The sequence below is a fragment of the Populus alba genome, chromosome 14 (genome assembly GCF_005239225.2).
Source record: "Populus alba chromosome 14, ASM523922v2, whole genome shotgun sequence".
Classification (NCBI taxonomy): Eukaryota; Viridiplantae; Streptophyta; class Magnoliopsida; order Malpighiales; family Salicaceae; genus Populus; species Populus alba.
Window position 1 is genome coordinate 15426100 of NC_133297.1, and position 71513 is coordinate 15497612.

The 71513-nt window shown below is 32.0% G+C and overlaps 7 protein-coding genes and 1 non-coding gene across 18 annotated transcripts; 2 read left to right on the forward strand and 6 right to left on the reverse strand.

The window, feature by feature from the left end:
• Window positions 1–7419: 7419 nt before the first annotated feature.
• LOC118032664 (F-box protein At3g07870) lies at window positions 7420–9049 on the forward strand. The gene has a single exon (XM_035037458.2). It carries the CDS (start codon window positions 7607–7609, stop codon window positions 8873–8875), a length of 1269 nt encoding a protein of 422 aa, XP_034893349.1. The 5' UTR covers window positions 7420–7606; the 3' UTR covers window positions 8876–9049.
• LOC118032740 (uncharacterized) lies at window positions 9017–13322 on the reverse strand. Of its 5 annotated transcripts, XR_004684732.2 has the most exons (6): window positions 13015–13315; window positions 12565–12646; window positions 11976–12134; window positions 11362–11611; window positions 10032–10121; window positions 9017–9956 (listed from the first exon to the last, which is right to left on the reverse strand). XR_004684732.2 is itself a non-coding variant. In XM_035037556.2 (4 exons), the coding sequence occupies exons 1-4, from the start codon at window positions 13207–13209 to the stop codon at window positions 11538–11540; spliced, it is 510 nt and encodes a 169-aa protein (XP_034893447.1). In that variant the 5' UTR covers window positions 13210–13315; the 3' UTR covers window positions 11178–11537. The 5 variants fall into 5 exon arrangements, 1 of the variants encoding a protein (XP_034893447.1); XR_012167911.1 differs by lacking the exon at window positions 10032–10121; XR_012167912.1 differs by lacking the exons at window positions 9017–9956; window positions 10032–10121 and adding an exon at window positions 11178–11218.
• Window positions 13323–17444: 4122 nt separating this feature from the next.
• On the reverse strand, window positions 17445–18813 carry LOC118032587 (uncharacterized). The gene is made up of 2 exons (XM_035037360.2): window positions 18654–18813; window positions 17445–18317 (listed from the first exon to the last, which is right to left on the reverse strand). Exons 1-2 carry the CDS (start codon window positions 18666–18668, stop codon window positions 17805–17807), a joined length of 528 nt encoding a protein of 175 aa, XP_034893251.1. The 5' UTR covers window positions 18669–18813; the 3' UTR covers window positions 17445–17804.
• A 10481-nt stretch (window positions 18814–29294) lies between these two features.
• TRNAI-AAU (transfer RNA isoleucine (anticodon AAU)) lies at window positions 29295–29368 on the reverse strand. Its single transcript has one exon. It is a non-coding gene; the product is annotated as a tRNA-Ile (tRNA).
• Window positions 29369–30445: 1077 nt separating this feature from the next.
• LOC118041434 (fasciclin-like arabinogalactan protein 7) lies at window positions 30446–32593 on the reverse strand. The gene is made up of 2 exons (XM_035048775.2): window positions 32236–32593; window positions 30446–31425 (listed from the first exon to the last, which is right to left on the reverse strand). Exon 2 carries the CDS (start codon window positions 31403–31405, stop codon window positions 30617–30619), a length of 789 nt encoding a protein of 262 aa, XP_034904666.1. The 5' UTR covers window positions 31406–31425; window positions 32236–32593; the 3' UTR covers window positions 30446–30616.
• Window positions 32594–40203: 7610 nt separating this feature from the next.
• Window positions 40204–43040, reverse strand: LOC118041415 (rho GDP-dissociation inhibitor 1). Of its 7 annotated transcripts, none has more exons than XR_012167865.1 (7): window positions 42571–43040; window positions 42398–42464; window positions 41951–42169; window positions 41737–41861; window positions 41466–41591; window positions 41271–41350; window positions 40204–40808 (listed from the first exon to the last, which is right to left on the reverse strand). XR_012167865.1 is itself a non-coding variant. In XM_073404363.1 (5 exons), exons 1-5 carry the CDS (start codon window positions 42841–42843, stop codon window positions 41514–41516), a joined length of 762 nt encoding a protein of 253 aa, XP_073260464.1. In that variant the 5' UTR covers window positions 42844–43037; the 3' UTR covers window positions 40823–41513. The 7 variants fall into 7 exon arrangements, 1 of the variants encoding a protein (XP_073260464.1); XR_012167864.1 differs by having other exon boundaries at window positions 40205–40814; window positions 41314–41350; XR_012167863.1 differs by having other exon boundaries at window positions 40207–40808; window positions 41314–41350; window positions 42571–43039.
• An 18666-nt stretch (window positions 43041–61706) lies between these two features.
• On the forward strand, window positions 61707–66700 carry LOC118041399 (fimbrin-5). The gene is made up of 14 exons (XM_035048717.2): window positions 61707–61842; window positions 61938–62108; window positions 62243–62487; window positions 62574–62745; window positions 62843–62881; window positions 63048–63116; window positions 63234–63350; window positions 63616–63827; window positions 64319–64474; window positions 64547–64746; window positions 65021–65187; window positions 65281–65377; window positions 65576–65667; window positions 66062–66700. The coding sequence occupies exons 1-14, from the start codon at window positions 61756–61758 to the stop codon at window positions 66308–66310; spliced, it is 2073 nt and encodes a 690-aa protein (XP_034904608.1). The 5' UTR covers window positions 61707–61755; the 3' UTR covers window positions 66311–66700.
• A 65-nt stretch (window positions 66701–66765) lies between these two features.
• Window positions 66766–70899, reverse strand: LOC118041408 (BTB/POZ domain-containing protein At2g04740). Its single transcript, XM_035048728.2, has 5 exons — window positions 70350–70899; window positions 68270–69029; window positions 67916–67952; window positions 67712–67845; window positions 66766–67299 (listed from the first exon to the last, which is right to left on the reverse strand). The coding sequence occupies exons 1-5, from the start codon at window positions 70825–70827 to the stop codon at window positions 66951–66953; spliced, it is 1758 nt and encodes a 585-aa protein (XP_034904619.1). The 5' UTR covers window positions 70828–70899; the 3' UTR covers window positions 66766–66950.
• Window positions 70900–71513: the final 614 nt, after the last annotated feature.

Below are 71513 nucleotides of genomic sequence, written 5' to 3' on the forward strand. Positions count from 1 at the left end.
ATTTTATTCAAATAATGTTAATCATGAATTATTTAGGTATGCTAATGCAAGATATTGATCTAATTCACATAAAAGGTCGATCTCAAACAAATAATCTCTTTATATGTGGTAATACTGTTATATCATGGAGATTTACAAAGCAAACATTAGTTTTCACTTTATCTAATCATGTTAAAATACTTGTAATCTATGAAGTCATTCAAGAGTTAATAAAGACTATATTCTTTTTTTTTCTTAACCAAGTATTTTTTTTCTCTGATGGGTTTTTTCCTGTTAAGATTTTTAATGAGATACTTTCAATGTGTAAGGCTGCTGTATAAAAAACATGTTTAAAATGTTATATTTTAATTTGTTTTTAAAATGTTAGAATTGATTATTTTATTATAATTAATCTAGGCAGCCTAGGTCCACTGTTCAAAGACAGAAAACAGAGTAAAGTCTTCTGCTATCTACTACCTTCTCCTGTCGTCTCTTTCCTTCTTCTATTCATTGTCTATCGTTTTTTATTCTAGTTTTAGATTTGGTTACTGTAATGAAAAAATCAAGCCAGCTTTCTAGAAGGTTACTTGCGCTGAGACTATTTACACACAGTGATGGATAATTTATCTTTAAGGATAGATGATCTTTTACACTAACCTTCTTCATTTCTTTTCTTTTCATCAAATTTTAGCATGTAATTCCTGTATCTACGTTGTTTCTATTATGTCTATTAATCTGATACATTTATTGTTTATATGCATACAAAATTCAATTAATTTTTATATATGCTTACCACTCTTCTGCACATATTTACATTATATTAAAAAAAAAAAAAGAGGGAGATCTGCCTAACAATAAATGAACCATACTAAGATCTCTCTTCAACCATGAATGCATTTAAATTTTGATAAAAATCTAACTTTAATAGTTAGTGTATGAGAATAAAACATATAATATAATAATGTGACACCTAAGTACAAGTATTATTCTAACATTAAACAAGATTTAGAGTGTGTTTGTTTGTACGGTGCATCTCTTAAACAAATATATTTTTAATATTATTTGTATAATTAATTAAAAAAATTGATCCAAATGCTTATTTGGCCAACAAGATTTTGATATCATATCAAATTATTATCTCAATCAAATAATTTAAGTCATTAGGTGAGATCCTAACATATAATTTATATTATTTTTTATTAATTAACAAAAAAAAATTAAAATTTTTAAAAGTACTTTCTTCACGAAAAAACAATGACAATCTTGGTCTTTATTCAAGTTGGTTTTCTTCAGGAAGACACTGGTCCTTCTTTTCATATCTCGAATTTCCTTACGAGTTCGAAAAACTACATCTTGACAATCTCCATATCTTCAACCTATATATGACAAATAAAATAAAATAAAAAAATTGATGCGTGTTAAGCTGGCACGCCGACCTTGCAGATGAACAATTTCGAGAAGTTCCCGAGCTGGCTGTGTTGATTTTGGCCGGCTTCATTCTCATAGAGTCAATATAGGAGGTTGTCTTTCTGCAGCTGTTAATCATGGTTGTCTGAGCCTCCAAAATGGATGTCTTTCTTCAAGGTCGGAAAGGGCAGTCTCAATTCGGTCGGCACTCTGATTGACGCGTCATCAAAATGTATGTGCTTGTAGAACTCTATAATTTACCACAAACTTGTAGTTATATAACAATAAAATAATATTGTTTAAAAAATAAGTTTAAATTTACCACAAACTTGTAGTTATACTCCAAAATGGATCTCTCCTTTTCTCTATACTTTTTTTTTTTTTAAATAAGTTTCATAAAGCATAACCAGAAAGACAAGGATCTTGATTCAATGTCACTAATTCATTACATTGTTTGTGCTTTTCTCTCTACTGTTGGACTACATGGTGTTACAGTGTTAGAGTATTTGAGAATGTAGTAGTGATTGTTTTTTAAAGTGTTTTTTACTCGTAAATACAATAAAATAATATTTTTTTTATTTTTAAAATATAATTTTTAATATTAGTACATCAAAACAATTTGAAAATACAAAAAAAATAATTTAAAGTTAAAAAAATTAATTTTTTTAAATACTTTTAAAATACAAAAACAAACAAGAATTCCTCGTTATGTTTCTTAACAGACAAGAAACTGGGGGTTCTTTGGTACTTGCTCGATTTTTTTGTTTTTTTTTTTGAATGCGAGTGGAAATACATGTAGATACAACTTGATATTTAACAAGTGCTAATTTGCAAGGCTACAAGATTGCTTTAGAGAAATGTGAGCAGTTAAAAGATTTAAAAGGCTGAAAAGGGAATCTAATGAAATTTCTTTATAATAATTTTCGGCAGTGCTTTCTTTTTCTTCTTCTTTTTTCCCTTTCAATCAGATCACAAAGAACATAAAACCAGAACTCGAAGTTTTAATCGCTTTTTGAGTATCAATGGTAAGGTAGTACTTTACTTTACAAGGGCAAATAAGTGTGTATGTGATCAATAATAAAATAATTATTTAAAACACTAAAAGATATGTTTTTTTCATGATGGAGAAATATTGTTCACATACTCACAATGCTCTTTTTTTTTTTTTTTATTAATTCATTTTATTTTTTAAAGTTTTATTTTCAACAAATTGATCCAAATTAAAAAGTAATTGCTTTTGTTGGAAGAAGAGGAACCAAAATAAAAAGAGTGTCAAAAAATGGATGGCGATCCAGATTTTTGGTAAAAAATAAACTTATATCCTCCATCTTTAAAAATAATATAATTTATACAATTTAGGACCCTTTAAATTTTAGAAATCAATTTTGGTATGAAAATTCATTTATATCATTTTTCAGTTCTTAGTTAAAATGAGGAAAGAAATATCATTGAATTCTTTCATGAAAGAGAAAGTCATTGTCACACTGTTTCCAACAACTAAAATGATTTTTCTTGGTGTTTACGGGTCCTATGCAATGAAAGGGGGTTGGTGTTGGTTGTTTGGAGCTTCAATTTTGCTTGAAAAAACAAATCCAAGTTAAGGAAGACTAACTAACCTGGTTTGATTTTGTGCTTTTTAACTGTTTCTTTTGGTTTTTTCGAGTTAATGGTTTGGCTTGTAAGTGTTCCAACGGTGTTGGTGAGGGTTTTTTTTTTTTTTTTGAAATAGATTAAAAATTAGGTTTTTAGGGCAAAAGAAACACTACACTGATTTTCCAACCAATACAATGGTTGCTAAAATCTAGGTTCGCAGATGATACATCATTTACCTATTTTTTTATTTCAAGGAAAAATAAAGGCGGATGAACACTTTAAAAAATTAAAATTGCATGCCTGGGCTCATTTTTGTTTTTTGTTTATATATTTTTATAATTTCTCTCTTTTAAAAGATATTTACTTAAGCATCTAAGAACCCTTAAATTTATCAAATGAGACCTTTTGCAAGTACTAGCTATCAGCCACATTGGCTTACCAAGCATCAAGAATCAACCACTTGCCATCTTAGTTAAGAAGAATGGATCAAATTGCTAGAACCAAGAGATTAACTGATTATCCAACACATAAGCCTTGCTCCTAAGCTACTTGAGTTTTTTGATACCTTATCAATTTGTAAAATAGTAAATGCTAAGGGTTAATAGACAAGTTTTAGAAATTATACGAGCAAACATCTATAAAAAAAAAAGGAGAGAAATTTAAAATCTTAAACTAACAAAGGCTATTATGAGCATTTTGAAAAGATTAGGGAGGCAAGTTCCTCTATTCATTTTAATATATTATTACCTTTATGCAGTACCTATAAAGATTTGATGATCCTGTGACAGGAAAGGTGTGAGGGATGTTGGTTCATGCCATGCTAATATGAATAACATCTTCCTATAAAGTGAATATGTGCTCTAGATGTATGCGAACATTTAATGGATGTTGATAGATTATCGTGTTTTATATATGTTATTTTTTTTTCTTTTAAAATCCATGTTTAAAAGGATAAAAAATATGGTGATGACCCAACATCCCTTGGCTCAGCTAAACGCTAAGCCCAACTATATATAGGCCAGACAAGCTCCAGAACTGACCTCCTAGGGCTCAACATCTCACTAAACCTAAATGGATGTAGAATTGATGATATTTCAATGCTATATATTGAACCACCAAACTCTACTTGTTTCTTCTTCTTCTTATGACCTTTAATATAAAATATTAAGGTTAACAATACTCATTTCTCTACACCTCTATGTGTATAAAAGTCTCCAAAATGTTATATCACTTATTCTACATTAATGATGTGTAAGAGATATTTATTCCTCATTAATGATGTGAAACAAATATTTACCCCTCTTTAATACATGTGTCAAAGATATTTTTCTTCATTAATGCTATCAAAACAAGATGACACTTTAACCCCTCATTTTCATAAAATGACTAAACTCATGGGCTATAAAAACCCTATGAATCTTTCAATGAAAAAGGTTCATAATTTTTATTTTTTACTACATATTTATTTTTAGAGTGTCTCTCTAAAATATAATTGTTTTTTTTTTCTAAAATAGATACTTAAGTATCAAAGAGTCCCCAAATCCACCAAATAAAACTTTTTGCAAGTACCAGCCACCAACCATCCTGATTTACCAGGCACCAAGCACCAGCCACATTGGCTAGAGAGAATGGATTAAATTGCTAGAATCAAGAGATTGACCAATTATCCAACATATAAACCTTATTCATAAGCTATTTGGATTTTTTGGAATATCATCATTGGCTTCGTTTATGGGAACCTGATCAAGAAGTCATCAATTATTTTTTCTGAACTAGTTTTTGACATCTCTTGTCGTTATTAATGGCAAATAATCAAGACATACCTAGAATAAGATGGGCCACGAGTCTCCCTAGGGTTGCTGGCACAACTATTCTAGTAAAGCATCAATAACTTTTCATTTAAGTCCAACTCCGTATGAAGGTAGTGCTATTTATTCAAATGAATTGTTAGGTCTAATAAGCCTGATATAGTAAGCTGGAACCAGCCTCTATCATGGTTTTCTATGGCCTCTATGTTAAATTTGTTTTGCTTTTTAGCACCAGTATATTAGCCAAAAGAAGCTCTGCGGAGCTACAACATCAATTAACCAAGAAAATGGTTTTCATTCTTATGCTCTATGTTAATTTTACACTATTTGTAAGAGAATTGGAAAGTTATGCAACATTTTTTATTGCTAGGTGAATATAATATTTTCTATTTTTTTTAGGGACTTGGTGAGACAAGCAAATTTGGTGTGCATCTTTTTATCAGCTTCACAAAAATCATTTGAATCTTGAGAGCTTAAAAGCCTTCAATAAATACAAGTGAAATATCAGTTCAAATCATAAAAGATGTGAAGTTTTTTTGGCAACTATCTAAGGGAAAGTAAGTCAACAAAATAAAATTTACTTTTAGAATTATGATGAGTTTTTTTATTTAAAAAACAATACTTATGATAATAAGAATTATATATAAAAAATGGATGTTTTAGTAAGATAAAGGGATTTAGATTAAAAAAAATACCTTTTTTAATTCTATTTCAAATTACTGTGATTATTTCGTATTTATCTTAATTACTTTGAGTTTTATGCAATAAACAACATACCTAAGAAATTATGTTTTAATTTTCTCATGTTTCCTATTTATATTTTTATAATATATTAATGTTAAAATTATCAATTCATTATTTTTTTATTTTTTTTAATTAAAATCTGATTTTAAGATTATGATAATTTGTTATTTAAAAAACAATATTTTGGTAAAAACATTTCTGTCCCTCTGTCCTACGCAAATACAACGAGTGCATCTCCAAAGATCTGTACAGTGCAATTTTGTAGCTATGCAGAAGGATCCTTCGTTTGTAACATTGGGAAATTTCTGAGAATTTGGAAGCACAGAGCAGCATCCACATGTGTGACTGCCCATAAATTATCACCATCTCTAATTAAGGACTGTTTTTATTTTTTCCATTTGGACGTCTACATCTCAGGATTTTTAACTCTAGATTTTTCCATGTGAAAGAAAAGATTACTTTCAAAACAATCATTGAACTTAAATAAATACTTTGAAAAGACTAATAACTGTCCTTTTATTATTTATTCAGAAAGTTTAATAAATCCTTGAAAAAAAATCCTTCATTGTTAAAACCCCCAAAAAAAAAAAATCATATTTCCAAAAACAGAATTTTATTGAAAAATAAGATTGATTTTTTTTCAATTTAATATTAAGTTTACTAAAAATTAACTTTATAACTTATTTTAATTTGATTTTTTTTTGTAAGGTTTCATAATCTCTTGACTCATCATCTGGATTAATAATTTAACCTGAGTTGATCTGAATCGATCCAATAAATTATTGTTTTAATATTTATAAAAAATATCATTTTAAATATTTATTTTAAGTTAAATTATGTTTTTATCAATCATCTGTTCTTAAATTTATCAAGTTGACTAGATTTTATTAAATTAAACCTCACATGATTTAAATTGTATGAAAAAATATTAGCAATAATTATATATTTTTTTATATTAAATCTTTTCTTATCCAATCGGCAGCGTGGCGTGAACCAATGATCTAAGTGGTTAATAAATGGTGATGTTTCAACGGATGTTAAAACAACCGGGCTGAACTGAAGAGGTGAGTTTTGGTCCCAAAATGATGCTTTTCAACACCTTTTCATAAACTTATAAACTGGTTCTCAGACTTTATTTCAATCACTTTAAACTTTAACTCTTTAAATCCAACAATTTCCCACATGACCTTTATTTACTTGTTAGTTAGTGTAAAGAGAATTCATGCTTTGAAATGAACTGTCTCTGTGCTGCTTTCTTGAAAGAAGATAAACAAGTGCTTTAAAATTGCATGCTTAACTTCGCTTGTTTTTAAAAAAAAGAAAAAAGAAAGTCTTGATGAGATCCCTCTGTTGGCCACTGGCATCCCAGCTTCCTAGAAATTTCTTCCAAACAAGCTCACATGGCAGATTGTTCTTGAGACCTTCTTGTTAGACTACGCTAAATGATTGTGTGTGGGAAGAACTGTGCTCTGCCTAGCTCCCATAAGTCTATACATTTGGTCCTTTTGTACTGTGACTCAGAGCAATCACGTTTCTGCAATGGCTTTTATTCAGAAAACCTGCACAGGGATGATTCCTGGCATCTGCCTAGGCAAAGTTTCTTGGAAGAACACGTACAAGGGCATCCACGCAGGAGAAAGAAAGAAAACTTTGTCTAGCATTTAGTACATTAAATGGTCACTTCTTGTTCTTATTCAAACTAAATGTCGCGAGGTCGCTATCAGTAGGGTCATGCATCCATAAACAAGGAATAGGATTCGTTAATTTTTGCAATTAATCTGCATCGTATCTTGGCCCTGGATTCTTTTAATGGACGGTGAAGATTGCTGGGACTATCAATTTAACTTTTCTCTGTAATGAAAAGAAAACCAAACTCTTTTATTCGTGGAGAATTATTCAATGGTGGCTCCCATTTAGAACACACCAATTTCCTTGTGGCTTCCAACTCCATTCTTAAAATTTTGATGATCTTATCAAAGCCCATCATGCTTATATGCAACTCCAATTCTTCCTCTTCAAGAACAAGCCATCATCTTTTGATCTAATACCAAGCCTTTTTGCCTCTAGTGGTCAATATGGACTTGGATTGTGAAAAACATAGGAAACGAAGAAAAACCAAGGTTGAAGATGATCCACAAACAACTGGAATGGAGCTTCTACCACGGGAGATTGCTCATGATATACTTTCAAGATTACCCATCACCTCTTTGGTGCAATTCAAGTGTGTATGTCGAGCTTGGCGTGCCTTGGTGCAGGATCCTCAGCTTGTAGATTTATATTTGTCTTGCTCAACTCAGGATACCGATCATCCTTGCCTAATCCTTCACTGCGACTTTCCCATCAGAAACAATCTCTATTTTGTGGATTTTGCTGCTCAGGAGGAAGAAAAGGAGAAGGTGAAGAGAATTCCGGCACCCTTTTCCTCTATGATGCCAGAATTTGAAGTGGTAGGCTCCTGTAACGGTTTACTGTGCCTATCTGACTCGTTGTACAATGATTCTCTTTATATCTACAATCCTTTCACAGGCTGCTATAAAGAGCTCCCAAAATCCTTGCAGTATCCTGATCAAGAAGTGGTTTCTGGGTTTGGTTTCAATCCCAAGACTAAAGAATACAAGGTAATCAGAATCGTGTATTACAGGAATGGGCATGGTGGCTACCCCCGGTCACGTAGAATCATTTATCCGCTATCGGAAGTCCAGATTTTAACGCTAGGCTGCCCTGAATGGCGAAGTCTAGGCAAAGTGTCGTACCGGCTTGTTCGCCGGGCTTCAGGGGCCCTGGTTAACGGAAGGCTTCATTGGATTAGCCGCCCGTGTCGAAATAAGCCCGCCCGCAGGCTGGTCTCATTCGACTTGACCGATGAGCAATTCCGAGAAGTCCCGAAACCGGACTGCGGCGGCCTAAATAGGTGCAACTATCACCTGGTGGTTCTGAGGGGTTGCCTCTCTGCTGCTGTTTATTGCAATTATGGAAGATTGGAGATTTGGGTCATGAAGGAGTACAATGTGAAGGACTCTTGGGTTAAAGAATACAACATCGGGTCTTACATGCCCAAGGGCTTGAAACAAAATCAGGACCGACAGCTAAAGATATGGAAAAATAGCTCTAATGGAAGGGTTGTTGGAGCTCTGTGTGTCTTGAAGAATGGTGAAATCCTGCTGGAGTATAAGAACAGAGTTCTGGTTTCTTATGACCCGAAGAACGGAAAGTTCAAGGACATTGAGCTACAAGGGGCACCAAATTGGTTTCAAACAGTAGTTCATGTGGGCAGCCTGAATTGGATCGATACTCCCAGCGATGCATACAACCAAGGATCGGATACTTCTCCATATGTGAGTTGATTACTCCCTGCTCTGAAACAAAATCCTGTTTCTGTGTTAATTATCTGCTTCATCATCAGGTTATGATCAAATCTTACATGCTTGGAGACTTCAGATAACAATTTCTATTTGTGTATATATGAATATTGAATATAAATATCGGATCAATCACAACACAAACGAATATTCATTCAATTCCAAGGTTCAATAATCCTCTTGAATGTGCTAAATGATTATCAACAAGGACCGGACCACTCATCGTGTGTCATCGGAGATTACTTACTGCAAGGTTTTGCAGGCTAAATCTTGCCGAGAGAAATTAGAAACCATGTTTGACTGGCTAAATCCTGCTAGTTGTCTTGGCCAAACTTTGTCTGGTTCAGACTAACTAAATAAAATCCTGTTTACAAAGCTAGATCGGCCGAGCAGCATCTCGTTTTTCTCTTGTTGAATCGAGATTATAAAAACAGGAGGAGGTTAGGCAAGAAAAATGGTACTTGGAACAGCCTCTTAATTATCAGCTACCTAGAAATGGGCACCAGAACTCGGCCAATTTTTCAACAACTCACTATCAACATAACAACTGTACACTAACATAAAACAATGTTGAAAATTGAACTCATGCTTCTTTACCAAACATTCGATGTACATGGGAAAGAAGCCTTTATCCAAGAGTAGGTCACCCAAAACATCCCTCCGTGGTCCAGTAGGAAAAATTGCAGCACCCATGATGAAAGATTCCCTTTGAACAGATTTCTTTCCTTGAAGATTTGCCTATATGAAAACTTTCAAAGCAGTCTGCTTTTTGATGATCTTTTTCCTTGTTTCGACCGTCTAACCAACACTACCCTCGTATCCTATGCCTAATGCCTTTTATTTTGTCTTCTTCAATCTTTGATATGAAATTATACTCAGAAAAGCTTGACAAGTAGCAAAACTTGACCAGTGGAAAATCTCCCACCATAACTTCTTTTACGTATTTCCTTCACCACATCCCTCCCAGGCGTGTGTGTAACGCATGCTTTCAATGAATGACAGCAATTTCTCTCATCTTTATGGACATGACTGGGACGTTTTATATTTTCTTTGGTAAAAGAGGGCCCTGAGACCAGAGAAAGAAGCTGGTTAAAAGCAACATTGAAAGGAACATGGCAACCCCAGTAGAGTAGAAAGAAACCTGCACATTGATTCCCTTTACGATAAGTAAGACGGATCAACAATTGAAAAGCATAGGACTTGACTTGCTCTTGTTAATTGTTTCTGCAAACTTTAATAAAAACAAACCCCAACACGTATCAAAAACTTCGAAATTCTCATTTATATCATTATCAGAATGATTAAGTGTATAAAAAGGAAATTATTTACCCCAAAAGGTAGATTAGTGATGCAACCTTGGATCTCATGTTTACGACATCTGCTCAACACTTCCCAATATCCTCTCTTGATGACCACAAAATTGAAGATTTTTTCTCTATATTCAGAGGTTTAGAGCTGAGATTGTGTTCACTGAAAGTGGTTGATCTCCAAACTAAGAATATTGATCTTTCTCTCCCCTTGTTCCTAGACTCAACTCTCACTTTCAATCCTAACTACTTCACTAGAAGTCACAGGAAACTTATCTCTATTTCTACTCTTTGAAAATATGAATTCTTTCGTCTATTGATCATTGTTCTTAATTTCTGCAACAGCTCTCTTCAAATAATTCTACGAGTAAATACTGATTTTCTTATTTTCCTCTTAGCAAATCCTTAAGTTTGTCAAAGGAAAAAATTTAAATGGTGATATGCAGGGGAGGCTGGCAGGGTCCGACCACTGCAAAAAATACAAAAATTCCCGGCTTTCCCTAAACAGTTTAAAAATTAGTTTTGGCCCTCTCTAGATAACAATTTCTAATCTTAACCCCCACGATAAATAATCTAGCTTCACCTCCAGTGATATGCCTTAAACTCTAATCATGTTTCTACACGAGTTTCTTGCTACTGCATCATGTCCTCATAGTTTTTTAGCATCATGTTTCGTGCAACATTATATATGTGAGTCCATTTCTCTTATATATAGTACAACTTGATATGAAACATCAAAGCCCTGCAGAGAGGAACCATGTCGAAGGGTTGGGGGGGGGGGGGGGGGGGGGGCGGGGCATGGGTGCCAAACTTTAAAAACAAATGCATTTTATTCCTAAACTTTTGAAATTTTTTAATTATACCCTTTAATTTAAAGTTCATTTTATATAGAAAATACAGGTTTTGCAATGCAAAAATCATATATCATCCAATTGGCACCCCAATCGTAAATTTCTGGTTCCAAGTATACAGCAGCACCATGAATCAACGAACTCCATTTCTGTCCATATAAGCATTGGACCTAGAGAAAACTGCTTGCGAGCTAATCATGCCATTCAGTGATATACAGAAGGAATAGAAATCTCTTTTTGATAATTTGCAAGGCAGATTGTTGGCTGAGAAAGAAAACAAAACTAGCCTGTCAAAAGCAAAACATGAACCTACTATTCTTGGCGAAAGACGAGTTGGAATTTATCAAGCTTGTGTGCCTTGCGCTAGCATACACCAACAATATTGCAGGCAGATTTCTTCACCAGAGTATTGTCGAAACAGATTCTTTGAGAAATAAGAGAAGATATTGTCCATGTAACTTTCGTATAGCCTTTTCAGTACACGGTGCTCTAACCCTGACCACCACGGTCTTTTCTTAGACGCTCTAACACTTGTTTTTCACCAATGAGAAGCTCTACCAATCCTTCCAAGTGAAAAAGGATAGATTAGGGGAACGAAAATGATAAAGAAACAGGCTGAATTTATTTTTAAGGGATCCCTTTACTTGCCAAGAAAGGGGAAAATGATGTTATGTTCACATGCATTTTTTTATCAGCCAAGATTCATTAGTTAATGGGAAAACACCTACCAAAAACAAAAGGGATGGTAAGCAAGCTGGCATAACATAACACAAGCAGTGCTACAACACCAGTGTTTACAAGCAATTGACATAGCAGGCAGATCATTAGCTTAAGAATAGTTGCCAAGTATCCAGATCACATAGCATGACAGAACGGGAAATGGATTTTCATAAAATAAGTAAATGAAAAGAAGAGATTAATTATTACCATTTGTATAATCACGACAGTCATGATGGCCAACCCTCAAATCCGTTCTCCAGTCACTGTTAAATTTAGTTGCAATATCTACAGCGTCTAACTTCGAGGATCCAACAAACCAACATTTTCTTCTCGGTAGCTTTGACAACTTCCGCACAAGAACAACTCCTGTAATTAAAAAAGGGTAGAGAACATCATATATAGAAAGGAGGAGAGAACTTTCAATAACGTGGACGACCAAAATCATTATAACTATATAGTAGCTTTTAACTATACATCATAGTAGTGCTAGCTGAAAAGGATATTAAGTTAATATTTTCATGTTGAAATGACAACAAAATTGTGACTCAGTAAATAATAAAAGATTATTATGAACATAATAAATGAATTTTGTACTATTTTTCACGGCAGGTATTCATATATTAGAAACATTACATCAAGAACTTTGTTCACTGATTTGGAATGTAATGGAGTCATCTCGGCCGAGATACCCCGTAGCGTCCAAAACAATAGAGTTTATGCATGATGGAAATCTGACAAAACTTAATCAAACATTTGTTTGAAGGGAAAAAGGTTTACAAACAATAGCAACCCTCACCTGGTACTGCTCTACCTGATAGAACTGCAAGTGCAGTGTAGATATTTTCAGGATCTTTTGGCTGAAAATCAAAAACAATAGCCTACAATACAAATAACTGAACTTCAGTATTAGATTTCAGCTTCTCAATATTAATGCAACCCCTAATACAGCATAAGAGCAATGGCGTGCAGCCTTGTTTTCGTTTCGTATGGATAACATGAATTTGCAATTCATTCCATGAATAACAAATATTCTTTCTGGTTTTGGCCTTAATAGCTTAAGAATTTGACAAAAAAATCAAATAGATTAATATGCGATACACTGGTAATTAACAATCTAACACCGAAAAAAATTATTCCCATCATCTACAAGAATGTAAAGCATATATTGGACTAACCCAAATATGGGGGGAATGAATTTCAAGGCCCGGAAAACAGAGAAGTGAGAATGAACTAGAGAATCAAGAACCTGAGAATTTTGAGGAGGTGGTAAATTGGGTTTGATGATAACCACAAAGTGCTGCAAATCCCAGAGGTTGAGAGAGTAAGTAGTAGACATAAGCAGCTGAGCGGGTCCTTTTGTGGCTCTTAGTGGCGTTGCTGCCACATACACTTCATCTTTGCCTCTTGCTAGTACTGTAGCTTTAGCTAACGAAGCAGCCATGTTTTTCTCCTGGAAGAACAGGATCAGATACCATTTACCGGTATTATTTTCCTTTCGGGACGTGATAGAGTGACACAAGGCATCATGACAGATATGATAATGAATACGTGGCTAATAGAAAAAATAAGAGTAAATTATTTATGAAGGATTTATAGAAATCTGGGAACCTGATTGATAATAAATTCATAGATTTGGAATATAATCGACAATTTACATACAGGTTTTGAACTAAATTGAGGTTTTTCCATTATTTATTTAGTCTATATATTTTTTTAAAAAAATAATAATTAGTTGATCTCTCTAATTTAAAAAGTTTTAATATTGCATCTATGATTTTATTTCCATTTAAAACTTAGTTATTTGGTTAAGCTTCAGGTAATAATATGCTAAGTTATGGATTTGTAATGATTTAGTTATTTTCTTGATGGTATAAAAATAAAAGAATAAAAATATAAAATAACTAGTCCATTTAGAGGAATCCAAATGGATTGTACTTGTTTGTTAAATGGACAAAATGTCTCATTTTGTTGGGCTCAATAACACACCACAATGTAAAATTATGACTTTCAAGAAATTTATTATTGCATCGACCTCATATGTTTATATATAAATTAACAGTATGTCATATATCTTTTATGCTAATAGTTATATCTTATCTTGTGTCAATAGGTATTTTTTACCAAACTTATATCCTTAGTGAACACCATCTTTTTCAATTATTTTCAAGTTTCAACCTTTTCACTAATGACCCAATAAGATATAACAATCAATATGCCTGCAAGGAATATCAATTATTCTCCATATAATCATTACTCCACTCTTCATTAGGTTATTGATTGATTCACTCTCCATTAGATAAGGTCATGTGACCAAGATATATAAATATATTAAGTCACTAGGTAAACAAAAGAGTCAATTCATAAGGTCATAGACCAACAACAACAATCACACACATATTCTCCTAGTAAGTCAATAGTTGTCACACATGTTTTCAAAAGCATTAAGGAATTTTTGTATTTACTAGAATCCATAATATACAAGGAAACATAGTTTCTTCAATTTTACCATATTCTTAGCAGATTTCAATCCTAACTTCAAGCACATTGTTCAAAATATTTCTTTAAGCATCTCTAGATATAGTCCAAACAATAGACGAAAGTCCAAACATACATATTTAACAAGATTCGTCTAGTAACTTTGATCTTATTAAATAATCCCTTCCTGAACTTCGATTGACCTGAAATTTTAGCCCAATTTAGAAAAACATGCCTAGAAACACTTATAAACATTTTAGATCGATCTAATGGTCGAGTTGGAAGTTATTCTTGATAGCATAAAACTGGATAATAAAACGTTTTACGCCAAAATCTAATTTTGACCTTGCTTGATTGTATCAGGTGAGGTTGATTCGCCAAAAAAAGAAATTCAAGGTTTGTGGTTATTCCATAAAAGAAAGGTCACAAGGTTGGTCCATAAAAAGAGGGGTCAAATGGTTTGTCCTATTGATAGAGGACTCATTTCTGGACATCCACCGATTCAAGCATGCTTCAAGCCCTGACACCCCCATCAGTTGCTCATTTCTCAAAGTGAGGTTCACTTAGTTTGAGATAAAATAATTTCATCATACATGTGATTTGTGTGAACCAAGCCTTTAGAGATGCGAGTCATTAAGTTAAATTGTTTCACCTTCTTGTTTGATCAGTCAAGACACTTTCTAAAGTGGCTAAGGATTTATTTAGGATAACTTCAATAATATGTTATGGTAATCCTTTGTTCTAGATGGTGTAGTGCCCTTATACTTAGACATGGTGTAACCACACACATGGGAGGAGAGTTGTCTTTATATTTAGATAAGGTGAGGAAGGTCTTTATATCCGAGAGAAGTTATAGTTTGTGCTAGGACTGGAGAGTGTTTATATACAACTCACGAAGAGTCACTTGGAGAGAATCTCGTAATCGATATCATATGGAGTCAATTTCATGAAAAACAACATATGAAGATCCACCTAGAGAGAATATTGAATATTGTATGGAGCTAATTTCATGGAGAGAACACATAGAGAACAACCTTGGATAAAGATCATCGAAGAGGTGACCCATAGAACTTGGTCAGGTAAACTCTTTGATGCTTAAGTTAGCACTAGTGCAGGAGAAATGCATATTTTAAGGTTATATTGTATGCATTGCAAAAAAAGATACAAAAGACAATTAGAGGTTAAAGAAGGGAATGTGAGCTCCTTTTTTGGACCCCTTTATCTTATGACTAATGGACGTTTATATGGCTATGAGCCACACTAACTTACCTGGAGATATGGCTAGTTGTTCACTTCAAAGTGAAGAGGATGACATCATGAGGATCATCCCTAAGTATAGACATGCCATAATGTCATTCTGTGGGCTCCATTATAGGGGGAGGACATGTGATCATTTAACACTATCATAATCTTTAGATTTACCGATGGAATTTTCCGTCGGTATTTGTACCATCATTCCGTTGATAATTAATTTACCAATGAAATCACTGACAAAAATGCTTCGTCGGTGATTTTGTTTTTCATTGGCAAGTCCGTTGGTAATAAAAAAAAATATTATTACTGATGGATTTACTAACAAAAAAAGCGTGCAAAAAAAAGTAATTATTTAAAAATATTTTAAAGAAATCCATTTTACAAAACTATAAAATAATTAAATTAATATAAATCAATACTCTATAATACTCAAAACGCTTGGAAAAAAAGAAGAAGAAAATCATATGACAAAAAATCCTACAACAATATTCATACAATTATTAAGAACAAAAATAAAATAAAATAAAATAACAAATATAGTGAGAAAAAACATGAAAAAAGAAGAAAAAAGAAAAAAATTACCTTGATGTGGTTGCAAGTGAAGCTAAGAAAAGGAAAAAAAAAAAAAACAAATTCATAAAGTATATTAATTTAAAAAAAATTGAGAAGAAAAAATAAGAAAGAATAATACATTCCTAAGCATGGAGGAAAAGAGAAGGAGTTGAGGAGAGGAGAGAAGAGAAGAGAAAGAAATGGATATTCATGTTTTTTAAATATGGGGAGGAAGAAGAAGAAGAAGAAGAAGAAGAAAGGAGTTCTATCTGTTGTGAAATTATGGATTTCAAGCTTTTTATTGGGGCATTTTACCGATGGATAATTAAATATTAATATTTTTAATCATTTCGGTAGTGATTCTGTCTGTAATATTTAATTTAAAATTTGAATTTAATCAAAAATTTTCAAAAACTGTCAAATATCACCGAGGATTTTTCAATTTATCGGTAATTCCGTCTGTAATATTTAATTTAATCAAAATTTTTTAGAAAACCACCAAATAACACCGATGACTTTTCAATTCGTCGGTGATTTTTTCTGTAAATAATAATAATTAACAGTACAATTGAAAAGTGAACAATTTCATAGCTCTTTGAAAAATACCGACGGAATTTTTTTGTTAGTGATTCCATTTGTAATTAACATGATGAACTGTTTTCACAGTTTACCAACGAATTTATCGACGGAATAAATTTCGTCTATAATTCTGTTGGTAAAAATAGTACGTCATCATTTTTTTTGCTTTGTTTTATTTTTTTTTTCTCACTGTAATTTTTTTTGTAAAAATTGTCGGTAATTTACCAATGACAATATTCTCTTAATATTTATATTTGTATTTATCAATTTTTTAATAATGTTAATGAATATATATTTTATTTTGTTAATGAATATATATTTTATTTTCATAGTCTGCGGCGAGTTAACCATATTTGACGAGTAATGCATATAGCATCTAGTAGTTGGATTTTGGTGCATGAACATATTTGGAAAGATGCACGGTCGACTCATCAAGGAAAAAGGAATGGAGATGCGAGTCCAGGTCCACCAGGAAGAGGGTGTGAGTCTAGTCTCTTGAGGAGGTGTGATCGACCTTGACAAGTATGGTGGATAGGTGAGGTCGATTCAAGGTGTCGTGGATTCATCAAAAGGGAAGATGTGCGGTCTGTCCATCAAAGAAAAGGGTCCCTTGGTCGTCTATCAAAATAAGAGATATCAGGTCAGCCCACCCAAAAAAGTTGTGCACCCACTCCTGTTGAAAGGAGACACCCGTCCGAGCATCCACCAATCCCGGCATGCTTTGAGTTCCGGCACCCCCATCAAATTCCCGGCATGGTGTCGCTAGGTGCAGAGGCGGAGAAGCAGAGAAGCAAAGAAGCAGAGCATGAGCCTCAATTATCAAACAAAGCAAACATAACATGCTACTTATTTTATAAAATACCACAACCATTACAAAATTCATCAACCTACTTGAACCAACAAGAACATCCCTTGGCATAGATCATCCATGACATACCCAAACAAGCCCCAAGCATTTCTTCCCCAAATCAAAGATCAAATGCTGCTAATGTGGTGAGTTCACATTGCTGTGATCTAAGTGGGATACTTTGATGCCTAGAGACCCCATTAACATAACATCCTTATTAAACCACTAGCTAGAATAAGAACTCAGCAACGTACTCGCTAGACATGCAAGATTCTACTCACACACAAGTACCCACTAGAGCGACTGAAAACCTTTCTCTCATAACCTCATTACTCAGTCTTTTCTACTGGGGTTTCTGTTTCAACCTTCTCCACTGCTTCAACAGGTTTCTCTTCTCCCTTGACTTCTTCTTCTTCTTCCTTTGGAGCTTCGACTGCAACTTCTGGTTCTGGTGCTGGTGCCTGCGTCTCACCAGACCCGGTAGCCTCTTTAGCTTCTTCAACAACCTGCTCTACAGGTACTTCCTTTGGAGACTCCTCTTTTGTCTCCTCAACAACCGGCTCTGGTGTTTCCTTAGGTGTCTCCTCCTCTGTTTTCTCTACCACTGGTGGCTCTTCTGCAAGAATCTTGGTCTCTTCCACCACCTCTTTAGTCTCAACTTCAGCTGGGGCCTCGGGGGCTGGTGCCACGGCCTCTTCAGATGCTGCAGGTGTCTCTACTTCTTCTTTTGGCTCTTCAGCTACTGCCTCTGGTGCTGCAGCGACTGCTTCTTCTGTGGCGGTCTCAATCTTGATTGGTTGTTCAGTTTTCTCCTCTGCAAGTGCACTCTGCGCTGACACAACCTGCAGGATAAACAGATGATTAAAGAATGCTCACCGAAATGCCGATACTATCTATTTTTCAAGAACTGTTACTTGAAGTGTCCCAGTGATTAAGAACAATGTTCACCAAAATGCTGATGGGGTTTTACCCTTTGTTATATATATATAATATAGCGATGAGGATATGAGATTTCAAATATGATTATCCAAGAAGTAAAGATCATAAAATTGATCAAGTTTTTCAAATTTTAACACTTGATATGTATCAAATGACTAAGAAGAAGCATATAAGAAGACGACATCTGTTAAATAAGTTTCTCAACAGGGAAATTAATTGATTAATAGTGAGTGAGTTACCTCAGCAGTGGCCATTGGAACTGAAAGGAAAATAAAGCAAATGGGATACAAAGAAAACTGTAATTAAGAAGCAAAATAGGAAGGAGTGATTATCACACAAGAAGACGAGGAAAGATTGCTTTGAGTGTATGGTGCAAAGTGATCAATGAGAGTGGGTTTATATAGAGATGAAAGGGTTAGTATAATATTTCTTGTAGGTTATTCATGATATTATTATATTCATGTAAATATATATTTATTATTAATAAATACTTGATTTATTTTTAATATTTATATAATATTATATTAATGAATCTAATATTTGATTTATAAATCTAAAGTAATGATAAAGTTCATGGGATAACAATGTTTCCCGAATGAAATTATATAGTTGTTATAATTATGAGATTTCTATTGCATCAAAACATTGTTCCTAAAATATTCTTGGTTGAAGCTCTCTTAAATACTGAACATTATTAGAGTTGTAGAAACTAGTACATATTATGTTCTTTCCTTTATAAAAAAAAGAAGTTATTCTCCCATGTTTAGATATAAAGGATACCTAGAACCATAGTTTTGAAACCCGGCCCGGCGGGTCGACCCGGGACCCGGCGATTCGGTCAAGACCCGGTGACCCCGTCAAAACCCGGAACCCGGGCCTTAGACCGGGCTGGGTCTTAAAACTATGCCTAGAACTAATATTAAGGTGTTTGTTATAAGATATGCACACTTGAACTAACCCGCATGAGAATTCTATATGGTAAAATCACATATGTTTATGGAAAGACTCACATGACGGTTATCTAAGTGATCATTAGACTTGAGATCACTAAGTTATCTTATATAAAGAATCTTATGTTTTAATCATGTTGCATGTTATCTTAATTGAGGTAACGAAAGGGCATATATTGGATATATCATGAACTATATAAAGATATTTGAATGATCAAGAGATGATTCATCATCATATGTAAATTAGAAAAGATATTTCATTTGTTCTCAAATAGTATTGACTGAGAAATCCTTGATCAAGTTAGAATGAGATTTGAAAAAATTTCGAATCTTATTCAAACAATCAATGATTATTATGTAGAGAACAAATATGATTTAACAAGGCAAACATATTACATGCTTTAATGTTAAATTGATATATTATTGATAAAAGGATATTGATTATACTGAGAAACCGATCAATGAAAGGTTAAGTCAAACCACTAGTGGTTTTTTTTATATTTGAGAGATCATGACACATTGCTAGACGATGCATCTGATATTTAAATACAAATGAATCAGTTATTGAATTAATAATAAATTAAATTGTTTAATTTCTTTAATTCTATTTAATTATAATTATAATTCATATTTAGGCTAATCTATTAGGAACCTAATGAGTCACACACATTAAAAACTATTAGTTAAAAATTAAACCAAGATGATTTAATTAAGTATAACTTGATTAAAATATATTTTAGAAATTAAGGACTAGAATATAATTAATACAGGGATTACATTTCTAGACCTAAAAAAAATCAAGTAAGGACTTGATCGAGTTAATTTTTAAAATTATCATGAGTTAATATATGTATATTATTCAATGGTGAAATTGATATTTTGTCAATTTATAGAGTTTTTTCATATTTTTTTTATAAATAGAAAGTCATGCCTTTTATTTTTTGAATTGTTGTCTATTAAATAAAAAAATGACGTAAGTCACATAATAGAAAGTTAGTACTCTAGGTATAACAACATTTCTCTCTTAAATAGGGACTTTTTATTGGTTATTCATGTAGATAAACGTTATAACTAGGATAATTATATGGCTTGTGGTTTACAATAATCCAGTTTTTAAAAAATTATTGAAAATTAAATCTTCAGGTAATATATCCCTAAACAACTCTAGATCTGTTTAATAAAATACTAAAAACTTCTAAATAATTTTATATATATATATTTCCAATAATACGTGTATAATCCTTGGAACCCAAAAGTAACCGACCTCAAGCTCAATCAATTGAGTGAGGGAGCTACTTTGAGGAATCATGGGATATGTCACCTCAGCCTCACTGAATTCAAAGGGGATTAGCATGTTTTGTAATGATGTTTAGGAAAATTTCTTGAGATGGGTTCATCTATTTTTAATGGCTAGTTGTTTGTATGCTTTTGATCGGGAAAAAGGCTGAAATAATGGAGGTCATCATCTTCATCTAAGCCATCATCTCCTTTTGGTTGTGTGTGCTTGTGTGCTTAGTGCAGTCGGCCCCGTACGTGACCTGTTTTCCATCCTCCACCTGCCATTCGTCCTTCAAACTATTTTATTTTTATTTCTTGGCTTTGATCTTGCCAAGTTGTTTACCCTATGGTAAATATTGTCGCACCGCCCTCTCAACTTCATGATTATATGAATTTTGTCCTCCCAACATGGAATTAATTAGTCCCATTAAAACCTTCATAATTATAATATATGATGATGCTTCTCACAATAATTTCTTGAATTTTTTGTTTCCTGTGGAGGCTGGTAGTTCACCCGTGTGCGTACAATGTATTTGGAAGCACCATTGAATTGATTTATATGTAGACTTGAGAAAATAGTTGTTTAATAAGATTACATAGAGATATATATTTGGTTTACATTGTTTAGTATCATCCATAATAACATTAACCAAGATTGAAATGTATCATATGTTCTTTGTGTTAATGTCTCACATCAACCCGAGCCCGTCCTATTTAAATAATTATGCTAAATGAATTTTATAAAATCACCATTTTGATCATTGTATTTTTGAAACTTTGTTTCCTAGGGCTCTTTTTTTTTTTTTTTGAATGATAAAATCATTTTAAACAAGGTTTATCAAATCAAGCATTTATATTCTGATTTTTTTTTTTTTTTTTTGGATTTTTGTCACGTATAATGACTTTTATTTTTTATTTTATATATATATATATATATATAATTAGTTTATGTACATTAAATTAGATTTCTACACTTCAAACAAGACTTATGAAATAAGACTTACACTCTATGGTTCGTGACCATCAATAATAGTAGGCATAGAAAGTTAAATTAAAGACTACATAGAAAGCATATATTTTGGTCCATATCAACTTCACCAATTCAATCATTCAAAACCAACATGGATGGAAATCCTAAGAATATAAAATCCTCAAAACACTTAATTATATTGAATGTGTTTGAAATTATTTTTAAAAATAAAGTTGATTTTTTAAAAAATTCCCTTATATATTAATAAAAAAATACTTGAAATTTAAAGATATTTTTATAAAAGTATACTAGCCGGCACTCAAAATCAAACCACCATCGCGGCCACCATCAACTCAAGTGATGAATTGACGTCAAAAGAAGTAATTTTTTTATTTTAACATATAAAATTCTCAATAAGCCATAGACATCATTGTCTTTATATTATGTTCAAATCATTATTATTGTTGTTTTGTTTTTTTTAACCTTTTCTAAAAAAAGGAGTCCGGCCTATGGGCCTGTGTCTCGTGGGAGTTGAAGGGTCGCCCAAAACCAATGGTTTTAATTTACGTAAGAGAAACGAATAAAACTCTGACGTGGCACTTTAAGTTGATCTACTCTCTCTAGCGTTTCTAAAGCTTGTGGATCCCACGAGATGGAAAGCAGAGACAGATTTTGACATTACTGGAGGAAGACTCGATTAGCTGAGTTGGAGGACCTCCTAGCTCTTGATTACGTGTCAACAGTTTTTCTTTTCCTTTTTTTTTTTTTTTTTTCCAAACTTGCTTTAAAACTTTCGTACCCAATACCATATTCAAAATTAAAATATTAATATAGAGTAAAAATATATTAAAATAATATTTTTTATTTTAAAAATTTTAATTTAAAACAAAAAAAATTTTAAAATTCGATGAAAAACTAATTCAATCATAATTCTAAAAATAGCTTAATACTAAAAACTCAAATCATATTTAGATTAATTACCATTTAAATGTTATGGTTTTTATTTAAAAAAATTTAATTTGAAATCCTATAAATGATATTATTTCATGTATTATTGACTAAAAATTTATTTATTTATTTATTTATCAAAATTGATGTTAATATCATAAAATCATGATGATGATGATCATGCGATGAATATAGAATAGTTATCTCAGTGAATAGTACTGCTAATTGAAAACTTCGTACGGTGGCGGGCACCAAGTTCCTGCACCGAGATGCATTTGCAGCAGGGGATAACTGATGTCCAGCGTGTCGTTTCATCCCCCGAAAAGGATTGCCAGAAAGGCAAACACTTCAACAATTCTGTAAAGGTCTGCCTTTTAGGTCTAGGTTCAGGTTTTGGGCGGTGGGCTGGCCTACCAGACGTGGAGCCCACATGGGTTCCGTGGTCCGGCCTGCCAATCAGGACGTGCCACGTGAAATGCACGTCACCCACCACGTGGGATGATGCTGTTTCCATGTCATTATTGGATGGGACAGGGTCATTTGGATGCAAGAGGAGGTGGGCCCATTGGACGGAATCAGGGAGCTGTTGATGGACGTCGATGGATGGAGGAAGCTAGGCTTTTCGGAAGGAAGCAACATCCTGATTGTGGTAATCTTTCGTAACTTTTAGTTCAGATAAAGTTTTTTTATTATTATATTTAAAGTTTTACTTTTAAATATATTAAAATAATACTCAAGCAAAGCTCAATGTTCATTGCCAATCGGTTAGGTCGAGTGGCAATGACCTTGTTGGCTCATCTAGAAGGTAACTGAGTTCAACTCAGTCCAATTTTACCTCGTGTATTTCGCTTGTTGTTTTGGAGTTGAAAATAGCATACGTTGTTCACTGAGGTTTCCGTCTTCTAATCTTTTGATTTGCTTCAGTTTCCTCGAGATGCATGTCCGTACACTATCGCTTATTTATAAAATAAATATATTTGATAGTGTTATAATTATAAATTAATGTTAAATAAATAATAAAAAGTAAAAGTATGATGAAATTAATATTTTATGATGGAAAAAAAAAGTTGTGTTAGTTATAAAAAAACTTAGAGACTGAACAAAATAATTTGTAGTAATTCATATTGTTTTGAGAGGAAAGATGCAGCGCTTTCTCCACATGATTTAGTTTTTTTTGTTAATAAAAAGCAAAAAAAATTACAAAGCTAAATTCTCTACCAACTTAATATTTTTTTAAAAAAAAAACAACAAAGATAATTTTAGAAGGAAGAAAACCCATGAGAAAAAATGTTATAGCTATTGATAATGTTTTGTGAGAAAAACTACAGTGTTGTGTGAGAAAAATTACAACGCTTTTCCCATATGATTTAAGTTTATTGTAATTATAATTTTCAACTAACATGATATTCAAAAAAAATCAACAAAGATAATTCTAAAAAAAAATCATATGAAAAAGCACTGCAACAATTCATAGTATTTAAAGAAAAAAAATACAAAATTAAATTCTTAATCAGTTCAATATTAAAAAAAAAATCGAATCGACAGAAATAATTTTAAAAAATAACAAAAAAAAGAAAAAAAATTATATTAGAAACACTGTAGCAATTCACAGTGTTTTGTGATGAAAGCTACAGTACTTCCCCACATGATTTAGCCTTATTTGTAATGACTTGTAATTGTAATTCTCAATAATATTTTGTGAGGAAAACTACAGTTCTTTTCCCACATGATTAAGCTTTATTACAAAGTTAAATTCTAACCAACTCTATTAAAAAAAAAAATCGACGAAGATAATTTTAGAAAAAAATATTACAAAAAAAAAACACAAAAGAAACTGGAAAAAAACCATGTGAGGAAAAACTGTATCAATCCATAGTGTTTTGTGAGGAAAAACTTGTATTCATTTGTAATTGCAATTCACAATATTTAAAAAATAAAATTGACAAAGATAATTTTAGAGAAAAACATAACAAAACAGGAAGAAAAAAAAACCATATAGGAAAAAAACACTGTAGCAAGCCAGAATAATTTGCGATGAAAGTTACAATGCTTTGCTCACATATTATAACTGTAATTTTTAACCAACTTAATATTAAAAAAATAAAATAAAAAAAGATAATTTTAAAGAAAATCATTAAAAAAAATTATGCGGAGAAACACTGTAGCGATCAACAATGTTTTAAAGAAAAAAATTACAAAAATAAATTTTCAATTAGCTCAATAAAAAAATAAAAAAAAATCTACAAATATAATTTTAAAAAATAAAAAATAATAAAATAGAGAAACTACATGGAAAAATATTGTAGTAATCCACAGTATTTTAAATGAAAAAAATTATAAAGAAATTTTTTTAACCATATCAATATTTAAAAAGTAAAATCAACAAAGATAATTTTGGAAAAAAATAAAATAAATGAAAAAAAAAAGGAAAAAGAGGAAAGTTGGAAAAAAAATGAAAAAATGGAAAAAAAAAAAAAAAAAAGGAATGCATTGTGGATTATTGTTGTAATCCACAATGTATTTAGGTGTGGGGAAACAGTGATTTCAAAAAATAAAACCGACAAATATAATTTTGAAACATAAAAAAATAAAATAGAAAAACTATATGGAAAAACACCGTAACAATCTATAATATTTTAAAGGAAAAAAATTACAAATCAAAATTTTTAATCAGTTCAATAGTTAAAAAGTAAAATTAACAAAGATAGTTTTGGAAAAAAAAAGTTGAAAAAAAACAAAAAAAAAAAAAACAAAAAAGAGAAAGTGCAAAAGAAAAAGAAAAGAAAAAAAAAAGGAATGCACAGTGCTTTTGGGTATAGGAAAATAGTGATTTCCTCACACCATTTAGAGTATTGTATAATATTGTAAATCAAAAGGCTTTTATATATGTGTGTGTGTGTGTGTGTGTGTGTGTGTGTGTTAATGAATTTATTCGACTTACCTAGCTGCAAGTCGAGTATTTTGTTTTTCTAATGTAAAATAATTATTGTTTAGGTATTATAACGTGTTTTTTGACATCGGATAAAAAAAATAATTGTTAATAAAAAAAATCGATACTTATATATAAGAATATATAATGAAGATCAAATGTATTAATAAAAACATGTAAGATCTTAAGCTAATTTTTAATGTGATAGAAAAATAAGACAAATTGAATTGCAACATTAAAACGTTATTTTCTTAATCTTTGTATAATAAGTTTTCTAAGGAAAAGTGCAAAGAAAAAAATACTAAAAAATAAGTTATAAAAGAATGAAGATAAGAATAAAGAAAAAATGGTATAAATAAATCAATTGTAGAGTGATAAATATTCCAAGTATAAAGAATATAGAATAATATTTTTATCAAAAAAGTATATTAAAAAATAAATAAATATTACAAGAAAATAAAGATAAAAAGATAGTGATAGAAATGCCAAGTACAAAGAAAAAAGAATATAAGAAAAACTTATTTTCTAGAAAAAATAAAAAATTACAGGTGTGTCACCGCCTAAGTAAAACAATTGATAAAATTTACAATTATATCATTTCTATAATAAAATATTATTTTCTTTTAGCATATGTATAATTAAGTTATCCATAAATATTCTTCAAAGATAATTAAAAAAAATGGTATATATTTTAGCTTTTTCTTTTAAAAATGATACACATACAACAACCACCAACATTATCATAATTGTTTGGAAGGTAATAATTACCGTGGAGGGTGATTGGAGGATAACTATTACTCCATAAAAATACTATTTTGGTTATCTAAACCTATGAAGATAGATTTGAGTTTATTGATTTCTTAATATGCAATTCTTTAAAATAAACAAGACATTGATACAGTAATTAGAGTTAGTTAGTAAAAAACTGATATGTGACAATTTAGTTATCTATTAATAATTAGTTAGAAGTTAATACACAGGTTGTTAGTTAGATGGTTAATAATTAGATTAAAGGAATTCATTGTATAAAATAGCATTATAATAGAAATGTGTAATGCAAATAATAAAGATTTGAGTTTTTAGAATGCATCTTCTCCACCTATTTTTTCTTTTCTTATATTTTATATTTTTTTTTCTTTTATCTATACATTGATTTGTTAAGGGGAACTTAACAAATTGGCATCAAAGCATGATCCCTGACCATTATAAGCATTTTTTCATTGTTTAACTATGAATAATAGTATAAAATAACAAGGTGAAAGTTTTGAAGAGCATAACAAAAAGCTTGATGAACAAATACAAAACATTAATGACCATATTAAAGTCATTTGTTTCCGATCAAACAATAGAGAAAAAAGGAATCACTTCAAGTCCTAATAGGGTGATTCCTAATTATAGAGGATGCAATCATAAAGAAGCCATGGGGAATCATGATTTCTAGAAGATTATTATTAAATATCAATCTACTTGTTTTTAGGGGGATAATCTAAAGAGTTAGATAAGAAAATGTAAAAAGTTCTTTAATATGCACTTTACTCTAATGCATTAATAGGTGGAGATATATTTTTTATACCTAGAAGGAAGGAAAAAAAAATGATATGAAGGGTTTTTAAGAGGTGGAGATGATTTGAAAAATTAGAAAAAAATTACCAGAGTTATTTGTATGAGATTTAATAGGATAAGGTATAATAATTCAACATGTTGGTACAAGATAAAGGAGTCAAGGAGTATTTTGAATTATTTAAAAAATTTAAATCTTTGACAAATGTTTTGAATTCATCACTGCCAAAATCCCACTATATTTTCAATTTTATAAATGGATTGAAAGATGATATTAAGCCTATGCTTAAGATTCTTAAACCCATATCTTGATATAGGCTTTTGATCAAGTTAAATAGAAAAAAAAAAATCTAACAATGCTTTGGCCAATAATAATAAATTCATACCAAGAACCAACTATTCATATGATTTGGGAAAAAAAAAAAAAAACAAGTGATTTCTATTCTAAACCTTTTAATCATTAAAAAAACAACAGCCTAAAACCTTATATGAGTAAAGAAAAAGGTTGAGATATTGATTTAAATATAGGAATAAGTATATACTAAGACATCGATATAACATGAGAGATTGTATATGATAGAAAGATGAGAAAAGAAAAATGAGGAATTTGTAAATGTAATTGGAGGATACAATAATGGAATAAAGTCAAGGATGATAAAATCAAAGAATATGGATTGTCCTTGAATGCATTGGTAGATAGCTATACAAATAACACAATCATGATTAAATATTCTTGTCAAGGAAGGAACATTACCATTATGATTGATAATAGTAGTACACATGGTTTTATTAATGCATAAGTGATTGAAGAAATCACGGAAATCATTTAAAGGACCATTATATTGGCAATGATAGTAGCTAATTAAGATATTATGAGATGTGATGCTTACGGTCCCAAGTTCAAATGGCCCATACAAAGTTATGAATTTTAAGTTGATTTGATGATATTGAAACTTGGGAAATATGATATAGTATTTAGAGTATATTGATTAAAAAATTATTCACCAATTATATTTGATTTTATTAAAAGAAAATTGTCGTTAAAAAAAATGACAAAATAACTGGGCTGAAAGGGATTATATAAAAAAAAAAAACAAAGTTGCAAGTGATCACAACAGCTAATGCACATAAAAGTTTCAAAGAAGACTTGTATGATTTTGTTGGAATTTTTTTTTTTCATTTAAACTTTTGAAGTACAAGAAAAGGAGTGTAGAATATAATAATAAAGTTATTATTAAAAGAATAGGAATTTATGTTTGCAGAATCAAAACATCTTCCAACTGCTATAAGCTTGAATCACAAAATACCCATAATACTAGAAGCTAAATCGGTCAATATTAGATCATATAAAATATCTTTTATGCAAAAAAAAATAATAATAGAGAAATTGGTAAAGAAGATGCTGCATAATTCAATTTTTTAACATAACTACAACCCTTTTTTTTCAATATTGTTGGTTAAGAAAAAATACTATACTAGAAGATTTTATACCAAGAACAAATTCTTTACTCTATTGATTGATGATTTAGTGGATGAATAACACGGTTCATATATTTTTTTTCTATGCTAGATTTAAGGTTTGGGTATCACTGGGTAATAATGTTTGAAGAATGTGTGAAGAAGAGAACTTTTAAGACTTATTATAACTATTATGAGTTGAAGGTAATTCCATTTGGTTTCACTAATATACTAACCATGTTTCAAGATTTATTATTTGCATTTTGGATTCTAATTTTAATTTTCTTTATCTTTTGTACTTTAGGTTAATTTTTTTTTATAATAAATATAGGGTTTTCTAATTTATTTAAAGATTTTATAAATTGCTTGAAGAGAAGACCACCATAAACTTATTTTTAAATAATAAAATTATAAATATAAGCTTCACAATTACATTCATTTTCACTCATTAAACTTGTATGTTTTCTATATTATTTTTGTCCTAAGATGAACCTCTTATATAAACTGATTTAATAATACCTCTTATAATAAAAGTGGAAAACATCTGAGAGAAACTGACAAGAACATTGTACCTTCAGGCTTCAACGTTACACACATATACAAGAATCTGTACCTTCAGGCTTCAACTCATTGTACCTTGAAGAGTTCAGACTGTTGCGGGCAAAGGTCCAAAGGGAAATTTGTAGGGATGTTTGCTTGTGGGTTTCCTCTCACAAGCCCATAACCTGACAGATTGAAGTATTGAACATAGGGTTCATCTTTAAAAAAAAGATTAAAACATTATAAATGGCCCATGCAGGTTTCGAACCTGCGACCTTCGCGTTATTAGCACGACGCTCTAACCAACTGAGCTAATAGGCCAATCTGCTGGGTCCCTTCTAATTAACTAAACTCAAAATAAGTAATTAGGTTGGATCAAATCCAATTCTGCAAGCATATCATTTAAAAAATCCATCAACTCTTTGTCCCCATTCTGTTTCTTCTTCTTCATCTTTAGTTCATATCTAATTCAGATAACATGGTTAGAAATCTGATATTCAGTAAGCATCCCTCTTTTTAAAGAAAGTTAATTGCCCTAACAGCACCAGTGGTGCGTGCTGGCCAGTTCTTTGAATGTTCTCCTTCGTTTACCTTGCTAAGATGTAACAATTATATATCCAGCAGTTCCTAAACTGGAACAGGTGATAGATACGGCCATGCTAGGCTATCCTTCTAGCTTTTTGCCAGACCCTTGAATTATTTGTTGTGGTTGGCATAATGGGTGGTAAATATAACGATTAATGAGTATGTTGGCCTCATTCGTTAACATTATGCCATAAGAAAAGGGAACCCACTGGAATCTTAAATGCTCCTATATTGATCACACATCTGTTGACAGGATGTATATAATGATTCACATCCAATAACAATAAAGGGTGAAGAAGATTCAGGCACATCATGTTTTTGACAATGTTTATGAATTTGAAGCCTTTAATCTTCGCCAGTTTTAAAGCCAGCGGTGTTTCTGTTGATGGTCAGTGGCTTGGAAATTAATTGTTCGTAGATGGGTTTTAATATCAAACAAAGAACTCAAGATCAGGCATTCAACACAACGAATAGACTGGTAGCTGCTAAGAAGGTGGATAGAACACAAGTTTTTTCTGCTTTCTATCCATTAATAACTGGATCAGTGTCACCTATTAAGGGTTTTTTTCCCCTTGGATTCGAGGTAAAGTAGTGATGATAACTGGAAAAGCAGCGTTAATTAAAGATATAGAACTGGTTAGGTGAAAAGCACATGAAGAAATCAAGATTTTCAACATTTACAGGCAAGCAATTGTTTTCCACATCACAATTACAATGCCATAAATTTCTCAACATCATCATTTTTACAAGCATTTGGGGTCATAAAGTTCCAAATATCATAAAACAAAATAATTGCTTCCATATACAGCTATGAGAACCAAGAAAATGACGAGTACTCTAGTTGAATAGAAATAAAACTCTCAAGTTCACATACATAAATCAAATGACATGTATAATCAAAAAAATGGTTTTAAATCAAAACAAATGACATAATCCAGATATACCCTCTTCTCATAAATTAATACACAACAATGAAATCCTGCCTTACAAAAACAGGACCAGCACACCTGCAATGGCTAGAACCAATTGACTCCAGATACCTACACCATTGATCCTATAAGAAGAATTTGGGGGGGACTTTCCTGGGGCGCTCCCTGCTCCTGCCGAGTCGTCAGATGTTGGGGAATCTGCAGCAGGGCTAGTGTCAGGAGCTGGTGCTGGAGCTGGGGTTGGAGGTATATCAGTACCAAAGATTGCCTCAGGAAGGAGGACTTTGTCAACTTGATAGACTGCAACAGGATCAGTTGAATGCACACTACTACTAACTTTAGTTTTAGACCATCCTGAATCAAGGTGCACGGTCCCAGATGTATCGGTGAAATTCAAAGCATATCCTCCTGCACCAGCAAATGTGCTAACAGGGCTCACTTGGCTAAGGTTCTTGAAATCAGACAACGAGTAATAATGTGGCAAGGCATGGAAAAGAATGAGTTGCTTGAGCTGGTCTTGAGTTAGGTTTGACAAAGAAGGCTTCTTGAGATTTTTGAAGGCATCATCTTTTGGTACGAAGATGGTAATGCCTTCATCAGTGTTGTTGGCTTGGTTTTGAAAGGTGTCAATGACTTTAGTGGATTCAAGGTAGTTAAGGAAGTTTTGGAATGGGCCAGCAACAGAGAGTAAATCAGTGAGGTTAACGTAAGGAGGTGATGGTGCTGGTGCTGGGGATGGAGTTGGGGTTGGTGCTGGAGGACTAGCTACTTTTTGAGCATATGCCAGTGGAGTGCACGAAAACAGCAGTGTGCTGCAAAGCACAATAATCATAGAAAACTCCATGGTTTATCTTCTCTAAATCCCTGCAAGAACCAAATCCCATCATTGATTATATCTCAATTTATGAGAACAAATCTATCGATGGCAAACCAATGCGAATCCACATCATGAACAGAAAAACTAGCTAATAATTGGAGAAATCAAACCCAGCATTTCAGAATCCAGGTAAGATTCCCAAATCCACAAAATCCGAGTAACCAAATCTTTGTAATGACCATGGAAAGCCATAGCTATCACTACTTCAACAAAAAAAAAAAAAAAAAAACAAGGTCCTTTTCAACTCATCTATAGATAGTTTCAAAACAATTACTATAGCAAAACCAACCCTCTCTTCTAGGCACAAATAAGATATTAAATTAATTGAGAAAGGTTGGAAGAGGATCTAATCTAATGACAGAGAAATGAAGCAATGACTGATGACATAAAAAATGCAAATGCCATAGAAAAGAAACATCATGCACAAATCACAAGGATGAAATACCATACCCAACTTGCTAAATCCCCAGAAGATCAAGTATTCTTGCAAAAACCAAGATCAAAACCCCATTAAAAGTACAATACATCTTGTCCTTTTTAAGGTAAAAGAAAGAGAGAAACAGTGCTATCTATGTTGCTTTCCTTTCTCTTTCGTGACTGGAAGCTAGTAAAAGCAAGTCAAAACAAATTCTGTTGGACAAAAAAGAAAACCACAGCCACCACACAATGTAGTTCAACATAAAGCAAAGAAACAGATCTAGATCAGCTCATCCCAATAGAAACAGACCCTTTAGCATATTTAACCCCCCCCCCAAAAAAAAAAAAAAAAAAAAAAAAAAAGGTTAAGAAGGACTGACCTGAGCAAGAATTCAGAGAGAAATTGCTTTGGTTTTGGCCTGGGGATGCCAAAGTGCCAACGCTAATGCTGCAACGCAAAATGTAATGTGTTCACGCTATATAAAGATGGATTTTAACTAGAAAAGAGATTAAAAAAAAAAAAGGGTGGGGGCGGCAGCAGCTGGTGATGGTTCAAGAGATGAATGTAAAGGTGAAAATCAGAATACATGTAAGTAATTGTAGAGTGTACATGGGCGTGAGGAGAGGAGGTGAGGCTGTCTATTATTGTTTATTAGATGTTGTTTTCACTTTCCAGACTTGGATGGTTCTTTCTTACAGGGCAAAACAAAGCATGCTTTCTTGGAAATCTTTTCAAGGTAAGAAAAAATAAAAATGGGTGGCATTTCTTAATCATGTATCTACTCATATATATATATATATATATATATATATATATATATATATATTTCTTGAGACACCCACCTTGCACTCTACCCTAACATTATCATAATCTCTCTCATTTTATCATCTCATGATAAATCAGCCTCCCAAAGGATTTTGATTTCATAGATGGTTTGGTAATACACCGATACTAATTTTTCTTTATTTCGGGATGTGGTCAGAAATTATTATTATTTTTTTTTTTTGAAAATACATGAGTTTAGAAAATTTTATATATATATATATATATATGATTTTTTTTAGCCAACACTATGTGAGTTAGATTTTTTTTTCCTAACCTTAAAGAAATATTAAAAATAAATAGAAAAGATGACATACCGAACGATATATATTTTTTAAAAAAAATAAATACTGAGAAATTAATTTAATTTAGTTTAGTTTAAAAAAATTCTTTAAAGAGAAGCTAATTCCAACAAAGAACAAAATATAAAAGGACTTGAGATCTTTTTAAAATCAATAAAAAACCCTACATACACATACATTGTAAGCCCTCTTGTAAATGTAAGATCAAAAGTAATATAACTAGAAAAAAAAAGTAAATAAAAATAAATAAATAAATAGTACATGTGACGTGTAAAGGGAGGGTTTGACATCTATAAATAAATTTAAAGGTATTGATGAAGTTCAAATGAGGACTAGGAAATTTAGTTTTAAATTCATAACAATAGTAAACAGTAATGGGTTTCGATAGATAGAAGATTTAGAAAAATTTTAAATAAATATTTTTTAAAAGTGATAAAATAATTCCAAAGAGCTATAATGAAAATCAAGAATGAAATTTAAGAAATAATAACATGAAAAAATATTGGTGTAAACCCCAGTTAAAAAAATTGATAAATTTACTGTGAAAATATTTTATCAGTAAACAAAATAAATTGAGAGAAGAAAAAATAAATATATTTTTAAATAATGAAATGGCTCCAAGGATTTAGTAAAATGGTTAATATGATCTATGCAAGGGTGGAATAAGAGAATTCAGATTTTTTATGAAAAATCATAAACTACCCAGTTTTATGCTATCAAGCATAACTCTTCATTTGACAATCAGATTGAGCTGAAATTTTTCTCGAAGTCTCATAACATGTTTTTCTATGTTGGGTTAAATTTCATGCCAATCAAAGTTTGGTAAGGTCATACGAAATTATCAGTGGCTGAGAGAAAATCCAGAAAAATAGCATGTTAATAATAAATAAGGGCAAAAATGTAATTAGCCAGACAATTCCAACATCTTCTTCTTTTTAAATGGTTAGTCATTTTTGGAGGAGGGAGAGAGAGATCTTTTTCTTCATTTTTGTTTGAATCATCCTTGAAAAATCACCATAAATGAGAGTTTTGGGAAGAAAGTGGAAGAAAAGAGGGAAAAGAATGGATCATTGACATAAATTTATGAGAAAAAGAGAGAAATTTTTGGATAGAGAGAGAAAGTATAGGATTAAAGAAGAAAAGAAGGTAATAGAGGCTTTGGACCATAGAAATTGTCATCAAATTGAATTTGAAAAGGTAAACAAGATTTCCTTTGCATTTATATTCAAGTTTTAGTTGATTTTGATTATGTGTTAAAATAGGTTTGCAAGAAGGGTTGGGGTTTGTTGAATTGTGGATGAAGAAATGATATTTGTATGAGAAATAAGTTGTTAGATTATGTAATAGTATTGTGAAATGTTACTTAAATGATGGTATAATGCATTTGGTGTTAAAAAGATTAACATTATGAAGTAATAATTTGAGAGGATGGGAAGAGTTATACGTTTTGGGTTAATGGTTAGTTAAATTGTTAATTAAAGTTTTCTTTTAAAACTTGAGAAGCAAACATTGGTTCCTTGATTAAACTAAAATGTTGTGATGTTGTGTAATGGTAGGATTTTGAATAAAATAAGTTTGATATTATTATATAAATTAAAGGGTTCGAGCAATTAAAGGTATGTTGCAATATGATGAGATACATTAGAATGAGATTAGATAAATGTTAAGGAATTGTGTGTGGATGAGGTATCATTGAAATAATATGTATGAATATTAAGAATATTAATTAATATTCATGAGTGTAAGTTAAAATAAACTTATTGAGAAGGTTGAATTGTTGTAAATATGTTATGAATGATTGAGAAATTATGTAATGGAAATTATATTAAAGAAATTGAAATCACTTGTAAAGATTCAACCATTAGTGATCGACCATGAGAGGTTTAGTTGGAAGTCATGTGTTTGTTTGAACTATAAATGCTATTATTATAAATTATATATTAGGATTTAGTTATGACCATTTAAGTTGAGATGTGAGGAATAAATTATTATCTGTGTATGAAAAAGGGAATAATAACATTGCATATAGGGTGTTTGATAAAATATATGAAAAAAGATGAATAAACTAGTGGTTAAAGTGTGAATAAAACGACATAAAAGGTGTTAAAATTAAATAAATGGATAGTTATGTTTGTGTTTGGCCAAGCAAAATGCCAAATTTGTATAGTTAAATTTTAAGTAAATGGATATTAATAGGTGTGTAAAGTAGATATAAATAAAAGTAGTGTATCTAATAAATCATTTTTTTAGAATGATATGATAAATTATTTTGTACCAATTTAGGAGAGACTCTAGAAAACTTACCATGGATTAAAAAAACAGGATCTACGTGTGAAATAGGTAAGTGTCCTACACCTTGATAATTTCACTTGTATCATTTAGATATTTTTTTTTAAACTATAGTTTCTTTAAAGTTGTAACTCATGAATATTTAATGAAATATTAAAAAGAAGGAAAAAATATGAATTTAATTTAGTTGCCCGAGGTAATTCAGTAGCTAATGATATCCATGTGATACATTGATACTAGTATTTACTTGGATGAAAGCATATTGGTTAAGGATTTGATTAGTCATTCCTATAATGGAGACTAATGATTCCAATGAAGTTTCATTGATGTTGGCATTAACGTGATGACATTAAAGTGTTGAAAATGAACTTGATTAGCTTTCCTGATTTAGAAAGCTAATGATATCAATGAATTGTATTGGTATTAACATCTTTTAAACTTGATTAGTCATTCTCAGTTGGGGAGACTAATGATATCAATAAATTATATTGGTATTGGCATCTTTTAAATTTGATTTGTCATTCTAAGTTTAGAATACTAATGATACCAATGGATTGTATTGGTATCAACGTCTTTTAAATTTAATTAGTCATTTATGGTTTGGGAGACCAACAATTATACCAATGATTGTATTGGTATATAAAACTCTTAAACCTGATTAATTGTTCTCAATTTGGGAGACTGATAATACTAATGAATTGTATTGATATCGATATCTCTTAAATTTGATTAGTTGTTCCTGATTTGAGGGACTAATGATACCAATGAAGTTCATTGGTATCAATATAAACATGAAAGGAATATATAAAAAAAGGACTTAATTAGTTATTCCTAAAAATAATAATTAGAAGGTTAATAATATCAATGGGTTTATTGGCACCGACATATACTAGAAAATTTGATTAGATATCTAATGTAATAGAAGCGAATGATACCAAAGGGATTGGTATTGGTATTGGTATTGGCATACCATTAATTAGCCACACTCGAGGTGATGACTAATGATATCAATTTAGAAATTAATGTTGACATCGATAAATTGACCGAGTTATAGGTGATAGATAATAATATTACGTTAGATGTTGAGAATTCAGATAAAAGATAAATGAATGATAAGTAAATGAGATAAAAAGATTTTACTTATCAGCACGAGATAAAAGAAAAGAGAACCTAGCTATATTTATCTAACATAATATTTTTACTGAAATTATGACATTTGTTTATCAACACTTTATAATTAATGTGTTATATAATTATTTGTATGTGATATTGGATGGTTTGAAATTATTGGAATATAGTTGATGTGGAGCATGATCTAGGATGACTAGATTAAGGGATTGAGATTATGAGTACAAGTAAAACAAGTTTAAGTCAATAATTTGAGAACGATCCACTTTAAAAGGAAACTTAATGGAAACCTCTGTAGAGATAATAATGACCTTAAAATATTGTATTTATGGCATCATGAATTGAGGTTGTTATGTCTGAACTGGATTTAAAGGCTGGGGTTATTGTTGCAATTATGGCTAATAGACCTTGGATATCTTAGGATACCATTTATATGAAATTTATTGTGTATAAAGGATATTAAGACAAGTGTTATTAAGAAATGAGATGAACTGATGAAGACTTGTAAATGTATTTTTTATTGTCAATTTTTTTACTAAAGGTAAAAGGTGAAAAATAATGTGCAGATTCATAATATGATTATTGTTAATACACTATTGAAAATATTAAATTTTAATGAATTCTTAGGATCATAAATAAATGATATAATTGTTATCCTCGATCATTAACATATTTGTGAAGCGTTTAAATGAAAAAAAAAGGAAGAGATATGCAAATGTGTTTGAGAAGATCACAAGTGTTATTATTATTTATATAATAAATAGAGATAATATGGTAGTGAGTTGAATAAGTAGAAACTATTGCGTTGTACTTATTTCCTTCTTAAGTGAAAGGAAATGCTAGAGGTTTTGATTATGAATACAAGTGGTTTATAATTCATATTATTTATGTGTTACAAGCATGTGAAAGGTTTGAAATAACAATATGTAATTTAGGGTAATTGGACTATGAAAAAAAAAATAATTAATGGTACAAATAGAAAATGGGGAAAAATAAATAAAGATGTCATTATCCAAAGTATAGTTTTTACAAAATAAGACAAAAAAGATATTACGTATTATTTTAAATAAATGTATGTATCATGAATAAAATGTATATTTTTTTATATTAAAATTATTAATTTTATATATGTATATTTCAGGTCCATCACATTTGTCATTGCAGTAGAAATATGGTAGTTCGGTCTTTATAGCCATCTTAAGTAGAGTTTTGTTGTTTTTATGCTCTATTATTTAATTAATTGAAATGTATATGTATTTTTTTGGAGTTTTTATCTAGTGAAACATTAAACTACTAGTTAAGTTGGATTTTCTTTATGCATCTATGTTATAATGATATAAGGACCTCATTGAAAAACACACACACACACACAAAGAAATATATATATATATATATATATATATATATATATATGTGATATTTATATGGGATTATATAGGAATTTGATAGGCTAAAGTTATGGATAAGAGTTCTGTTTATGTGTGTGTTTGTGTAAAGGACATTATAGTGATGCAGACAATGAATGATGGATTGAGGGTATGATTGGGGTTACCTAGATACTAGTTGTTGAATAAGATATTTATGTGGGATTATACAAGAATTTTATAGGCTAAGGTTATGGATAAGAGTTCCGTATAAATAAAACACTGCTAAAATTTTATAAAAATAAACTAAGTAGAGACATATTAATACTATGTTAATGTGATGTAGGAGATATGAGTATTTTGATTTTTTTTTAAAAAAAATTACCCAAATTCTTTTGCACTTGATTATTTGAAATGATAATAAATGCATCCAAAAGTTCAGGATGTTATATATAAAACATATCATTAATGAATTGGAATAAATATCATTTATATATTATTAATGAGAAACAAATATTCCTTATAGATCATTAATGAATATTAATGAGATGATAATATAGTAGAATTTGAGAAATATTCTATACAACTATAGGTTTGAGAGATGATTATTCCTAACATGAATATGTTGTCAATAATCTAAAGATAGAACTATATGGTCATAACATGGATCTATACGACTAATTAGGTATGACGTATAGCCTAACTTAAGGGAGATGAGCATGGCAGTTCATCAGACCCATAATACTCTGGGCTCAGCTCATGGTTGATCTCAAGTATGTTGGGTCTAGCATTTTGCTAGACCCACGGTGTTATAGGCTTAACACATGACTGAATCCAAATATATTATGTTTAGCAACTCGTTAGGCCCATGGTGACTTAAGTTCAGTTCATAGATAAACTCAAGTATATTAGATTTGGCAACTCGCCAAACCCATGAAAACTTGAGTTCAGCTCACAGCCGAACTCAAGTATATTAAGTTGGATAATTTGCTAGACCCATAACACCTTAGGCCCATCTTATGGCTAAACCCAAGTATATTAGAACTGAAAAATTACTAAACTAACATTTAATTAGGTTATCATCCTATAATAGATTTGGATTCTTTCAAAGCACAAAAAACATTGAATAAAAAATATTAACGCATTATAAAGCCAAGATGAAATTAATAGATTCATCTAACTTTTAAATAATGATAAAAAAAGGAATCCATTATTTTAATTTTTTATGTTATTGTGATTAAAATTTAGTTTTTTTTGTTCTTCTTAAAAACACATTTTAAAGCCACAATTTCCCCAAACCAATCAAAGTCTACTTAGTGTATTTTTCAATGCTATAAAATAATTCCTTCAATTTCATTTGACTACAAGACTCGGGTCCCACTTAAATTGTTGATTCTCATGAGTCATGACCATGTTGAATCTTGGTTTCAAGTAACACAATAAAAAATTTTAATAATCATTTTATTTCTATTTATAAAATTATCAGTTTTGGTTTGGTTTAAAAATCAATTTAAGTCTAGATTCTCAAAGAAAAGAACATTGAATTACATCTCATCAAATTGGTCAAAAATAAGAACAAAGCAAATTGGGAAAACCCAAAATATGGAAACGAAAGTGAGAGAGATTTTGGAATCAAAATATCGTAGGGCATGGCTTTGGTGTGAAATAATGGAGGGTGAGGGTGGTGCCGTGGTGGTCAAGAGTGAGGGCCCGCCATGATTTTTGGGCCACCAGCATCTCGCTGTCCCAGCCCCAAAATTCCACCTTTGACCCTTAAATTCAAGGATCTTGTTTTTTACGAGGGAAACGTCATCGTTTCTTCGATATTTCCCACCGACACTTAATTGTGCTTAGTGTATAAGTTGACCAAAGTGCAACGAAGGAATTAACTCAAATATTATTAACATGTTCATCACATGAAAGTCATCTTTCATATAACCAAACCTCACATTGTTTTTCTTTAGAGATTTTCTTTTCCATTTCGTAAATAATAATACCGTAATATAAAAAAAAATGTTATTTATAGAAGAACATAAATATACCTTTCAAAACAAATAATAACATTTAAGATCTTTATAACCATTGTGTAATTATTTTTATCTTAGTTGGTTGACTTTTAAACTTAATATTGATGATACATACATGCATATATATATATATATATATATATATATATATATATATATTCTTAAATGGTTTTTTTTTTTTTTTTTGCAATTCAAACTTGAGAAATTTAAAAAATTAATGAAGCATCTCGAGTGATGATTTATTATGACCTGTATCCTTATTGACATTTATTAAAGCACGAGGCATGTGAAGTCATGGGGATTTGAGGACATCGGGCAAGATTAATCTCCTAATCATAACTTAATCGACATTGACTTTGGGTGAGGAAGGTGGGATTTGTCTTGTGAAGCTAGAAGGAAAAAAAAAACCATAAAGAATATTATTCTGTCTTTGTTCTTGGTGAAGGTCTTGTGGCAATATCAAGACCGATCGACCGCATTAGCTGGCTAGACCTTGATTTTCGCACATGGGTTTTGTTTTTATAGAAATCATGGCCTTGCAATTAAACTAATCAATATCATTATCAAGAGGGTTAGCGAGCTAAATACACATTTTTCGGTGGAGGGTCTCTTCATGTGTTCATCAACTAATCACGACCTTTCATAATCTGATTCCACCCATCTATACAGTTAAGTTCAATTTCTCAGTTAACAACTTGATTAAGAACTTAATCTAGCACTCGAAAGAGTAGCTTGAAAGTTACTTGCCATTCCCAACAAGCTCTCTCTTTCTCCTGTGAGAATAATTATTGCTAGCAAGAAGACTGTTGGGGAAAAAGAGAAGAAAAGTCCATGGCCAAATTGGATTCTTGACAAGCAGGGAAAGGCTAATATCAACCTGGAGCCAGGGAGGAGTGGAGGTCAGATGGGAGGTTACTTTCAACTGTGTATAGCAGTTACGGTGGCCCTTTCAAGCTCATATGCTCCATTTTTTGTTGTTGTTGACGAGTCTGGTGGCCCTTCTAGAGATCGGTTTTGATTCTGAAACTTGCATGGTGAAAAATAATGTTAATTTCTTTTCGTGAGAGAGTCATATAGTATTATTATATGTTGATGTCGCCGAGGAAAGGAAAGAAAACAATATTGTATATTGAATTGGGTTGGGTAGATTCCACTTATCAAAGAGCTCATGCAGCCCACTGAAGTCTCACAGCCCAAGACTGGTAGACCCAAATATTGTCATTTATTTCTTAAGCATTTTAAGAACATTTTTCTTAATCGAGGGTTCTAATAAGTAAGAAAAAAAGAAAAGAATTGAGGAGGTTTACAAAAATTAAAGCAAGTACAATATTCTAGCCATGCCAGAAAGGAATTTAAATGGACAAGTACAATCGAAGCCATCATCTCCATGACTATAAAACATTCTCGTGACTCCTAATTCATATAAACATCGAGTAACCTGAGTTACACAACCTACTGCAGAAATGGAGAAAAGGCAAGTACCATAAAGACATGCTAAGCTTTCATTTATTGAAAAGAAAATTACCATTAGCACTTTCTTCGTCTCTATTGCTGTGAGATATCTGGCCACAGACATGATTACAAGAGGTTAATGGAGCTAGAGACAACAATTAAACATGGCGTGAAGATCAGGGAAGACATGGAACTAGTAGTAGCTAGTAGTTTAAGAATTATAACTGAGTGAGACAGATGTGTTAAAAGGTTGTTGGAAGAATGATCGATCATTCAAGTAGCAGCCCATTCTTTTCGAATGCCAAAGGTGTAGTTGATCTCCAAGTAGCACTTGTTATCATCATCCAAAAACTGAAAGAAACAGAGATGGTTAATTAGGACAAGAGGGAGATGCCATATTGTGATTTTGCATCAGAGTACTGTTAAAATGAAGATTTCTTTCCTTTTTTTGATGAGATTATGTTCAAAGAAAAACCTCAAAAAGTTTAAAACCAACCTTCGATCTTGCAGAGTATGATCCTCTAGCAAACATGCCCGAGGGTGTGGTCTCCTCTGGATTAACATGCGTGTAAGCCTCTGGCTGAGGACTGTAGGTTCCGAGCATTTCTTTTGTGCTGTCCACTGAGTCAACAAAGACTGATTATAAGATGGGAAACGTTCAAGTGTTTGTAGCACAGGTTTTGGCACGAGTCAGGATGTAGATAGCTCACCCTTGACTCCAGTTTTCCAGACAGTATTGGTGTACCTGAGGCCAGACACAATGTTATTGCTGACTTGGAAGGAGAATTTCAAGCTGTAGGGACTGCCTTCTTTCAATGTAAACCACAAGCCTTTGGGCTTCCCATTCTCAGGAATCGAAAGTACGATGTCTGGTCTACCAGGAGACAGGATCGACAGATTAAGAAATTTCACATCTGGTTCAAGCGTTTCTGCAATAATGAAAAGAAAAACAAGATTATTTAGAGGATTAAATAAAATAAAAAAAGACAAGGAAAGGGATTCTGTTCGAAATTCTTTGTTGGAACATGTAACATTAATTATAGAGATGAAAGAATTAACAGAAACCAAGATATACTTTAAGAATTTCAGAAGTTAAAACCCATCAAACTCGCATAATTTTAGATGAGGAAAAATAAAATATGACGACATGCATGCACCTCCAATGTTGTTCAGATCCACACTCCCAAGAAGCTGCTCCTTCCACTTCCTCAAGCTCTCATCATCCTGAACTTCCAAAATCCATGCACCAATTTATGAAAAATGAACTAACAAATACATTTTCATAACTAAAAATGGAACATAAAATAATAACAGCAACAAAAGAACAAACCTTGTCTTTTTCAAGCTGTTCTTTGAGGGTGTACTGAGGGCCCAGCTGAAGCTTGTCGGTTCCGTTCTCATCATCTTCCTCTTCGTGATCAGTCGCATACATAGAGGTCTCACTCTCACTCATCTGCCTTCCTATCCTCACTCCACCATCATGATCCTCGTCACGTGTTTCCAGAACTCCACTTTTCTCTCCTCCTTCCTTCCTCTTCTTCTTCTTGTCGTCATCAAACCCCATATTTCTCAAACTTGATGTAGCTCCAATAGCCAAAGACATCAACTTTAAGATCGGCAGTACATCTATAACAAAGTACTACAAATTTATAAACTTTGAACCCAAGGAAAAAAAAACGACAATAGAAAGACTACTGGTAAGAATTTGTTATATCGAAGAAAGAAAGAAAGAAGATTGAAGAGAATCCAAGATGGGAGCAAAGTTAATTTATCACTTGACTTTTGCCGTGTCAAAGAAAAAGAGGCAAGAAAAGGCCACAAGATATTTTTGTGCAGACTCCACCTAACGAGAGACAAATAAAAGACGCGCAATGCACTTGATGTCTTGGCTCGGTGGTTAAAGGGATTTGTTTTCTTTCTCTGTATTTTGGGTTCCAATCTTACTGTGCACGCCTGTCATCCCCGCGATGCCTTACATGCTCACTGAGATTGCAGGATATTTAGTGAGCCGTAGGATTAGTCGTGGTGCGCGCAATCTAGCCCGGACATCCACGTAAATAAAAAAAAAAAAAAAAAGACCCACAATCCACAAACAAAAGCTCAGCAAAGACAAAAGGAAAAAGAAAAAGAATAACTAGGTTTGTCTTGTCTCCTGGCTTTTCTTGTCCTTCTTTTTTCTTTCGGTTAGGGTGGATTGTTGTTGAATCTCAAAACAATTTGAGATAGCTCGAGAGAGAGAGAGAGAATTCGATTGGAGGTAGCTGAGAAAAGGTCATGAGGTGATCCGAATATATAAGAAAGAAGGTGAAAGTCACTATTTTGGAAGGGGACATGGTGGGTCGACGGATTTTAATGAAGCACAGTCTCAGCCTAGGATTGAGGGTGATCTTAACTGTCACTTTTGACTCTTTCTTGAAATATCTATGCAAATAATCTAACAAGAAAAGAAAAAACTTATTACCAGTCAATGGACCGTGATTGGTGTCTTCTAGTTGTTTTCGTTAATTAATGATGCCATGCATGAATTTATTAACTTCCCTTCCTCTTTCTTTCTTTTCTTTTTCAATGATTCAGGAAATTCTCATGTCACTTTTACATATCAAAATTAAGTTAACTTTTTATATATATATATTAAAAGGGGCACTTAATCTATTAATCACACTGATTAATAAAAAACTAAAGAACTAAGCTTTGAAAATGAAATTGTTAAATAGTACCTTATATTATTTAAGTTACGTATGTAGTTGATATATAATTTTTTTTAAAAAAAATACATGATATAAGATTAGTTAATAATTAATAAATACATAATTAACTATTATACATATAATTTCTATATATATATATATATATATATATATATATATATATATTGAACAAATAATAGGAGAGGTTTTATTTGTGAGATGTTGTCGTGTTGATTATGGCATGGGTCTTGACTTTTCATCTTGTAATAGTGATAGTGATAGGAGAGCATATATTGGTTTTGACCGAAGAAAAATGAAGAAAATAATAATGATAATAGATGAGTAATAAGAAAAATTAGAATCAGTCAACTCGTGCATAAGGAACAGAGGGGAAGGGAAAAGAGGACGTTAGCTCGGGTTAGGAAAGTTGTGTTAATTAATTAGCAGTGTCAATGAGAGAGAGGAAAACACAGACAGAAAAGCAATTGTAAATTGCTTTTCAGTAACTGAGGTTGTACCTCACTTTTTTAGTGGGATCCATGTGAAATAAAATTATTATTCAATTCAACCAAACATTTCAATCCTGTGTCCGCTGTGTCAAACGGGCACTAAGTATACCACAAAACCATAGTTATCAAATCTAGTCCGGGATTGATCTAACTAAAAGGCCAGGTCCCGGGTCACACTGGTTGACCCTGGTTAATTCAAAAAATAATTTAAAAAAATTTTTAGGTTTTAATATTTTATATAAAAAAAAATTAAGAAACAATCTATATGGATATATGCTAAAAGATTATTTCAAAATATTTTTTTATCCTACATTGAAAAAATATTATTTTATCCTTTTAAGTTGAAGTATTTAAATCAAAAGGATTTTTTATCCCATATTGAAAAAACACAATGTTTTTACTATGAACATGGAGTATATATATATTAATGGGCTTCAATTTCCACATTGAAAAATAAAACATTCTTCTAGTATTTTATATAGTGAACTTTAATATGAGTTAGTAACTAACTGAAAAAGATGACAAAAAAAGGTCTTTGGCCAGAGAAAAAACATAATTTTTTTAAAAAAGATCTCTACCGGGTTCTGCCGAATCACCCAAGTTCTAAGTTGACATGGTAGCTTAAAGGGTTTTCTTTGGGCCAATTGTAGACCCAAGTTTTGAATGAAATTGACCCAGTCAAGTTTCGGGTCACCTAAGTCCTGAGTTAACCTGTTGGGCTAGGCGGGGTTTGATAACTATGCACAAAACAAAAACAAATACAAAAAAAAAAAAAACAAGCATTGAAAATCAAAATAGATTCAAGGGAAAATTTACATTTATGGTCAAAACACCACCTTTTTCTCTCTAAATAATCCTTCCTATAAGTTTTTATCTCTCTACTCATTGTTCTCTCTCTCTCTTGCATCATATGACTTTTCTTTGTCCTCACATCTCAGGGAGGAATATGATTTGTTATTAGAAGATCTCTCTCGCTTATCTATAATATTTTCTCTTTCTTAAGATCTTTCACGTTTAGTATCATTGTGCTTGGGTGATTTATGATGGTTAAGATGGTGAGATTCTTTGTCCAATTGGTTTTTGTGGTGGTCACGAGTGACTTTGAAAGAGGAATGTATTGTAATAAAGGGTTTTAAATTAATAATACTATTTAATCTCATTCACTTTATTTCTCAATTTATATATATATATAAAAGACAATGCATGAACTAAAAGATTGTGTTACTCTCTTAATCTTACTTACTTTATTTCTCAATCAGTAAAAAAAGTAAGTAAAAATGGTGCAAGAATTAAGGAGCAGCTTTATTGTTCATATAAACAATGACTATTACCCTAGTTCTTTTAGTTGTTTAGCAAGAGACGGTGCAAAGACAATGTAAGAATTAAGGAGTAGCTTCATTGTTTATATCGGTAGTGATAGTTACCCAATTTTTTTAATTGTTTAATTAATTAGAGATGAGGCATTGTCACACGTTAAACTTGAATAGAGATGTTCACCAAATAATGAAAATGGGTTAGGTTCCTCAATTGAATATTATTATGATGCTCAAAGTAACTTCAAACTAATAAAAGATAATCATGATTTTCTTTGATGATTATTCATCATTAGTAATAAGTAGCAAATCACCATTCCAACTGTAGTTAAAAAAAGATACTATTCCTCGTAAAATTCTATATGTTTGTAGTGTTTAAAGATAGTAATGGATCGTGGCTAGAATTATGTTAAGGTTTTTCTTAACAAAGCAATGTACAGATCGAAGAAAAGAGTATAGAATAAAAGAGAAGGAAAAAGAGATTGAGAAGATGTATTACAAAAGCTAAATTCTTTATTGCTTGCCTTTCACATTTCTATTACAATATACAACGAATTCCTTTCCTTTAACTACTATCAAACTAACATGTTAACTAACTTTTAACCAACTATCAACAACTAATTAGCTTGCCATGTGTTAATTCCTTACAAGCTAAGTCTAACTGTTGTTGTTATAATGCAATTACCACTGCTACCATGTTTGTTATGTTGCTTACTACTATTGCCTTCATTCTTCTACTAAAAGCTTACTACTGATTCCTTCCAGAGCTATTCAACAAGCTTTTGTAACAACACCTTTCCCTATAAAAATCTTGTTCTAAAAAATAGTCATAACCGATTTTAACCCTACATTAAAAAAAGATTAAAAAAAAAATAAGGAGCAAAATGACACTCAGGTGAAGAAATAGGGACCAAAATAATAATAATAAAAAAAACAAATAGTTTGAGTCTCTCCTAAACAACTTAAAAAAAGGATAAAGAAATAGAGGGATAAAATGATTGGTAGGTAAAGATACGAGATCAGTAGATAAAAGATCAGGATTAAAGTAAAATATTTGGTGAATAATCTATATATATATAGATAATCCAAAAACAACTTTTAATAAGTGCATCCATAAAAAAATTCATGAGAGATTAAAGTGCAAAGCAGAGGAAAATTCAAGAGATAACACAATGCAAAAAAAAAAAAAAAAACAAAGAAAAAAACATTTTTCATCTTCTTCCCTACATAACAAACCAAACCTTAGCCACCCTCTCTCCCATTAACTTTCAGCCAACCACGATAGACCAACCACAACCTCCTCTTATTGGCTAGCCCCTCTCTTCAACAACCCTACTACCAAACACCTGACCTTCACCAAAAGATAAGCCCTGATTCCTTTTAAAAAAGAAAGAAAATCAATCCAGCAACCTTTAAAATCCTCAGCCTCTACCACTATCCAGTTGGATTTTCTTCTATTTTTATTTAGCTAAACACTATAGATCAACCTTGATCTCTCTTGTTAAGAATGATCGGGAAAATCCTTTATTTACAAACCAAAACTAAGCCACGACAATCCTAAATTTTAACCTAAAAAACACACCAAAATCTACCTTTTTCCTATTAAATTATCCTTAAACACGACTAAAAACTCATCCAATTTATCTTAAAAAAGAATTCCAAAAGTCACAACCTTAATTTCCTCCTAAAATCCTAGCACTTTTATGGTTTTTTGCAAGTTAATAGTAGCATGTGAGGAGCATTCACCGCCACCAAAGTGTAAGTGCATGAGACGTACATGCTGATATTTTTTTGCCTTATTCTAGGTCATTTTTTACTATTTTAAAAGGTCAATTTTGAATCCAAAAATTATTTTTTTTACTTTGTATAATTTTAAAAGTAAAACCTTGCAGCCAAGCCCAGGTCCGAAACCACTTCTTTAGGATTAAAAGCCTTTACCAAATATGCAGACACTAGTTTAAACAAATTTCAACGTGAGCGCAATATGTATTTTTATCATTATAAAACAAGAACAATGTAGCTTGTATTAAGTAGAATGCTTTAAGGTGATGTTTATCTTACCTCTAGCATAATTAACTCTTTACCTATAACTTTTGAAGACTAGTTAGAGTTTTCTAGTTACCATAAACTAAGTGGCGACTTCTATTTCTTATATTTACCTATAATTCACATACATATCCTTTATCATAGAATCATAACTTCATTGGGAAATTATTAAGGGCTAAACTTTGTTTGTTAGATTCCATGATAATGTACCTATTATGCTTCATATTCTGAATGTTTGCCTTGCTTGTTTTCTTAAAAGGTTTCACGTGTTATCATTTTGCATTTTTTTTTGTATAATTATTGTTGTTATTGTTATTGTTGTTTATATGATTGCATTCTGTATGGACTAAATATAGACTTACACCCTTGCACCTATACTCACATCATATACATGCATTTTATTTTAAGTTAGCAATGAGAAAATTAGTGGTGCTCCGATGGGTTTCACCCTAGAGTAGCACTTATAAAACATTGACTCTCTTTGAAAGCCTATAAGTCTTGATTGGTACCTGATGGGATTTCCCCATTCAATACTTTTTATGCCTTATAGGCCTCATGTCAGTTTTTTAAGGTTTAATTACCCAAGCAACGAGGGACCTTTTTAAGACCATTAGGTTAGCCAACTTACCTATATGTAATGGCTAGGACCTTTCCCTAGGTTATTTCCTAGAATATCATTGGACAAACCTATAAGCATGAAATCTTGACTTATAATTTGGTCATTTCAGAAATGGATGATATAATACAACTAAGATGATAGGTTACATTCAAGATGAATTTCAACAAAGGTTTGAGTCCTTAAAACCATAAGAGAGGATTGTCTAACTAAGTATTTAAGAATAAATTGCTTGATATAAAATACATATTCCTCCTCAAAGAAGATGATAAAATTTTTATATTTTAGAAAAAGCTAAATGTCTATAACAAGTATAAATTTTGATACAAGTATGGGAACTTGGAAAAAATGGTTAAACTAACTTTTCAAAAAGGGGTCATCAAAATCATGGTGTTATTTTAGGATCCATCATACATGTGTTTTACTTTTAAGACAGTTGACATGGTGCGCACTTTTAAAGAGTATCAATAGTTATTGCAAATGCCTCAACCTATAAATACATTATATTATAATCACCAACCTAATGAATTTTAAAGCTTTTCAATATCGATAAGAACATGGGTAGAGTAAAAGAAAAATTAGTTTCTAGAAGTTGGCATTGCAATGTATGAAAAGACTTTTTTAAGGAAAAGTAGAAGAACAAAAATGGTAATACTAGCAGGATCTAAATATTGGCTTTATAGATTTTTAGGCTAGTGTTATTTCCCTCAACATTGAGTTTAATTAGTCCCGAAGCAATCAATGTATTCATTAAGGTAAAAAAAAAAATACAAGTAATATAGTTATAACAATCCTAATAGAAATAATCTTGACTCTTAATCATTGTTGAAAGATGAGTAAATGATTAATATATTGTTGAGTACAACTTTATATATAAGGATTATTTGTCATATGATCATTTGGGTAGCCATTTTCAAAACAACATGATGGGTAAACCACAAACCATTGAATGAGTTTATAAGAATAAACCAAAGAGCTTAACAACCATTTTAGAACAACATACTTTCAAAAGAAAAATGTATTGAGTTATCTCATAAATTACCAACTACCTCGTTTACCTAGAAAGCAGTTTGGATGCTTTTAAGGACGTATCTTACTTAGTATGAATAATACTACTTGGTTCCTTTAGTTGAAGCAACCAAATATGTTAGCTATGCACGTTTTATGGTAGTTAAACAATTTAGGTGTCAATAGTGTGCCCCAATAATTATAAGCTTGGCTGAATTCTGGAGTAATTTCAAAGATGCAGTTTTTTTTGCTATTTTCGAGCTTATAAGACAATACTACATGACCTAAGGATTTGTTGAGCAAAAAATAACCGAGAGGGAACCTACTATCATTAAGAAGTATATTAAATGAGGCTCGCAAATACTATTTAAGGGAGAAAGTTTGCTTAGTAGAAAAACAAAGAAATTGGGTAAAGGTTCGAGCTCCTCATCTTCAAAGGCAACATAAGCAATGAAGGGATTTTCACAAGACCTTGATAAGGGCTAATGATTATTATATGACAAATCTATAAGTCTTGAAAGACCAAGTAGCAAGATCATTTTTAAAAGTTGAGTGCTTATTAAATGTCACTCATTATATTGCTAATTAAAAGTCGAGTTATGGAGAATATGAATTTCATATAAGACAATGCTAGGATTTCTTAAAATGAATAGTTAGTCATAATGAAGTTTGAAGAGTTTGAAATTAAGAGCTAATTATATGTAGTTGTGATAGATATAGTTGTAGCTAGTTGTATGAACTATTATTATGTATATTATCCATTTTGAATGAATATTCATTTATAAGTTTCTTCTCAATTTGAAGGGTTAAGACTTGAAATGTTTCAATATTTTTTTATGAAGAAAAGTCAAAGACTCTTAAAATATACAAATAATATTCATTTTTCATATTTTCAATTGAATAAAAAATTTTAAGTTTTATTCTTAATATATATGAATTAATATATTTTTAATGGTTTGGTGTTAGAGAATGTGTATAAAGTTGTCTTCTTAAATGAACAAAATTTTAAAGTTGTCTTCTTAAATGCTCAAATGCTATGTACTAAGGCTTCAAATGACTCCATATTTTTTTAGATGAAAAAAGTCTCAACTAACTTTCCAAAATATATAGATAATATGTTGAGCTATTTCCCACATTTTGAATGAATAAAAATCTTTAATTTTGTTCTTAAAATGGATTGATTAATATACATTAAGGGTTCAATGTTATTTGGGTCTACAAGGAGGCATCCTAAACCTCAGTTTTGTATAGTAGAATTATATAAAATGCTTTCTCATGAAAAATTACAAATATTGTTCACTAGACTCTATGTTGCAATCAAATATTTGAAAACTCTTATCACCCCTCATATAAGTTTAATTTATACTCAGTCTAATCGAATCTTTTTATAATTGTATATATGTATTCATATTAGTATTCTAGTTTTCTTTGAAAGGAAACATAATTCATCCTCATAAAGTCAAACTTCCTTCGCACATCTATAACACCAAGCTTAGAAAAAGAATTGAGAATGAAGAGAGATATTTTAGAGAAAAACCACCCAAAAAAATTGAGTTTATAAAGAGTAAGATAGCTAGGCTCATAGATCTACTTGAGTAAAGTTTTCAAAGCATGCTATTTGGTGAATAACCTTTAAACATTGAAAATACAATGGGAATGTGCACTCCTCTACATATCCTTATTGTTCATGAATCTTCAGACGTATCTCTAAGATTTTAGTCACAAGGGATTTCCCACCAAGAAGCTATTGTTTATACACAACCAATAAATCATAGGTTTCCAAAAGCTTCATGTCCTTTTTTAGTGTTGCCACAAGCAATGTCTACCCCCACTCTTGAGTCAATTACATAAGAGATTAATAGTAAAAAATTTAAGGAAAAGTCAAAGGCTAAGAAGTTTTTGGGAATCGAAGAACACCTAAAAGTTATTAAGGGCATAAATATATATGATTCGGTAAAGACATCATAAATGTGTTTAGTGTCAAATATAATCACCCTTTGAAAATTTTAAGTGCCTGAATTTGCTAAATATATGAGAATAAAATGCCCAAAGACTCATCTTAAAATTCATTACAATAAGATGGTCGAAGCGATTAACGATGACAAACTACTCATCCACATCTTTTATAAAATTTTAAGTGGTTCCACCCTTGGTACATGAGCCTAAATAGAACTAAAATAAAAAAAAAAATAAAAAGATTTAGCTGATACATTCAAGCACTAGTATAAATTCAACTTGGAAATAGCTTCTAAAAAAACCAGTCTATAGGTGATGGAGAAAAAAAGTAAGAAGGTTGTGAAAGAGTATGCATAATATTATAAAGAAGTGGAAGCTTGTAACCAACCGCCTATTTGGAGGAGTTAGTTTCCCTTTTTATCAACACTTTTAAAATTCTTTTATATAAATATCTATTGAGGAATGGATCAACTAGCTTCATTGAGATTATACTTGTAGCTAAGTAGATAAAGCAGACCATTAAGGTCAGAATAGTTAATGAAGCATCCAAATCAAGATTAAAAAAAAATTAAAGGAAGTTCCAATAAAAGAAAAGATATTGGTGTGCATCACGTGATTGATTATCAATTGAAAAGTTACAAGGGTCGCTACAAGAAATCATTTCATCTTTACTTCACTCAAAATGCATCCTTCACTTATAAAGACTACCTAATACCACCAAATAGCTTAACTATGACTATGACAGGTGTATTTTCCCAATCACCATAATTTCCACAACATGAGGTGTTAAAACAAAACTTAGTATATTTGTAATATTTGTATTATTTGTCCTAACATAACCCATCAAAGTCAGATAATATAGATATTACAGATGATAGTGGATTAAAAAACCTAAGAAATTGATATCAAAGGTCATGTGGCGAGTTGAGATTTTTGAAACCCGATCATCCCAACTTAACTGGTATACCCTATAACAACCAACTTAATTTGTTGCTATTTGTTCTAGTTTTTTTTTTTTTTTGCCAATTGATTCTTCCATTTTAGTCAATTAATTTAGTTGATGTATTAATCCTAAATCATTTGTTATAGCTTATGACAAGATTTGGACTAATCTATTAAGCCTAAATATTAGTTCTTATTGCACTCTCCTCACAGGGGTGTGACAACATGGTGACCCTTTTTGAGCATATTTTAGATGGTATTTTGTTAGATAAGAGAGTCACCACTTAATATTATGATTAATAGGAACCCTAACTAGTCTTTTAAAGATTATAGGCAAGGGACTAGTTACATAAAGAGAATGTATTAATACCTATAATATATTTTACCTAAGGTAAGATGCATTGTTACTTTCTCTTTGTTTGCTATGATCTGATGATGTTTCTATTTCTATTAGTCACTATGAAGGTTTCGCTACGATGAATAAATCCTAGTTTTCTAGGTTAAGAACTTTGTCTAGAATGAAGAAATGTCCTCAATTATCATTGAGGCTTCTTTTGGGATACATTTTGAATTTTTGGTTATTGCATCATTCCAAATAATATTTCAGATAAAGTTTTTTAAATTTTTTTATTATTATATTATGAGTGAATAAATTGTATTATTCCCTATAATATTTTTCATATTAACCTCATACAAGTTTTTTTATCCTTATATTAAAGGTGAATAATAATAAATCATTATCTCTCATAATATTTTGGATTTTAACTATTTTTGTTGGTTTTTTATCCTTATATTAAAAATTAATAATGTATTTTATTGCCAAAAATAAGTTTTAAATATTTTTGAAATATATGTTAAAATCCAATGGAATTTTACAAACTTGTTGTAAAATTCATGTAATACCTTTAAAAAAAAAGTACTTATATAATTTAAGGATTTTTTGCCATATTCAAGGAGGAAAATATTTTTTTTTATTTTGTAGGCATTGCTTGGTAAAAACTCATTTTTCTTTGTAATAAAATTACCAAAACAAGCTTAAAGAAGTGTTTGTCAAACACACCCTTAAACCAAAGAAAAACCCTTTAGCAAAAACATGGTAACCCAAACAAGGTCTTAATCCTTTAACCTGATTTTGACATAATCGGGTTGATTCAAAATCTTTTCTTTGACCATAAACCAAACTAAAAACTCTTGTTTGACTCGAAAACAACCCCAAAACAAAAACAAAGCCATAAAACATTTTAAACACAAAAACTCAAAATATCTTTATCAAAATGGATCAGAACCTAGAAAACACAAAGAACACTGATGAACACTCAAAGTGAACCCAACAACATCACTTTCAAAGCATACTAGATTTCATGAAATCAAAGGCATAAAAAGATTGTAAATCATCTAAGGATCAATAATCAAGAATCCATTTACTTTGATTATTAATGGATCATCACGATTTGGTTAGAATGTGTTGGGTACAGAAAAAAATAAATAAATTAAAAAAAATAATAAAAAACCCTAGAATTAAAACCTAGAATTAACAGTTATTGGTGCAAAATAACCATAGATTACTAAATATATATATCCTTTAAAGTGTTGAGTACAAATAAATGAACTGAAATTGATCCAAATCATGGATCCAACGCAATGTTCTTGGGAAGAACATGAACCCAGAAATACCCTGCACACTATCAATACCTATAACTGACTTTTTAGGCCTTTAGAACATGTTATTTTTTGTCTTCACAAACCACATTACCAATATCAAGCATAATTAAATCCAAAGAACTAACAAATAATATCAAATCATCAATAACATGCATAAAGTTTTAATTTTCAAAACTACCAAAACTAGCAATAGGCAAATTTGACAATTTTAAAGTTTAAAGTTGACATCTTAACACTTAAAAAAACTTAATTGAAACCCAGGAACCTATAACATACATTAACAACATAGAAAAAGCATCAACATCCCTATTACTATATTTGAAAGATTACAAAAACCATTCCATCTCAGCCAAAAAAAAAAACATTCGAACATTTTATAAACATCTATATAACATTAACAACCAACTCAAAGTAGCATTAAGCAAAGAAAAATAACATTTTTATGCATTAACTAAGATACAAGATCAACTCTATGAGACACCAAAACAAGTACAAAATGTCATTAAAACATGTAAGAAAGAGTTAGAGGTGTGTTTTATGAACATCACCTACTAGGTTAGATGAGTTTTTTATACCTTTAAGGATTGAAATAGTGGTTGTTACCCTTTTTTGCTCTCTTTTGCAAAATTTTACCTCCATAAATTTCAAACCTTTCAAAGTTTAAAAAAATAAAAAACCTTTATGCTAGGCTCATGAACCTTCAAATCTAGGTTTCTTTCTTACTTTCTCTTTTGCTTTTTCCCCCTGTTTTTTCTCTCCCATAATTCTCTAAGGTATTTATAAGGTTTACTAAGTTTTTTTTATGGATTCAATCAAAGATTGATCATTATTAATCAATACTTGTCCCTCTAATAAAAAAGAAAAGGGTTTTGGAAAAATCTTCATAGCTGAAAGCTCTATATTTGGCTAGTTTTGCTATGGTGGATTTGGTTTTTGCGGTGGGTTTGATAAACTTGGAGGCCATTAAGCTATTTATCCAAGCTCTTTTGATCTTAAGGGAAAGGTTTAAGCCTTTGATAAGAACCTTATAATAAGCTTTGAAGTGTGAACACATGAAAAACAATGAGTGGTTTTCATATAATGGGTATCACAGTCATCGATGACTAAGTTACCCACTTTCAAAGCATCATTAAAGTAACTCTAATGTCATTGTTGTTTACTACCACTTGAAGTTGGTAAAAGGTGTGCACACCTTTCATTTGGATCTAACTTTGATTGATTTGAAGGTCAAGAGTTTCACATTCATTCGTTTGAAGGTGTCAACTCGATTAACATAAAATTTATCAATGTAGTGATGGCTTATCAGGATAAGATGTTGTTGAGTTCATTAAATAGGATGTAAATGTTTGATGGGAGTAGTATTTCTTTATAGAAGGGATGTTTCTTAATTAAATGGTCTACAACCCTTGAGGTAATCGGAGATTTTACATTCATCTGTTTAAAGATGCTTACTCGATCAGCCAAAACTACCAAAGAAGAAGATAAACAATGGCTAAACAACGCGTCATGCAATTTCTTCATTAAATCTAAGTGATGTGTCGTCTAGGTTAAACTATAAAAACTAGGGTTTTTAATTTAAGATTTGACAAACTTCAATTTAATCCTTGTTTTTCCAATTGTTTTAAATTGTACCTGTGATTGCCTCCCAGCTTTTAATTCCATGTAATTCCATCCTTATCAAACTCAATTATCATCCCCAAAGTTCAACGTCTTTTCCGATTCAGTTATTTATTCCTGATTTGTATAAATTAACCCTCAATTGGCCATCAAACTTTCAATTGTCTTTAATTTGGCCTATGATTTAGCTAATTTAAGTCTCTGAAGTTCCGCATCCTTTACGGTTTGGTCATTGATTTTGAATTTTTTCAATAAAATCTCTAATTGCCTATTAAATTTCAATATTTATGCAATTAACCCCCTACTTCAACCAAATTAGGAACCAAATTATCAAACAAAACAATGAAAGGTTCTAAAAGTCATGATAAAGTTTTTTGGACTAAAAAAATATTGCATAATTTTTGTGACATTTATATCAAAGCTATTGAGATTAAAATAAGATCAAATAATCTTTTTGATGAAGTTGGTTGGAAATTTGTTATGACTACCTTCAAGGAAAAGATTGCCCATGCTTTCTCTAATGCATAATTGAAGAATATGCATAATTAGGAACCAAATTATCAAACAAAACAATGAAAGGTTCTAAAAGTCATGATAAAGTTTTTTGGACTAAAAAAATATTGCATAATTTTTGTGACATTTATATCAAAGCTATTGAGATTAAAATAAGATCAAATAATCTTTTTGATGAAGTTGGTTGGAAATTTGTTATGACTACCTTCAAGGAAAAGATTGCCCATGCTTTCTCTAATGCATAATTGAAGAATATGATGGTACAAAAAACAATTAGAGGATATGGAAAAAATCGATTGTTGAAACTGGTGTTGGTTGGAATAATGAATTAGAATTTATTTATACGAGTGATGAGTGCTGGAAAGCAATCAATTATTGTTCATTATTACTAGCTTTTCTAGATGCACCAAAACCCATATCCTTCTCCTCATAGATTAACCACCGATCACTTTAAAATTCAAACCAACCCATTATCTTGTTTTTCCTTTTATATAACTCCACAGCTCGCACCACTAAACCCATTTGAGATCCTTTATCTTCACCAAACCAAATCATCCATGAGCGAGCTTGAAATCTTCACAAATCTAATTGTTTATTTGTGTCTTTTTAGGATTTTATGGAAGTGTGTGACGCACGCACGCACGCCTAGTTTTCAACCACCGGTCTATGCCCATATATGATCCCTATATACCACCACCTTTTATTTTAATTTCAGTAGCTTTTAGTCAATTTTAGTACCTCTCAAAAGGTCAATCTTAAATCCTAAATGAAGTCTTATGTACTTTTTAATGGTTTTGAAATATCTTAATTTTTGTGAACTATTTATTATAGTGGAATATGATATTTAGCCATAAGTTTGGTATTTGTTTTTTTACTCTGTATGTATGATAACTATTGATATATTTTGTTGCATACATATTTTGACCATTATAGTATATGCACAACTTTGAGTAAGCATACATATTTTTCTTGTTGTCCATAAAGTCAACTCAAGATAAATGAACCATTATTGAATGTTGTTTAAGGATGTTGACACGTACATATAAAGATTTTTTGGCATGTGATTTAACTATTACTTACTCAAAGTTATTTTGATCTTATTGAAAAGAGATATATGATATTTGAATGACTCTATATTTCCTCGTGATTATTTTAATTATACTTTTATGGACTAGATAATTTGAATTGCAACATCTTTTATCTCTAAGATATCTTTTAATAATGACGTATACTTGATATAAGTTTTGTAGCATTACATTTATGTCATCATTGCATATAGTATAAGGAGAATTACATATGTTGTCATGATTGAGGGTATTCATGTGCAAGTTAATATAATTAATGAGTTGCAACTAAGTGGTTTAACAATACTCTTGAAGAGTTGTACTTAATTGATTTTATACTCAAAATTTAAGTTGTTTTAAACTTAATGTTTAACTTGCTTTATACTTAAAAGTTAAGTTTTTTAAAAAGTCGATATTAAACTTGTTTTACATTCAAGGGTCAAATTGTTTTAAACTCAAAATTTAACTTGATTTATCATTTATACTTAAAGTTTATGATATCATACTTGAATCTTTATGTTTATGAATGGTGAGATATTTATTTATTTATTTGAATGTCTATATAAGATATGCTTAAATTTATATGTAATATGATTGTATGAAACATGTATTATTGCTTAAGTTAAATGACGATTAAATACAAAGTTAAGGAATGCACAAAAACTAGAAAAAATAGCTCTCTCTCTCTCTACATATACATATGTATATATCCCACTACTCTGATCATTTGCCCTTTTTCTTTAAAACCTAGCACGGAAAAGAAAAAACCAACAAACCTTTCCAATTGGAGGCTATTTGGTGCAAAGATTCAGGCTATGAAGAAGTTCTCACATCAGTGTGGGAATAAAGAAAGAATCAAGGTGCTACTCAGGGTAAAGATAAAAAAGATCAGAGCTTGTAGGGTGGGATTGTTTAGATGGAGTAGATAAACTCTTGGCAATCTTGTTCGACAATAGAAAGAGAACTCGATTGAAGCAAAGTACCTTGGAAGCAGAGGTACAGAAAACTTTTGTCTAATCAGTTGCTGGATATATACATCCTTGCATTTATATGTTGTATAAGCTTTGTGATGACAAGCAAGGCATGGATACATGAAGTGTCTTGATAACAATTTTTGACTTCAAACAAAAATCTTCAGACAATAATGACTTTCAACTTTAAAGATCAAGATCTTGTAAAGAAAGTTTTGCCAAATAACTTTCAATTTGTTTAGAAATTGGTTTCCATGCCAACAAACCTAAACAAACCCAAAACAATACAAAATAAGAACAAAATTCCCAAAACACAGCAATTTTTCCAATACCTAAATCGGTCTAGCCAATTTAGAAAATAGATTTTTAAGTTTGTCTTTATTGATATTTGAGTTGTTTATTTGGATTGATCATTAGATTATATTTTGGTTTAAATTAAGAATAATTTTTTAATTGGCAACCTAATCCACCCTCCTTTTATATATTCACCTCGACTTCCAATATTGAGTACAAGTAGTGGTTTTGGGGTCTATTTTAGAACATAACTAGTAAAAGATGGACCAAAGCTCAATTTAACATCTTGATGCGAACCTGAAATGTAGGAATCCTAAAACCTATAATCAAGATTGATCACAGCCCAGGAAAATTAAAATCAAGTTGAAAAGAATTTGAATTTAACACAAGATAACTTAATAAAACCAATTTATATATGGAATTTTTCTAAGGCTACTGATTTTAATCAATCTGATTTTATGATTTGATCTTCTTTTCTATATATATATATTTTAGTGGAAACTAATAACACACACACACACACACACACACACACACACATATATATATAATGCAACAAAAAGCTAAACTAGAGAACAAGCTGAAATTCAAAACACATAAAACTTGATCTTGGTGTTAAGCTATGATACCAACTAATATAAATCCGAGTGTAAGAACCCTAAAATGCATCATTAAGATTGAACACAAGCAAAGAAAGCTAAAATTAGAATTAAAAAAAAAAAAACATGATCCAATGATCAGTTGAACCAATAAACAATAGTTAGTGGATGAAAACTCTAACCTATTGATTATAACAAATCAAGAACCGAAGTTATAAGGATAAACATCAAAAACAAGTAATCTTTGATAAATTTTGAAGAACTTAATGGAAAACTAAGAGTATGATTAACTTTACACACACAATATTATTTTTGAAATCAAAATTACCCCAAAACCTAAATACAAGTTAAATAACCTTATTTAAACTAGGTAAAACTTCTTAAACAAGACTGAAAAAAATAACAAAAGAATTGTAAATAAAATAGAAAAAAAAATCTTAAATCAACTAGGAAATATTGCAAATATCGAATAGTAACTTCTGGACTTTATAAAAAAAACCTTTCGGATGTCTAATCCCTATGAAATTTAATCTTACAGGAAACATGACCTTTAAATCTTTCAAAAAACTTTAATTAGATTCCACAGTTAGATTAGAGATTATGCCTATTAACATAAATTACTTAATAGAAAAATAGACCCAATCCACATGCCTCAAGCCCAAGAACCAGCTCATTTCTTTGCATGGACTACATTAATTAAAACCTAATTATTCATTGTTTAGTTTTGATACTTAATTTGGCCTAAATATCTTAAATTAACCCACTTAATACCTATTTAATATTCTTGACCCTTACCATTTAGTTTGCTCAAGTAACATCTCTAATAAATCATTTGGTGATGCTTGTTGATTCTCATTATATTTACCATCATTTTGAGTTCAACACTCGTACTTTAAAAGTAAGGATTGGACAATATTGTTGGACTATGATCTCAAATCACTATTTTAAACCTTAATAATCCTTTATATTTGACAATAAAAATATGTATGTGTGTATCAATTTAGACAGATTCTTAACATGTACCTATTTTTATCGTTAAAAATAAATACGAAATAGCTTATTTTTCATGTTTATCTTAGTCATGATTTCTAATTATTATAAAACTAGATAACGACTTATTTATTTATTTATTTTACCCTTTTTACATCTAGTTTGTTGAGATGTCTCAACTATATTGGTGTAATCAAATAATTTTTATATTAATATTAATCCATCCAAATTATGCTCTTTTTGTGAGAGAAAAAAAGTTATTTTACAAGGAACTTAATATTTTCCATGAAGTACACTAACATAAATTCTTACTTGGAAAATCAAAATAGTAGTGAAATTAATATAAAAAATAGTTAAAGTATAAAATTGATAATACCCTATAATTTGATGTTATATTTAATATTTGGCTGGAAAAATAAAACATGAGAAGGCCTTTAAGAAAAATAGTTGCTTATCTTGTAATTATGGTTTGATTTTCCGTGACGATGCTCCTCATAATAATGGGAGGCAGCAGTAACCTGAACCATTCGGTTGGCCAGGCCAGCAACCAGCAATATCCTTCATTTCTTTGGTCGGGTTTGTTAGGAAGCGTGGTTTTAAACCATGTTCTTTTAAATTTTAAAAAATTATTTTGTTAAAAAATATTTTTTATATGTTTTTAAATCATTTTGATGTGTTGATTTTAAAAATAAATTTTATAAAATAAAAAAAATATTATTTTAATGTATTTTTAAACAAAAAATACTTTGAACCACTACACAATTCCAAACAAGTCATAGTCTTACGATGACATTTTATAGAGTTGAAAAAAATATTTTTTAATTAAATACATGTGTTTAGTATTTGGTATATGATGTTTTTCAAAAGTGTTTCAATTAAAATTTTATCAAATTAAATAATATTTTTATATATTTTTTTGTTGTTGATATTAATACATTAAAATTATTAAACAACAACTAAAAAATATTTATTTAATATTTTTTATATGAAAAATAATTTAAAAAATATTAGGATTGAGTTTACAGACACTAACTTGAATGTATAAAGAAAAGAAAGGGAGAGGAGACGGAAGTTTTAGAAGTGTAAACTAAACTAGAAAAGCTGGCTGGTTCTATATGTGTTTCTTGTAGCCCAGCATTTTTTGGGTCCTCTCTCTCTCTCTCTCTCTCTCTCTCTCTCGCTCTATAAAAAATAATTTCATACTACTATTAGGCCCTGCGTCTTCGCGGGTCTTTACAGGCAGCACGCTTTTCTCTCCTTCTCATTCCATCGTCAAATCATATAATCCTTTTTCTTTTCCAAAACATCACTTGACTCTCTCTTTCTCCATTATCTTTCAAGTACAAATTGCCCCAAAAGAAGGACGTTATGATCAATCTCTGAGTTTTTCAGGTCAATGGCTCTTGCTTTTGTTGTCTTCTTCTTTTGGATTATATAGAATACCATTTCTTTATCGGATTTGACCCTCATATGCTGCAATAGATTTTACATACATTCGCGATTCAATGACGTTTGATCAGATATCCATTTCATGCATATCATTATTGTTTCTCTTCATTTTCTTCTTCTTTTTTATGAATCCCTTGACAAATTTTAATGTTTTTATTGTTTAAATGAATCAGTTTTGTTGTTACATAATTAATCGAGGAATGCATGCATGCAGGGGGGGGGGGATCAGTTTTAGCTTGATTAGTTGATTAATGAATTTGTGCAGCACAAGAAGCAAAGATGTCGGGTTTTGTGGGTGTACTTGTTTCTGATCCATGGCTTCAGAGCCAGTTCACTCAAGTCGAGTTACGCTCCCTCAAATCTAAGGTAACTAGCTCACTCTCTCTTCTTTTCATTACATTCTCGTTATTGTTAATATTCAAATGTCTTTTCTTTTTCTTTTTTTTTTGGATTGGTTTTAGTTTGTGTCGACGAGGACTCAGTCCGGTCGTGTCACGGTGGGGGATTTGCCACCTATTTTTGCTAAATTGAGGGCCTTCACTGAGATGTTTAATGAGGATGGTATTAAGGCTATGTTGGGGGAGGCTGGTTTCAACATGGAAGAAGAACTCGACTTCGAATCCTTCCTGAAGGTAAATTAAAGCTTGTCTGGCTTGGCTTTTAATTCTTTGATTATTTTCTCGTTTGAGGACTGGTTAAGATGCTTTTCTTGTTATCTTGGTGTTTAAATTTTAAGCGGTGACCTTGCTAAACTTCAAACTGGCAGGCATACATAAATTTGCAAAGCCGAGCAACTAAAAAAACAGGTGGGAAGAAACTGAAAAGCTCTGTTTCCTTTCTCAAGGCATCCACAACTACATTTCACCACAACATCAACGAGTCAGAGAAGGCTTCCTATGTGTCCCACATTAACAGCTACTTGGCGGAAGATCTCTTCTTGAAGAAATATCTTCCATTAGATGCAACAACAAATGACTTGTTTGATCTTGTAAAAGATGGAGTTCTTCTTTGGTAGATGAGTCGCATCCGCTTCACTGCAATTTTATTGTTGGAGGATGTTTTGAATATATGTTGATGCTTTTTAATGCTTAATGCAGTAAGCTTATAAATGTGGCTGTTCCTGGGACCATAGATGAGCGAGCTATTAACACAAAAGGGACCCTTAATCCATGGGAAAGGAATGAGAACCACACCCTTTGCCTTAATTCTGCAAAGGCTATTGGCTGTACAGTTGTTAATATAGGCACACAGGACCTTGTTGAAGCAAGGGTAAGTTGGGCTGCTTAGCTCTCTCTACCTTGCAATCTTGTTATATTTTTCTTTGTGGTTTCAGCTATGCTCAATATTTCCAGTTTCTCTTTTGCAGCCCCATCTGGTTCTTGGATTGATTTCTCAAATTATTAAGGTATTCAACTTAAATTCCGTCCACTACATGTGTAAAATTCATTTTGTGAAGCAGGATATATATAGAAACGATGATGATGGTGATAGTCTTGTTTAAATTCAAAGACTCGAAGATTAGGTGTCTATGCTTTTAACATGTCATCTTCCAATATGGTGGCAACTTTCAGATTCAGCTATTAGCCGATCTTAATCTTAAGAAAACTCCTCAACTTGTGGAATTGGTGGATGACAGCAAGGTCAGAAGTTGTCGTTTTCATTTACCTTCTTTCCATGCTTCGATTGTATGAGGGATGTTGGATAAATCTGTTTGTGCTATCCCATATGTTTTGCTTATTAGTTGTAGAAATTTGCAGGAAGTGGAGGAGCTCTTGGGTTTGGGACCTGAAAAGGTTCTACTGAAATGGATGAATTTCCATCTGAAGAAAGCTGGCTACAGTAAACAGGTTACAAACTTCTCTTCTGATGTGAAGGTAAGCAAATTCAGCAATTTATTATTTATCCATGCCAAGATACTTCATGTTCATATCTTATGCAATTGGTGGCATTTTAATTTGGGATAAAAACTTTTTAATCAATTGAGCATTTGAAGCAGATATTTGCATTAACAAAATCAGTTTTTGTTGTAGATTTTCTTCCATGTAAATAAACTTCATTTGGGATTTTGTAAACTAAAACTTTCTGGTATTCTTGTTTTATCTCTTACTCTCTTCATAATTTTAACCCTTGAATTTGCAGGATGGAGAGGCCTATGCTTACCTTCTCAATGCTCTTGCCCCAGAACACAGTAGCCCTGCTTCCTTGGATACCAAGGATCCGACAGAGAGGGCAAGCATGGTTCTTGTGCAGGCAGAGAAGCTGGATTGTAAAGGATATCTCACTTCTAAAGACATTGTTGAGGGATCACCAAATCTTAATCTTGCATTTGTGGCTCAAATATTCCAGCACAGGTACTGAGAAAAGACGATCATTTTTAAGTGACATTTTTGCTTGCATTTCCTCTACCTTTTGATGCTTCTTGTCCCGTTGGGTATCCATATTTGCTTCTGGAAGTTTAGTTTGTCATTAAAATATTTAAATTAGGTTTTTGATCTCCCTGCTTCTTCTATCAACCTTTTGTGGAGAACCATGGTCTTGTCTAGGTTGCGAAATAAGATTTATCTAGTCAACTATTTTATCAATTTCTTTCACTCCAGTCTGACCATCGTCTGCGTCTTACCAACTACCATCAATGTATTGTGGCTAATGGAATTTTCAATCTGCCAGCCAGCTTCTTGTTCATTCACATTGATTTTTCCATATTGCTAAAAGCTTCGTATTTAGTGCCCTCCATGCAACTTGATTGTACTGAATTAGAAAGTCTTTTTTGTGCAAATGCTGGCTTTTTCTGTAAGCATTATTCTTGAAATTTGTGTCACCAGTACAAGAATTTATCTTGCAGAAATGGGCTGTCTACTGATACCAGTAAGATGTCCTTTGCTGAGATGATGACAGATGATGCACAAACTTCTCGAGAAGAGAGGTGCTTCCGACTGTGGATTAACAGTCTTGGAACTGCTACATATGTCAATAATGTTTTTGAGGACATCAGGAACGGGTGAGATTTTCGTTTCCTCCTCAATACGAAGCCTCATTGAACCTTCATTGATTTTTATGATTTGCACTGCAGATGGGTTCTTCTAGAAGTTCTTGACAAAGTTTCTCCTGGATCAGTTAATTGGAAGCTGGCATCCAAGCCTCCTATAAAGATGCCATTTAGAAAAGTTGAGAATTGCAACCAAGTAATACAGATAGGGAAGGACTTGTGCTTCTCCCTTGTGAATGTAGCTGGAAATGACATTGTCCAAGGAAATAAGAAGCTCATATTAGGTTATCTTATTCAACTCAACCCACTGACTTCTTCCTTCTTGATTGGTTATAGCTGATTAGGCATCGGTGGTGGTGGTTGACGTTCTTCTCTAATCAGCTTATGTGTAATCAACTTGTTTGTTCTAAAATAGCTCCGGCAACAACCTCTTTAACAATTTTCTTTTCCCTCCCCTTTTAATTTGACAACGTCTCTGTCCCAATTTAGTTGTTTGTTTGTGACTGCTTTTCAGTTTATATTGCGAAGACCTGACTCTTCCCTCTCTTTTCCCCGCAGCCTATTTGTGGCAACTGATGAGGTTTACGATGCTTCAACTCCTGAAAAACTTGAGATCTCACTCCTCCCACTCCCAGGGTAAAGAGATTACAGATGCTGACATTCTAAAATGGGCAAACAACAAAGTGAAGAAAGCGGGTAGAACGTCTCAAACGGAGAGCTTCAAGGTAATCAATGAAAAGATTTGACCTTGTTAGACAATTTTATTCCAAGTTCTACCATAGGATTTACCTTTCTCTGTTTTGATGTCTTGCTTCTAGGATAAGAACCTTTCAAATGGAATTTTCTTCCTTGAGCTTCTTAGCGCAGTGGAGCCTAGAGTGGTCAACTGGAGTGTGGTTACGAAAGGAGAAACTGGTACATCAGAATCCTTCATCTCTCTAATCTCAACATATTTCTTATTTGCTTGCGGATGTTGGAGTTGTATGGCAATCGCCGAGCGCAAACCATTTTGGCTTCCTAAGCAGCACTACGCTGGAACCTGTGTGCCCAGTTTAGTTTGACACAATCGACACGAAGACCATGTCTCACTTTATGTTTTTTCTGACGCTGCAGACGAGGATAAGAAGTTGAATGCTACCTACATAATCAGTGTTGCCCGAAAGCTTGGGTGCTCCATCTTCTTGTTACCCGAGGACATTATAGAGGTAGGCTCACTGTTCTGAACATAGAACGAACATATTTTGAATATTAAATGAAGTGCCGTGTCTTCTTCCCATTTGTCTCCGGTAGGTTACTTGTTCAGGTCTAGCTAAAAAGTTAAATAAAAAAGGTCACCATGAATCATCAAGGCTGGTTCGGCCCCCGAGTCCTCTTCATGCACCACAAGTGTTGTTTGCCAGATTCTTTAGCTTTCTCTTTTGACGACCTTACTTGAGGTCTTTAATGAACTCTTTGAAAGAAATGCAAAGAAGTCTGTCAATGGATGGTACCGAGTTGACCCCAACTGATTTCAGCAGAACTGGATTTAACCAGAGTACAGTGTATTAGTTTGGCAGATCGTAACGATCAACTTTGCTTTCGTGTTTATGATTATGACAGGTAAACCAGAAGATGATCCTTACATTGACTGCAAGCATAATGTACTGGAGCCTGCAGCAACAGGGATACTCAGAGTCTTCTGCTGCTGAAGACAGTGATGTTCCTGATGCATCCCCTCCACCACCGTCTGTAGATGGCGAGAAAGAGGAAGTTCTGGTTGGTGAGGTTTCCAATTTGACGGTGGACGATGCAGTTTCAGATGCTACTGAGTCCACACATGTGGAGGAAAAAGATCCTTGCATGAAATGACCTGAAAATGCTGCAGCACTTTTTTCATTACTGATTCATTTCCAAAGATGAGAATCGAAGGAAAATACAGCAGCCGTTGGCAGATACACTGTCTCTGTGTGCAGAACAGAGGGGGGTCTTCAGAATCAATGTGCTCCTTAAGCACACAAGGAAAAAGAGAAGGAAGGGGGTGAATCCGGTAAATTGCATTCTTTAATTAGAGCCTGATGTTCTTAGGCATATTCTTTTAACACTGTTGCATTCATCATGCTGAAATAATTGGGCTAATGATAAGTTTTGCCCATGTATTTTTGTTTTGTTTTTTTTTAATGAATTTCGTCGTGTAATTTTATATATATAGATTCTACCTTTATATTTGTTTGGTAGGAACAGTGGGAGAGGGAGAAAAGAGGGTGGTCAGTTTTTTTTTTCTTTTCTTTTCCCAGTTTCATTAAAAAATAATTTTCATTTGTCAATTTAATGGAAGGGCACAAATCTTAATAAAACAATAGTACAAGGACAGAACCCATAAAAACAATTATACAAAGACAAGATTTAAATGTCGGGAAAAAATGTCTAAACGTTACCTTCTCTTTTGCCAACTTTGTGCGAGGGTGTGCAAAGGAAATTATGTAAAACAAAATTCACATAAGAGGAAAGTTCATGCAGGGGAATCCTGAATATCATCAACTACTGCTTCAGATTCTTTCCTTGCCACAAGCATAAGCATCTCCAGGCGCTTGTCAAAAAGTAATGCACTCTCATCTCTCTTGTCAAGATCAGCCGCTTCAGCTTCAAGCCATTTCTCTCGCAAGTCATCAAGGAGATTTCCCTGGTCTGTATTCAGGGCAGCTCCGGGAGCACTTGGGGCGGTTGTGCGGAGCGAGGAATCTCCAGATGGTGGAGGCACCGTTAAAAGCATTGCTCGGAAATCACGAGTATCAGCAAATGTCTCAAAGTTACAGGCTATTGTATCCAGACAGTACTCCCTGATCTTGATGACACCATACCTAAGCAAGTAGATTCACCAATTAACAACTTGGTGGACACCAATTGGCTCTAACTAGTAAGATACATTTAGGTTCAACCAAAGGTCAATTTTATGGCCATCAGCTAAACTGAATTCTGGTTCCCTCAGAAAAATCAGAAAAGCAGGACTTCAAATTAGGAGCTTAACCACTAAAATCCTGAATGATAGCATGGCACAATCTGTTCATTGAGAAAGGTGGCTGATATTTGGATTCCTAAACCTGTTTTCAATGTGTCTCAACTCAACACACCCTGACACATGATTGAAACGACACAAATATATACTCCTTCTCAACCTGAATAAATTGAACTTCAAGCCCATCCCAAATACATTCAAACCAGGAAATCAATTAAATTTTAAGAAATAAGAAGGTCAATAAACATGCATCTTACATGTCTGACAGTATCAGCCAATGGCACAGTTCTGCTGGTGAGACCGTTTCCAGTTGTGGCAACAGTACATCAGCAACTGCACGCTTAAGGGGAAATAATAGATATCTTGAAGCAGCATCAAACATTTCCTCTGCCTGCTCAAAAAATAGAGTCAGTATTTGATAATATCAAGTCAGGCACCTGCCATTTTGACACATAACGTACCTGCCCTGGATTTATATCCTTTAAACCATCAGTATACCTGAACCAAAGAAGTAAAAATAAGTCCCTTGACAGTTGTGCTTAGCATTGCCAATAACAAAGTGAATTTCGTTGTTGCATATAATGATTCCAACAATTAAAACGGTTGATTATGCAACACACATTGCAAGGAGAATGCTGGTTTTAAGCAACACATTTCAGACTACACCTAAGACTATTTCTAAATCTACAGAGCCCTGGGACCACTACTACAAGGAATAATTTGGCACTGGCCAATGGACCAAGCCTGGAAATGAATACTACCCTATAGACAATTTTAATTAGGATTAGCCTTCTACAAGAAAAGAAAGCACTTACATATACTCCACCATTTTCTCAAATGCCTCCATGCTTAAATCATGTTCTTCAAAACAAGGAACAGCATCACTAGGTAACCCCACTTTCCCTTCATGAAAGTCCTTCATATGGGACAGTCTTGCTCTAAAGTATTCTGACCTTGATGCCAAAACCACTTGATGGCAACGAAAAATCTTATTATCAACTCTTACACAAATATCGGCAAGATCATCTACACAATCATTCATTTGCACTACATCAAAAGACGATACTAGCCTATCAACATCATTCTCTAGGTTTTGTTGCATAGTGGACCTTGCCAAAGAGCTCTGAAGGACCCGGTGCAGGGCAGCAGGAAGCCTGTCTTCCTCAGGAAGTGAAAGGCCCTGTAAGATATAACGTTTCTGAGAGCTGTCTAGATCTCTCAGTGCTTTGTACTCAGCATATTTTTGGTGAATCAATTCCTTCTCAAGAACCCTTTGTAAAGATTCACATTTGCATACTTTGCAGATTCTTACCAGATCTTCCATGTCATCTACAGCAATCTCCAGTCTGTCAGAATAAAAGAAGTGAACGAGACTGTAAAGAGCAGGATATGACAACTTTTCCCTTGCTAATCTCACTTCACTGCGGCCTCTCCAGTCAGTTTTGAACTTTCTCTTAAAAAAAGGTGACCGAGCACTTAATATGACTCTGTGAGCTTCAATAGGCCTACCTTGCACAAAAAATACGACATCTGGAGGGAAGTGATTGACATTGGATACCCCACTGGATGAAAGACCTACTCAGCAATATCACATGTCGAGTGTCAAATCCATATTGTTCTCAGGAGAAAAAATGCACAACCACGATAATCGGACCAACAATCAAAAACTCATGAAGCTGCAACATGCACAAATTCAAGATTATGGAAGTAGAATAGAGTTACTTTGAAATATCCATTGTTTGTAACATGTATGCATAAGAAACAAAACCTTCACAAAAAGGTGAAAGACGATTCTGAACAATTCATGTGGGTTTTAGGAAGCTCACGCTCATCAGATCTTCTACTCCCAAAAAGTTAACCTCGAGGAAGGCAGGTTTCATGATTGTTGACGAAAAAGGCTAGTCCAGGACACAGAAAACACATCATCCATGTTTAAATAAACCTTTACACACTACACAAATTCATCAAAAACTGAAATATCAAAATACCCAGCCCCATTTCTCACACATAAGCTCACCATGTCCTCTCCATTTCTCAGCACAAGTCTCTTCATTTGATTCAGATTTTATAGCATCATATCATTTGTGGAATTGATTTCTCAGTCTCACTAAAATATTCAAACGTTTTTTAACTTTCAATTCTCTAACCCATTTACTCATGCTTATGATTCCATGGAAGTTGAGGCTGTACTTTGTCTTAATCCGCCATAACCCTCCCTAAACGGGATAAATCTAATTAAATCTCAAGTGAGATAGATAGCCCCAAACAACTTAAGTGTTGCCACAGCTTATGCAAAGATTGGATGAAAGAAAATGATAGAATTAACTAAAAATGGTATTGATGAAGCACAAACACGAGGTCAAGGCATCCACCCGAGAAATAATGCAGCTCTATTAACTAGCGGGATAAAGCTTTCCATTCCGACCGAACATCTGCTAGAGAAACACCACTAGAGACGCATGCAGTGGAACGAAGTCTGATAAAGCCAAAAAAAAGGGGCTAGTCCCAGTGACACCATAACGATGCTCAAACGACTGTTTATCCAAAATCAAATGGAAAGATATAAGCTTAGGCCATGTTTGGATCACTCCAAAATGGGACTTGAATTCCAATTCTACATCCAATTAAAACATGTGATATAAATTTCCCACGTGAAGAGCAACATTTCACTTCTTGCGGAATCTTCATCCACGCTATTAGCAAACGAAACAACATTGCATAAGGAAAGGAATAGAACAAGAGGTCCCTCTCCATTTCCATGTCCAATCCTGATGCAAACCAAACACGGCTCTAACTATTTGAATACAGAATATTACTTGACAAGTTCACCAAACAATGAGCAAAAACAGTCATTTTCAAAATGAAAAGGGAAAAAAATGAAATTAAGACACCAACCTGAAACATGATAAATAGCCTCGCTCTGTTCCAAATAAAACCTATTAGCCTCGCAGCTCAGAAAAGTATCTCTCAAGGCGGCCTGCAACGGTGCCAAAGGCGGCGGCCTAGCCTCAAAAGCCTTCAATAACTTCCTGACCTTCAAATTCAAAGCAGCATAGTGACACCTGTCGCCGTCGAAAGTGTGCTCGGAGCAAATAGCCCCACTCTCCAGCAACATGCGGGCGGCATCAAGGTGTCCGGCGAGGCAAGCGTAGTACAAGGCAACGGAATCCCACTGGTCCCGCGCGTTGACATTGACGCCTGATTCTAGCAAGTATTTGAGGCGTTCGACGTCACCTGCACGGGAGGCTTGGAAAACGTCGCCGTTGGGGACTTTTTTAAGTGGGAGAGAGGAATTGAAATCGGAGGGGTCAAGGTCTATTTCGTCCAGGTCCGGGTCGATTATCCATCCGGATGATGGGCGATTTGGGGGCATTAATTGGATGGATGGGCGTTTGATTGGATTGAGCGAGCGAGGTGAGGTGAGGTGAGAAAGAATGAACTGGAGGGAAATGTTTCTTGGGTTTTATAGGTAGGGAACTCCCGGGGCCCCACAAAAACCCCCCATTGTCTTCTTCTCTTTTTGCATTTTGTTTCATCACGTGTTTTTTAAAAAATATTTTTTTTTAATATAAAAAAAAAAATTAAAGTGGTATTTTTTAATATACTAATGCCGAAATTAAAAAAATTAACACATTTTTACTTTTTGCTTTTTTTTTTAAATACAATTGTGTTTTTTATTATTTTATACTTTAACATTTAATTTATTAAAAATTAAGTTTCATAATTTATTATAATTTACTTTTTATGTAGTTATCCAGATCTTGTAACCTACATTGCAAGTTTAATAAGTTATTTTGATTGACTTGGGTTTTTTTTTAATTTTATTTTTTAATATTAGATTAATTGAGAATTAGACTTTATGATTTTTTTCGATTTATTTTCTATAAGGTTATCTCAGTCTTATGACCTAGAAAACGAGTTTTGCGAGTTAACTAGCGTTGACTCAAGCTATTTTATTGTGTTTTTTATATTGATTTTTTTTTAATTTCATTCTCCAACAATGAGTTGATTAGTAATTGTGCTTCATAATTAGTTTAGATTTGTTTTATATAAGGTTAT

Excerpts from the sequence above, each read along its gene's own strand:
- LOC118032664 (XM_035037458.2), top strand. The coding sequence starts at position 7,607 with ATGGACTTGGATTGTGAAAAACATAGGAAACGAAGAAAAACCAAGGTT.
- LOC118041415 (XM_073404363.1), bottom strand. The coding sequence starts at position 42,843 with ATGTCTTTGGCTATTGGAGCTACATCAAGTTTGAGAAATATGGGGTTT. Across the intron at positions 42,465-42,570 it reads AACAGCTTGAAAAAGACAAG|GATGATGAGAGCTTGAGGAA; the intron begins GTTTGTTCTTTT and ends TTGGAAGTTCAG. Across the intron at positions 41,592-41,736 it reads CATACTCTGCAAGATCGAAG|TTTTTGGATGATGATAACAA; the intron begins GTTGGTTTTAAA and ends TGTTTCTTTCAG.
- LOC118041408 (XM_035048728.2), bottom strand. The coding sequence starts at position 70,827 with ATGCCCCCAAATCGCCCATCATCCGGATGGATAATCGACCCGGACCTG. Across the intron at positions 67,846-67,915 it reads AGGATATAAATCCAGGGCAG|GCAGAGGAAATGTTTGATGC; the intron begins GTACGTTATGTG and ends TTTTTTGAGCAG. Across the intron at positions 67,300-67,711 it reads TGGCTGATACTGTCAGACAT|GTATGGTGTCATCAAGATCA; the intron begins GTAAGATGCATG and ends CTACTTGCTTAG.
- LOC118041434 (XM_035048775.2), bottom strand. The coding sequence starts at position 31,405 with ATGGAGTTTTCTATGATTATTGTGCTTTGCAGCACACTGCTGTTTTCG.
- LOC118032740 (XM_035037556.2), bottom strand. The coding sequence starts at position 13,209 with ATGGCTGCTTCGTTAGCTAAAGCTACAGTACTAGCAAGAGGCAAAGAT. Across the intron at positions 12,135-12,564 it reads ATCAGGTAGAGCAGTACCAG|GAGTTGTTCTTGTGCGGAAG; the intron begins GTGAGGGTTGCT and ends TTTTAATTACAG. Across the intron at positions 11,612-11,975 it reads CTGTCGTGATTATACAAATG|GATTGGTAGAGCTTCTCATT; the intron begins GTAATAATTAAT and ends TTCACTTGGAAG.
- LOC118041399 (XM_035048717.2), top strand. The coding sequence starts at position 61,756 with ATGTCGGGTTTTGTGGGTGTACTTGTTTCTGATCCATGGCTTCAGAGC. Across the intron at positions 62,109-62,242 it reads ACTTCGAATCCTTCCTGAAG|GCATACATAAATTTGCAAAG; the intron begins GTAAATTAAAGC and ends TCAAACTGGCAG. Across the intron at positions 63,117-63,233 it reads AATTGGTGGATGACAGCAAG|GAAGTGGAGGAGCTCTTGGG; the intron begins GTCAGAAGTTGT and ends AGAAATTTGCAG.